The following is a 72,089-nucleotide window of genomic DNA, read 5'->3' as shown; positions in this document are numbered from 1 at the left end:
CACAGAATGGTTAAAGCAAGAAAATGCTCACTTTCTAAAAGTGGCATTTTCAAACGCACAATCTCAAAATCAACTTTACTAAAAGATGTATTTTTAAATTGTGAGTTCAGGGATCCCAAACTCCACCTGTCCATCTACTCTCTAGGGGAATCTACACTTTAATCATATTTAAAGGTAGCCCCCATATTATCCTATGAGAGAGACAGACCTTGCAACAGTGAAAACGAAATTGGCAGTATTTCACTGTCAGGACATATAAACCACATTACTATATGTCCTACCTTATCCATACACTGCACCCTGCCCTTGGGGCTACCTAGGGCCTACCTTAGGGGTGCCTTACATGCAAGGAAAGGGAAGGTTTAGGCCTGGCAAGTGGGTACACTTGCCAAGTCGAATTTACAGTGTAAAATTACACATACAGACACTGCAGTGGCAGGTCTGAGACATGATTACAGAGCTACTTATGTGGGTGGCACAACCAGTGCTGCAGGCCCAATAGTAGCATTTGATTTACAGGCCCTGGCACCTCCAGTGCACCTTACTAGGGACTTACTAGTAAATCAAATATGCCAATCATGGATAAACCACTTACATACAATTTAAACAGGAGAGCATATGCACTTTAGCACTGGTTAGCAGTGGTAAAGTGCTCAGAGTTGAAAAGCCAACAGCAACATGTCAGAAAAATATAGGAGGCAGGAGGCAAAAAAGTCTGGGGATGACCCTGCATAAGCAAAAGTCCAACACGACCCCCTACCAGCCTAAAGCCAGGGGAGAACAATCAATACCTTGATGTACTTCCCTGATTGGGGCGATAGAACAGGGACCCAGGCCCACAACAGCAGGGGCATGCTCCAGTTCTACGCCTTCCTGACTCCAGTTGGATCCCTCTGTCCATACTCTCAGGGCCCACTAAGCTAACCCATGGGGAACCCTTCTCCACATCTACAGACACCATCTGTGCAACACCTAACTTTACTTTGCTCACAGATGTATTGCAATGGGCAGATAGTACCACTAGGGCCAACACAGTGGTGTTGCCCACTCCACCCCCGGGGTGTGACTCTCGTCCTCCCCCCCCCAGGGGCAACTCTGTCCACCAGGACAGCAAGCCACAGTGGCCCCAGACAACTGTCAGGGATGAGAGCCCGACCTCAGGCCTCTCTAACCACTGTGACTGTGGAGAGTGGGGGGTGGTAGCCCAGGTGCCTGGCACCCTTTGACCACTCTCTCTTCCACCAGGTCAGGGATGACAACCTGACCCTGGTCCTCCCCTCTGGGGCTCTGTACCCTTCCTGCAGAAGCGGCACCCCCAGAGTCAAAAACTGTCAGGGTGCTTGTAGAAGCAGTCCTGCACAATTCTTCCATCAGTGCAGGGATGTTAACCTGCAACTGATCCTCCAACCTGGGGTCTGTACCTTCAGGTTGGACCAGGGCCAGGGGTGAGGCTTCCCTCCCCCTGCCCTCTCTTCTGGGGTCCTGAACCACCCAACTAGGAGTGGCCCCCCCAGAAGACAACATGGTAGGGGCACTGTTAGCAGTAGCCCCTTCCTCCAGGTCAGGGGGGACACCCTTAACCTGGCCTCCCAATCCAGGGTCTGTACCCACAGACTGGATCACTGCCTGGCAAACCAGGACTTCCTGGGGGGCATACCTACCCCCTACCAGGTCAGAGTTTACCCTCTGGACCTGGTCATCCAACCCAGGGTCACCACCCTGCGGTTGAACCACTGCCTGGCACACCAGGACTTCCTTGGGAGCACACTTACCCCCCATCAGGTCAGAGTTTACCCCCTGAACCTGATTATTCAACCCAGAGTCACCACCCTGCGGTTGAACCATTGCCTGGCACACCAGGACTTCTTTGGGAGCACACTTACCCCCCATCAGGTCAGAGTTTACCCCCTGAACCTGGCAATCCAACCCAGAGTCACTACCCTGCGGTTGAACCACTGCCTGGCACACCAGGACTTCCTTGGGAGCACACGTACTCCCCATCAGGTCAGAGTTTACCCCCTGAACCTGATCATTCAACCCAGAGTCACCACCCTGCGGTTGAACCATTGCCTGGCACACCAGGACTTCCTTGGGAGCACACGTACTCCCCATCAGGTCAGAGTTTACCCCCTGAACCTGATCATCCAACCCAGAGTCACCATCCTGCGGTTGAATCATTGCCTGGCGCACCAGGACTTCCTGGGGGGCACACCTACCCCCCACAAGGGAAACACTTTCCCCAAGGGCCATACAAGAGTCTGGCTGGCGCAGGTCTCCTGACCTCTGCCCATCTGACAGGGTCTGGATTCCCCCCAGCCCAGAAATGGTCTCACCAAGGTCATTCCTGGGGGGCTCTGCACTCAGAGCTGACCCCTGACCCTCCAGGTTCTCCACTGGGGTCCGCAACCCCCTCTCAACCCTCTGTCTGGACTTCTGCAACCCCTCACTAGGAGTGGTACTGCCAGACACCAGAACTGGTGGGACGCTGGCTACAGCCGCCCCCCCAAGTTCTCCTGACACTGTGGGGTCTCCCTCAACAGATGGCCCTATGGTACAGGCTAGGCTCCCCTCCTGGGGTTCCCGCAGGGAACCCTCCAGGACCTGGGACCGGATCTCGGGCACCTTGGGCCTCAACCCATCCCCATTCCCTCTCCTCTGAGACTGGACATGGGGTCCCTCACCCATCCCACTACACTGGGACCTACCTGGGACACTACAATCCTTCCCTACCTCACCTGGTTGGGAACTACCTAGACCACTCCTCTCAGGAGCACCCCCAAATGCCTCTTCAGACTCTCTGGTACTCACCCAGAAGTCTGCCTCCATTGTAAGCTCCCTGGGGTCAGAGAACTCACACTCCACCTGGTGTTGGCATAGCTCTGGAAAATAAGGACTAGACATATGCTCTCCAGCAATTACATCACTCAGCCCCTCACATGAATTAACCAAAGTACCCTTCACCCAACCATCCAGTGACTCTGCTTTGAAAAAGCACCCCACATCACCCTCCTGAGACTGGTGAGACAGTACCTGACTGTCCCTGACACTCAACCCACACTCTTCTGGGATGTTTTCACACTCCATAACCAGGACTTCTACCTGGGGGGAACCCCTCTCCCTGTCACTCTCAACTAGAGTCAGTAGAGTGTCCCTCCCACCAGTAGGAATATGACTCCCCATGCCAGTTCCCCAATCCACCTCAGGGACCCTGTGCATCACTGGAGCTACCTCATACCCCTGAACCTCCTGGTGTGTGTTAACTCCCTCCTTCAAGTAGGGCACCACATCTCTGGGCATGTGCACTTCTTCAGCAGTACTGGATACAAGATTTTTGCTGCCACCATCTGAACTGGACTCAGCCCTCATGGCCTCCAGCTTCAGCTCTTCACAGCTCAGCTCTTGAGCTGCAATCCTTTCTTTTTCTAGGACTAAGGCTCTCTCCTCCTCAGCCCTCTCAAGCTCTGCATCTAGCTCTTCCAGACTCCGGATTCGAGCTAGGAGCCACTCATCTCTTTCTGTTTCCTCCTCCTCAGAGTAGTTATCCTCCTCCTCAGAGTAGTTATCCTCCTCAGACTCATTTGGTGGTGTTGCCTGACAACGTTTCAATTCATACTGAAACAGGGCTGACTCAAGATCCTCCCTTCTGGATTTCCTGTTCACAGCCAGTCCCCTTTCCATGCAGAATGCTTTAAGCTGCCACTTTTTATACATAAATAGGTGCCAGAAATTGACTTCCATTCTGCAAAGGCTTCACAACCCAAAAACAAAGTCCAAAAATATTATCAATACTTCCAGGAGGACATCAGAGAACAAAAAGCAGAATCACAAGACAAGTAGTATGTGGTCACGTAGTGGTCTGAGATCAAAACAGTAGTGTACACTTAATTACTGTATGTCAAGTACAAATACAAGTCCAATCCCGACCGCTGGTCACCAATGTTAGAAATGGGGTCTCTGGTTGACAGTCAGGTTACCCCCTGTTCAAGCAAGGACCCTCACTCTAGTTAGGATAAAAGAGAATCACCCTCAGCTAACCCCTGCTTACCCCCTTGGTAGCTTGGCAGAGCAGTAGGCTTAACCTCAGAGTGCTGGGCGTAAAGTATTTGTACCAACACACACAGTAACTTAATGAAAACACTACAAAATGACACAACACCAGTTTAGAAAAATAGGAAATATTTATCTAGACAAAACAAGACCAAAACGACAAAAATCCAACATACACAAGTCAAGTTATGATTTTTTAAAGGTTTAAAATAAAAAGAGTCTTTAGGTAGTTGTAACACCACACTAGCGCTGCTAGCGTGAAAATGTACCTGGTTTGCGGCAAAAATAACCCCGCACGGGCGGTGTGCGTCGAAAATAACCCTGCACGGGTATATGCGTCGAAAACAGCTCGGCACGGCGAGGCGCGTCGAAAAAGCCAGCCACGCGACGGTCCGAAAGTCCCGCGGCGCTGGTTGCGATCTCTCAGCCTTCGTCAGCGATGCTGCGCGTCGTTTCTCCTGCTCCGGGCGTCGATTCTCCGGTCGCGTTTCCTGCGGCGTCGTTTCTCAGCTGCGGAGCCGGCGTCGCGTCGTTTTCTCAGCCGCGATCGGATTCGCGTCGATCTTTTCTCCGCACGGCGCTCGGTGCGTGTATTTTTGTCCTTAGGCTGCCAGCCTCTCCTTTCAGGGTCCCAGGAACTGGAAGGGCACCACAGAGCAGAGTAGGGGTCTCTCCAGAGACTCCAGGTGCTGGCAGGAAGAAGTCTTTGCTATCCCTGAGACTTCAATAACAGGAGGCAAGCCCTACATCAAGCCCTTGGAGATTTCTTCTTCAAGATGGAAGGCACACAAAGTCCAGTCTTTGCCCTCTTACTCTGGCAGAAGCAGCACTGCAGGAAAGCTCCACAAAGCACAGTCACAGGCAGGGCAGCACTTGTTCCTCAGCGATCAGCTCTTCTCCAGGCAGAGGTTCCTCTTGATTCCAGAAGTGTTTCTAAAGTTTGTAAGTTTGGGTGCCCTTCTTATACCCATTTTAGTCTTTGAAGTCACCTTTCTTCAAAGGGGACTCACACCTTCTTGTGAAATCCTGCCTTGCCCAGGCAAGGCCTCAGACACACACCAGGGGGCTGGAGACAGCATTGTCAGAGGCAGGCCCAGTCCTTTCAGATGAGAGTGACCACTCCACCCCTCCCTCCTAGCAGAGATGGCTAATCAGGAAATGCAGATCACACCCCAGCTCCCTTTGTGTCACTGTCTGGTGTGAGGTGAAAAACAACCCAACTGTCAAACTGACCCAGACAGGGAATCCACAAACAAGGCAGAGTCACAGAATGGTTTAAGCAAGAAAATGCTCACTTTCTAAAAGTGGCATTTTCAAACGCACAATCTCAAAATCAACTTTACTAAAAGATGTATTTTTAAATTGTGAGTTCAGGGATCCCAAACTCCACCTGTCCATCTACTCTCTAGGGGAATCTACACTTTAATCATATTTAAAGGTAGCCCCCATATTATCCTATGAGAGAGACAGACCTTGCAACAGTGAAAACGAAATTGGCAGTATTTCACTGTCAGGACATATAAACCACATTACTATATGTCCTACCTTATCCATACACTGCACCCTGCCCTTGGGGCTACCTAGGGCCTACCTTAGGGGTGCCTTACATGCAAGGAAAGGGAAGGTTTAGGCCTGGCAAGTGGGTACACTTGCCAAGTCGAATTTACAGTGTAAAATTACACATACAGACACTGCAGTGGCAGGTCTGAGACATGATTACAGAGCTACTTATGTGGGTGGCACAACCAGTGCTGCAGGCCCACTAGTAGCATTTGATTTACAGGCCCTGGCACCTCCAGTGCACCTTACTAGGGACTTACTAGTAAATCAAATATGCCAATCATGGATAAACCACTTACATACAATTTAAACAGGAGAGCATATGCACTTTAGCACTGGTTAGCAGTGGTAAAGTGCTCAGAGTTGAAAAGCCAACAGCAACATGTCAGAAAAATATAGGAGGCAGGAGGCAAAAAAGTCTGGGGATGACCCTGCATAAGCAAAAGTCCAACACTCTATTTTGTGGTAGTGTGGTTGAGCAGTAGGTTTATCAGAGTGTAGTGTTAAGCATTTGTTGCACACACACAGGGAATAAATGAGGAACACACACTCAAAGACTTAACTCCAGGCCAATAGTTTTTATATAGAAAAATATATTTTCTTAATTTATTTTTAGAACCACAAGTTCAAGATTTGAAGTAAATACATAAAATGCTAGGTACTCCACATAGGTAAGTTAGAAACTTTGAATAAGAGCAGTATCATTCACAGTTTTAGTTAAATGGCAATAAGCTATTTTAAAAGTGGACACAGTGCAAAAATCAACAATTCCTGGGGGAGGTAAGGAATGGTTAGTTTGTCAGGTAAGTAAGACACTTACAAGTTCAAGTTCCTGGATATAGGCAGCCTGCGGTTGGGGGTTCAAGGCAACCCCAAAGGTACCGCACCAGCAACACAGGGCCGGTAAGGTGCAGAGGTCAAAGGAGGGCCCAAAACACATAGGTGCCTATGAAGAACAGATGCTCTGGTTCCAGTCTGCCTACAAGTAAGTACCTGTGTCTTCGGAGGGCAGACCAGGGGAGTTTTGTAGAGCACTGGTAGGCACACAAAACGCACCCTCATCGGCACAGAGGCGGCCGGGTACAGTGTGCAAAGCAGGAGTCGGGTATTGTATATGAATCAATGGAGGGACCCAGGGGTCACTCTAGCGGTGCAGGCAGGGCACAGGGGGGCTTCTCGGGCCAGCCACTAACTGGGCTAGGCAAAGGGTCGCCTGATGGTTACTTCTGCACTGAAGTTTGGTTCCTTCTGGTCCTGGGGGCTGGGGGTGCAGTGCTTGGTCCAGGCATCAGGTTCCTTGTTACAGGCAGTCGTGGTCAGGGGGAGCCTCTGGATTCTCTCTGCATGCGCCGGTGTGGGGGTTCAGGGGCGTCGTCTCAGGTTACTCGCGAGGTTGTAGTCGCATGGGAGACCTCCATGTAGTGTTGGTTTTCTGATGCTCGTGCCGGGGGCGTCGGATGCAGAGGGTGAAGTCTCACGCTTCCGGCGGGAAGAGTGAGTTCTTTAAAAGTTGCTTCTTTGTTGCAAAGATGTTGCTGTGGGTGAACAGTGCCGCTGTTCTCTGGAGTTTCTTGGTCCTTTGGGTTTCAGGGCATTCCTCTGAGGCATCAGAGGTCGCTGGTCCCTGTCGGATGCATCACTGTGCAGTTTTCTTTGAGACTGGAGACAGGCCGGTAGGGCTGGGGCCAAAGCAGTTGTCATCTCTGTCGTCTCTGCAGGGCTTTCAGGTCAGCAGTCCTTCTTCCTGTTTCAGGAATCTGATTTCCTGGGTTCTGGGCCACCCCTAAATACTAGATTTAGGGGTGTGTTTAGGTCAGGAGGGCAGTAACCAATGGCTACTCTCCTGGAGGGTGGCTATGCCCTCTTTGTGCCTCCTCCCTGAGGGGAGGGGGGCACATCCCTAATCCTATTGGGGGAATCCTCCAAAACCAAGATGGAGGATTTCTAAAGGCAGGGGTCACCTCAGCGCACCTTAGGGGCCGTCCTGACTGGTGGGTGACTCCTCCTTGTTTTTCTCATTATCTTCGCTGGACTGGCTGCCAAAAGTGGGGGCTGTGTCCAGAGGGGCGGGCATCTTCACTGGCTGGGATGCCCTGGGATGCTGTAACATAAGGCATTAGCCTTTGAGGCTCACCGCCAGGTGTTACAGTTCCTGCAGGGGGAGGTGAGAAGCACCTCCACCCAGTGCAGGCTTTGTTTCTGTCCTCAGAGAGCACAAAGGCTCTCACCCCAGGGGGTCATAAACTTGTCTCAGTGGCAGGCTGCCACTGACCAGTCAGTCCTGCACTGAAGGATTGGGTAAATTACAGGGGGCATCTTCTAAGATGCCCTCTGTGTGCGTTTTGTAATAAATCCAACACTGGCATCAGTGTGGGTATTATTATTTTGAGAAGTTTGATACCAAACTTCCCAGTATTCAGTGTAGCCATTATGCAGCTGTGGAGTTTGTTTTGACAACCTCCCAGACCATATACTTAATATGGTCACACTGTACTTGTAATGTCTAAGAATAGACTTAGACACTGTAGGGGCATATTGCTCATGCAGCTATGCCATCACCTGTGATATAGTGCACCCTGCCTTAGGGCTGTAAGGCCTGTTAGAGGGGTGACTTACCTATGCCACAGGCTGTATTTTGTGGGCTTGGCATCCTGAGGTGGATGCCATGTCGACTTTGCCTTTTTCTCCCTGCCAACACACACAATCTGCAATGGCAGTGTTCATGTGTTAGATTAGGGGTCCCTAAGGGTGGCACAACACATGCTGCAGCCCTTAGAGACAGTCCCTGGTCAGAGGGCCTAGGTACCACTGGTGTGCCAGGGGTGAGCCAATTGTGGAAACAATGGTACATTTTAACTGAAAGAACACTGGTGCTGGGGCCTGGTTAGCGGGTCCTAGCGCACATCTCAGTCAAGTCATATTCAATATCAGGCAAAAAGTGGGAGGTAACTGCAACAGGGAGCCATTTTCCTACAACATAGCTCAAGGATTGTTGTACGATTGAGTCTGTAGGTGACAATGATGTGACGTTCCCTCGCCACATGGGTCTGTACCTCGGGGGAGGAAGGAACACATATGAGGGACACACACACACATGCAAAACATGTTGTATAAGAATAACTGCTGTACAATATGTAGGTTACACACACAAGCAATGTATGATGTACAACTGAAGGGACATGTATGCAGTGATACCTCTGAACTGATGTGTCGAACAATCACTCATGTGGGCATGTGACTTAGGGCTGGGATGCATAGGGCCCGAATGGGGCCCATGACCAGGAAATATCTACGTCGTGCTAGCAAAATGGCAGCCTCCTACCATCCAGATATGTAGGAGTGGAAGTGACCTCATTCTGCTGGTGGTAGTTGTCATGGCGTAAGGCAGTGTTCACCGCCGTGCAACCATTCATTGGTTAACATGGTTGTCAATGGGGAACCTGGACCTATCATGATCGCAGCCGGCGGTGATTGTGCACACCGCCGCAGAGGGTACGCCATGACGTCACCCCAATTTCACTTGACTCCCGGATCTCATGCATGGAAGTACTCCACTGAGTGTGCTGCTGTTTCCTGACTCTGGTTACTCAAATGGTACGAGTCACAGGGGAAAGGGCCCCGACCTTCACCACCGAGGAGCTGGAGAAGCTAGTGGACGGGGTCCTTCCCCTGTATGCCAAGTTATATGGGCGATCAGAGGTGCAGGTGAGTAGGCGGTTGACGTGCATGGATGTGTGTGATGGTGGCAGATGCCTGTATGAATGTGTGGTCAGTAGGTACCTGCACAGGCGTAGATTGTGTGGCAAGTACTATGAGTGAGGTGGTGAAATGATCTTGTGAAGTGTCCGTCTCATAGGGGACGGATAGTCAGCAGTATCACATCGCCATATCCTGAACTCTGTTTTTCTTTTCTGTGTGTCCCATACAGGTCAGCGCCCATCAGAAGAGGGCACTCTGGCAGGCCGTCGCCAGGGAGGTGCAGACCGTGGGGGTCTACAACCTATGGGGCACCCACTGCAGGAAGCTGTGGGAGGACCTGCGGCGCTGGGCCAGGAAGACTGCGGAGGCCCAGCTAGGGAAGTCCTCCCAACGAGGAAGGGGTACCCATCAGACCCTGAACCCCCTAATGTGCCGCATTCTGGCGGTGGCATATCCAGATTTGGATGGGCGCTTGAAGGCTGCACAGCAGCCACAAGGGGGTGAGTACCAACAGCATTTCATGTATCTTTGATGGATGTGTTTGGGTGCTGTAGTATGTATGCTCGCTAGTGCCAGGAACTCTGACAGGTGTCTACCAGCAGTCCTGCCCCCATGGGCACAGAGATGATTAGGTCCTTGTGTCATGTGGGAGAAGAGTTGTATGCTAAGGTTGTGGCCACTAGTCAGGGGCATAGGCATGACTATCGTTGTTGGTGCTGCGTGCAGGTGTGTAAGCTGGATGGGAGTGTGTGTGCACCACATTTGTACATCCATTCAGGTATTTACAGATTTCTCTCATGTTTTGTCTCCCCACTCCTGTACTCTTGTGCCGTCTGTGTACATCAGACTCATCTGGCAAGGGAGCAGTGGCACCGGCGAGTGGGGATGCAGCGGCCCACAGTTCCAAGGAGGCAGAGTCAACCGACGCCAAGGAGACCAGTGGGTTGGAGGGCGAGTGGAGTACCACGGGGGAGGCTACTACCTCTGGAGGTAGTGACTCTGATACCTCCTCTGATGGGAGCTCCCTGGTTGTGGCAGACCCTAGTGGGCCGACCCATTCTGTGTCATCTTCCGCCATCCCCATACCATCACCGCCCTCCTAGTTACTCCCCACCCAGTTGCCCGTGCCAGATCACCCGGAAGGGTGGACCTCTCCTTCACCCCAGGAACCTCATCCCCTGCCCCAGTCAGCCCTGCTGCCCTCATGGAGGAGGCTATTGACGTCCTGAGCACCATCTCTGTAGGGCAGACAACCATAGTGAATCCTATCCAGGGGCAAGCATCCAAGATGCTTAATGCAATGCATACCTGGAAGGCATTCACAGTGCCATGTATGGCCTACAGAGATCTTTTCAGGCTCTGGCCTCCTCTTTGATGGCAGCCAATGTCCCTGGTCTTTCCGTCCCCCCTCTAACCACCTCTACCCCTTCCTGCACCCCACTCCCTTCACCCATCCTAAGCAACCGTTCAGGCAGCCATTCACACACCTCAACACACAAGAAGCACACACAGAAACACAATGCGAGTATGAATCTTTATTGTTTAGTTAATAAAAACCATAAAAATCAACACAAGAAACACAAGCACCACACTTCCCACAACAGGCATACACACAGCCAACATACAAAGGCACCTACGACAGCATCCACTTCCCCCAGTGTGTCCACCTCTCCTGCCTCCCTGTATGTCACCTCAACATGCACACCAACAAGCACTGCAACCTCAGTCACTGCTGCTGGCCCCATTCTTGAAGTCACTACAACATCTGGAATCCAGTCATCCACCCCAGACACTACCCCTGCACTCACCACAACAACATTGACTGACACATGCAGCACACTCACCACACCTGCAGACTCCCAGACAACATCCATGTACACTGGCAGCCTGTCTTGTCCCACTGCGTCCACCCCCCCTCCTCCCAAAACACTCAAACGTTCCCAGGCACCCACACAACACACATCCACAACACCTCTGCATACTGCACAGGGACCTGCATCCATGTACAGCACACCTACACCAGTTACTAGCACTCCCTCTACCTCTACTCCCACACCTTCCTCCATGTCCACCCCAACTGCCCATAGAAAACTTTTCTTGTCCCGTGCTGACCTGTTTGAACCCACTGGCCCACCCTGTCTAGTCCCTAAACGTGCCCACCTCCTTGCCCTGTCCACTCCTTCCACGTCTAAGTCCACACCTGTCTGCCATTCCCATTCCCATGCCCCTTCCCCAGAGAGGAAGAAGCCCTGTGCTGCACCAGGTCCAACTGCCACCCCCTTGTCCAAGCCCACTCCCCCAAATGTAAGACCAAGCCCGCCACTCCCAGATGTACGTCCCCACCCCCACCACTGCCTGCCCCTGTTCCCTGAGGTGCGTCGCTGCCCCCATTGATGTCCCTTTATGGTGGAGTACCATGTGCACATGTGGGAGTCAAGTTCAGGCCATTTGGGCCCTTCAGCCTGTTTACTCGGACTGGCCAATGGCCTTATTTGGACATTGCATTTTTCGTTAATTTATTAAAGTTTGTCTGCCCAGTGTTGCTGTTGGCACAGTCTAGAGACGTGGTTCATAGTTTCATTGTGGGGGTGTGGTGTGCACATGTGTGTACTTTGGCCAGATGGTATTGGCCTTGAGTCGGTACCTACCTCTTGTTCTGGTGTGTATGGCTTGTGATGGTGTGAGGGGTCAGGGGTGCATTGTTGGGTGGGTGGAGTGGTGTGGGTATGTAACTGTGCCCTTTCTTCCCTTGTTTAGTGGGTTGCCGTACTTACCGTCATCGTCTTCGTCGGCGGTCACAGTCGTGGAGGTATATGGCAAGGAGGAGCACTGGCATGATTTCCAATTCTCTCTCCATGTCTGCTTCGCAGTGTTGTGTGTCCCTACGGTGAGTGTTCCCTTTTATATGGCCCGTTTCCGCCATACTCCCGCCCCAGGACAGACAGCGGTCTTGTGCTTCATTATTTGTTGGGCAGGTGGGGCCTTTCCATCAGCCTGTGGGCGACCTCTTCCGTCGCTGTCGACACTCCTATGCTGGCGGTGTGTGAGTTTCACGCTGGCTGTGTCTCATGTGCTTCATTATTTGACGGTCCGGACCGCCAGCCTGTTGGTGGTAGTTACCACCACCGGTGCGGTGTTTACTGCCATGTTCATAATGAGGGCCTTATTCTCAAAATCAAATGATAAACATACAAAAACAACACTGGCTAACCGAAGCAGCGAAAGAATTGCAATCTAATCAAAGCTTTTGCCACTACACATTCTATGGTTACAGTACAAATTAATAGCAACAATAACAGCACAAATGATATTACATACATTTAGAGTCTGCAAATAAAGACATCAACTGTTATTAAATGTAATGAACTTCATCAGTGAGAACCAGAACTAACATCAGATTAGAATACCATGTTTGGACTTTATGCAAAATAATTTTACTCACACAAATTAGGAAAAAACATCTAATTATGGCTCTATCAAAAGAGCGGTTGGGAACTAGAAACAAAAGCAAATAGACATAACATTAAGTATCATTATTTAATACCTGTCCTCAATATGGTTCAGCCAACTGTGACAGTCTTTATCAACAGGATACCAGTTCGGTCAGCAAGACATTAGGAATCAGCATGAAAGTTTAGAAAAAGCAAAGTCTCTTAAAGCAGTAAAGTTAAGCATGTATCTTCTCAATACAGTCAAGAACATAATAGGGGAATCTCCTCTCAGTGCAGTCTGGCTAAGTTAGATTTCCTAAAACTACTTCTCACTTCCTAATTAGTCAGGGGATTGCATGTTCACACCTAGTCCAATAAAACTAAAACCTCAGATCTACATTTCTACTAGTACATGTTTCATGTGTCGATAATTGGCTCCTCTTCTCCCGCTCTCGTCATTTGGCTCACCAGGTATCAGTATTTTTGCAGCTTATACTCCAGTCAGTGCATCCATTGTCTTCTTCTGGGAAGGTCAATCTTACACACATTACATTAAACATTGTTTCACTAGCAAGTACAGCATTTTCTAGCAAGCAGTTTCTCATGAAAACTAACTTCAGCTACAAGCACAGGGTCAGTACAGTGGAAAATCACAATTTAATTCTCTAAGCACCCATTTTATTAGTTCCCTAAGAAATGCAGCTTGACATGAGGCTGTACTTGTGGGGCTCTCACCAGGTTCTGTTACCCGGAATCCTTGGCAAACCTCAAAATTTGGCTAAAAAAACACATTTTCCTCAGATTTCGGTGACAGAAAGTTCTGGAATCTGAGAGGAGCCATGAATTTCCTTCCACTTAGCGTTCCCCCAAGTCTCCCTACAAAAATGATACCTCACTTGTGTGGGTAGGCCTAGTGCCTGCGACAGGAAATGCCCCAAAACACAACGTGGAAACATCTAATTTTTCCAAAGTAAACAGAGGTGTTTTTTGCAAAGTGCCTACCTGTGGATTTTGGCCTCTAGCTCAGTCGGCACCTAGGGAAACCTACCCAACCTGTGCATTTTTGAAAACTAGAGCCCTAGGGGAATCCAAGATGGGGTGACTTGTGGGGCTCTCATCAGGTTCTGTTACCCAGAATCCTTTGCAAACCTCAAAATTAGGCTAAAAAAAACACTTTTTGCTCACATTTCGGTGACTGAATGTTCTGGAATCTGACAGGAGCCACAAATGTCCTTCCACCCAGCATTCCCCTAAGTCTCCCAATAAAAATGGTACCTCACTTGTGTGGGTAGGCCTTGTCCTCGCAACAGGAAATGCCCCAAAACACTATGGCCCTCATTACGACCACGCGGGAGCACCGCCGACAGGCCGGCGGTGCCCCGTGGGGCATTCTGACCGCGGCGGCTTAGCCGCGGTCAGAGAAGGGAAACCGGTGGTCTCCCGCCGGTTTCCCGCTGCCCCCAAGGAATCCTCCAAGCCGGCGCAGCTTGCTGTGCCGGCTTGGGGATTCCGACTCCCCCTCCCGCCATCCAGTTCCTGGCGGTTCTCCCGCCGGGAACCGGATGGCGGGAGGGGGAGTCGCGGGGCCCCTGGGGGCCCCTGCAGTGCCCATGCCAACGGCATGGGCACTGCAGGGGCCCCCGTAAGAGGGCCCCAAAATGTATTTCACTGTCTGCCTTGCAGACAGTGAAATACGCGACGGGTGCAGTAGCACCCGTCGCACCTTCCCACTCCGCCGGCTCGATTACGAGCCGGCATCCTCGTGGGAAGGGAGTTTTTCCCTGGGCTGGCGGGCGGTCTTTTGGAGACCGCCCGCCAGCCCAGGGAAAAACTCATAATACCCTCCGCGGTCTTCTGACCGCGGAGCGGTATTATGGAGGGCGGAATTCTGGCGGGCGGCCTCCGCCGCCCGCCAGGGTCGTAATGAGGGCCTATGTGGATACATCAAAATTATCAAAACTACCTGTTTTTGTGGGGGGGCACCTGCGTTTTTGGTCCTGGGGTCAGCACCCAACTAGGGAAACTTATCAAACCCAGACATTTCTGAAAACTAGACACCAGAGAGGCTCCAGGGAGGTATGACTTGCGTGGATCCCCCAATGTTTTCTTACCCAGAATCCTCAGCAAACCTCAAATTTATCTAAAAAATCACATTTGCCCCACATTTTTGTGTGGGATCACCGCACCGGGATACATTTCCTACCACCCAATGTTCCCCTCAGTCTCCCGGTACAAATGATACCTCACTTGTGTAGGTGGGCCAAGTGTTTGTAACAGGGAAGAGCCAAAAACATGTCAAAATAGAGGGGGAACCAAAGTGGGCCCAAAAGGGCAGTTTGAAAAAAAACATACTTAGGCTGACAAGTGCAGCAGAATTTTTATTGGTATAGATGAGACAATGCTGGGTGGTAGGAATTCTGTGGATTCCTGCAGATTCCAGAAGGTTTCATCACAAAAATGGGGAAAAATGTGTGTATTCCAGCAAACTTGGAGGTTTGTAGGGCATTGTGGGTAAGAAAATGGTGCGGGCTCCATGTGAATCACACCACCTTGGACTCACCCAGATGTTTAGTTTTCAGATGTGTCTAGGTCTTGTGGATTTTTCTACATGGCAGCATCCCAAATTCCAAAAAGTGCAGCCCTGACCATTCCAAGTGGGACGATTTTAAGAGTTAGCCAAGCTCTCATGGCCCCCACGTAAAACCAAACCAAACCCTCAAATAATCAAATGTCAACTTGCTTGCAGTGGGATAAGATGTTTTAGTTTGCGGGGGAAGCTGAAAGACTGTTACCCCCTTCAGTTGGGGTGGGGGCATAACCATGTCCATACTGGTTGGTAGCCACCACCACACTATTTTTTTTTTTTTAATTCCCGGGCATTTGGTGAACTTTCTGCCCCACCCGGGGTGTGGATCGGGGGTAATTGCCCCAACTGGTGGCAGAACAAATGTGGCCCCATTTATTTGGGTTGGAGGTATGGCCAGACCCCCACACTCTTATTTTGAAAAAAGAATCTTCCCTGGTCTCTGGTGGGCTTTTGGGCCTTCCAAAAATAGGCCGATCTGCCCCCAAGGGGGCCAGATATGGCCAAAACTAATGTGCCCCCATGGGGAGTGACCCTTACGCAAGGGGCTGCCCCCCCAACAAAACCCCCACACACCAATCCCTGGTGCCTAAGTGGTTTCTTCCCCCCGTGGCCGATCGGCCTAGTAGAAATAGGCCGATCTGCCCCCAAGGGGAGCACAAATGACCTAAAATAAATTTGCCCCCAAGGGTAGCGACCCTTGACTAAGGGGTTGCTCCCCTTGCGTAAATTTGGTGCAGAACAAAATCCCTGGTGCCTAGTAGTTTCTGCCCCCCTTGGGGGCAGATTGTCCTAATAAAAATAGGCCGACTTGCCCCCAAAGGGGGCAGAAATGGCCTAAAATAAATTCCCCCCCAGGGGAGCTACCCATGCCCAAGGGGTTGCTCCCCACATAAAAAAAAAGTCCCTGGTGCCTAGAGGTTTCTGCCCCCCCCGGGGGCAGATCAGCCTAATTACAATAGGCTGATCCACCCCCAAAGGGGGGCAGAAATGGCCTCAAACCATTTTGCCTCCCAGGGGAGCGACCCTTACCTAAGGGGTCGCTCCCCTCATGTGAAACTGACACAAAAAAAAAAATCCCTGGTGTCTAGTGGTTTCTGCCCCTCTTGGGGCAGGTTGGCCTAATAAAAATAGGCTGATCTGCCCCCAAAGAAACGGCCTAGAATTAATTTTGCCCCCAGGGAGCGACCCTTGCCTAAGGGGTCGCTCTCCACATATAAAAAAAAAACAAATCCCTGGTACCTAGAGGTTTCTGCTAATAAAAATAGGCCGATCTGCCCCCAAGGGGGGCAGAAATGGCCTAGAATTAATTTTGCCCCAGGGGAGTGACCCTTGCCTAAGGGGCTGCTCCCCACATAAAAAAAAATAAAACAAAAAAAAATCCCTGTGTCTAGGGGTTTATGCCCCCCCCCCCGGGGCAGATCGGCCTAATTACAATAGGCCGATCTGCCCCCGGGGGGCAGAAGTAGCCTAGAAATAAATTACCCTGCTGGGGAGCAGCCCTTGCCCAAGGGGCCGCTCCCCTTATTTCATAAACACAAAAAAAAATGTCCTTGTACCTAGTGGCATTTCTGCTGCCCGATAGCCTTCATGCCTCTCTGCCCCCTACCCGTGATCAGAGGAGAAATGCTTTTGCATTTCTCCTTCGATCGGCGCTGGAAGTTGAGCTTCCAGCGCGGAGGGGAAAGCCCCTGATGAGGTCAGCGTGTGAAAGCGCGCTGATGTCATCAGACACCACGGGGATCAGGGGAGGTGTTGGGGGGTGGAAGGTGAAGCTATTCCCCTTCCATCTCTGCCCAGGGGAGGGGTGTGCTTGGCCACCTGGGGGAGCGCTAGCGCTCCCCCCGGGGGCCCATAGCAGGACGAGCTGGTCTCGTCCTCGGCACCAGGCAACCTTTGCCGAGTGCGACACCAGCTCGTTTTATTAATAAATATTCATGTATTTTGAGTGTTGGATTTGCGTAGAAAATGTATTAACTTAGTGAAAATTAATGCATGCATTTGATGGTGCGCCCACCAGAGTGGCCGTCAATGTTCACGAAGTGTACATATTAATGGCTAATTAATGTGAAATGTTGAGCTTATGTTTAATTAATGTAGTACTATGTCATATTAAGGGTTATGCAATATGTATTAGCTTTATTAATTGTAGGCCTTATCTTAGCGAAGTCTTGGCCTAGTTGCCCCTAGAGGCCAAAATCCACACGTAGGTACTTTGCAAAAAACACCTCTGTTTTCTTTGGAAAAATATGATGTGTCCACGTTGTGTTTTGGGACATTTCCTGTCGCGGGCACTAGGCTTACCTACACAAGTGAGGTATCATTTTTATCAGGAGACTTGGGGGAATGGTGGGTGGAAGGAAACTTGTAGCTCCTCTCAGATTCCCGAACTTTCTGTCACCGAAATGTGAGGAAAAAGTGTTTTTTAGCCAAATTTTGAGGTTTGCAAAGGATTTTGGGTAGCAGAACCTGGTGAGAGCCCCACAAGTCACCCCATCTTGGATTCCCCTAGGTCTCTAGTTTTTAAAAATGCACAGGCTTGGTAGGTTTCCCTAGTTGCCGACTGAGCTATAGGCCAAAATCCACAGGTAGGCACTTTGCAAAAAACACCTCTGTTTTCTTTGGGAAAATGTGATGTGTCCATGTTGTGTTTTGGGGCAAGACCTGTCGTGGGCACTAGGCCTACCCACACAAGTGAGGTACCATTTTTATCGGGAGACTTGGGGAACATAGAATAGCAAAACAAGTGTTATTGCCCCTTGTCTTTCTCTACATTTTTTCCTTCCGAATATAAGACAGTGTGTAAAAAAATACGTCTATTTGAGAAATGCCCTGTAATTCACATGCTAGTATGGGCACCCCGGAATTCAGAGATGTGCAAATAACCACTGCTTCTCAACACCTTATCTTATGCCATTTTGGAAATACATAGGCTTTCTTGATACCTATTTTTCATTGTTTATATTTCAGCAAATTAATTGCTGTATACCCGGTATAGAATGAAAACCCGCTGCAAGGTGCAGCTCATTTATTGGCTCTGGGTACCTAGGGTTCTTGATGAACCTACAAGCCCTATATATCCACGCAAGCAGAAGAGTCCAGCAGACGTAACAATATATTGCTTTAAAAAATCTGACATCGCTGGAAAATGTTACAGAGTAAAATGTAGAGAAAAAGGGCTGTTTTTTTCACCTCCATTTTAATATTTGTTTATTGTAGGATCTACACAATTTACCCATTGCTAATTTAGAATTTTGTCTACTTTTCAGAAATGTTTAGGTTTCTGGGATCCAGCATTGGTTTCACACCCATGACTGTCACTGACTGGAAGGAGGCTGAAAGCACAAACAAATCTTAAAAATGGGGTATGTCCCAGTAAAATGCCAAAATTGTTTTGAAAAATTGGGTTTTCTGATTTAAGTCTGCCTGTTCCTGAAAGCTGGGAAGTTGGTGATATTAGCACCACAAACCCTTTGTTGGTGCCATTTTCAGGGAAAAACCACAAGCCTTCTTCTGCAGCCCTTTGTTCCCATTTAAAAAAAAAAATTTCATTTTCATTGTATTATGGCTAAAATCCTGGTCTCCTTCAGGGGAACACAGAAAGTCTGGGTACCTTTAGAATCCCTAGGATGCTGGAAAAAAAGGACACAAATTTGGTGTGGGTAGCTTATGTAGACAGAAAGGTATGAGGGCCTAAGTGCGCCCTGCCCCAAATAGCCAAAAAAAGGCCTGGCACCTGAGGAAAAAAGGCCTGGCAGCGAAGGGGTTAATAACTCAGAATAATAATCCCTCCTCTTATGACCAAATATGTCATCACACTAAATCTTCCCACACAGATCTTTGCATCAGCTAAAATTCTGTCATTTCAATCCCTTCAAATCTTCGTTCCCTTCTTGAATTTCCCCTCTTCATTTTAATCATTTTACACAATTTACATATTCCCCATGCTCCCATCATGCAAATCACAATAATTAATATCCCTTGTAATATTTTCAATATTATCCCTTTCCCAATGTTGCTGAGCCAATTTCCCAATGAAGCAAATCCTTTGTTAACTTTCTCCCAAACACCAGGTTCTTTCAACATTTTCAGATCAGCACTCTTGTTAATCAAATTAGTAAGTAAGCTTTTAATTTCTTTACTATTATCAGGAATAACTGAACAGCAATGCTTTGAATTAAGCATTTTGCAAACTCCGCCATTTTTTGCTAAAAGAATGTCTAACGCAAGGTGGTTCTGAAGAGTCTTAGCTCTTTCTGCAGCCATTCCTGTATCTATCAGGATCATGGCCCCTGAAAGATTTGTCAGCATGTTATCCACAATAGTATACAACTTTTGAATCTTTATCAAATTCAGAACAACTCCTACTGAAGGAATCATTGCTCCAAATATATCTCCCACCATACCAGAAGGAGACTCTCCTCTCTCTACTGTGATGTAATTCAGTCAATTTCGGTAATCCTTCTAGGTCATCCAGTTGGAAAATCTTTGGGAAAACTATCTCCAAATAAGATGTGCCATGCCATCCTCTTAGAAGACTGTAATAAGCGTTAAGTCCACAAATGTAACATACGCCAGGAATCGCTGGATCCTGTCCATTCAACATAAATGTCCATTTACTCTGAAACTAAAACACATGCCTACAGACACTTGTTCCCTCAACCAAAGTGTCAGTACTAGATCTATACCTATATACACAAAGCTTCCCTACGTGTTGCACATCTCAAGCTAATTTCCCTTGTGTTTTTCTTGCACTACAAGCATAATCATTTCTAGAAGACCTTTTCTCTAAACCCTTTTCTAACTTTTCCTTTAATGCCTTTCTTCTGTTATGTTTGTGATCTAAGAGGCTCTTTTCTAAAGGTGTAAGCAAGCATGTCAGGTTATTCCTATGAACATAAGCTGTGCCAAAGGTTAATGTAGGCTCAAATAAACCCCTCACTAACACTATGTTATTATCCTTGGCTACTCTATTCAGGTACCTAATTATGGGGACAAATGAAAACACCACATTGTGTTTGTAGTAGAAATATTGAATGTACTCCTGGTTATAGAATTTTGTTAGTAACATACTTCAACTTATCACATAAGTAAGAGGCAAACTATGATAGGAAACTCCTTATTTGACTGATGAAGGAATCTGCGTACACACAAAAATATTTTCACATCCATTGTCTCAACATACTCAATAAGTGATAGAAGACATTAGAAAAAAGTTCCCCTTGAGCATTGTCTACATGCATACTTTTCATCTAGCCTAAACTTCTATATTGCTGTTACTACAGTAGTTGTCTCTAAAGCTGAAGCATGGTTGGCTTTACTCTTGTCAAGAACAGTCATCCCCACAATCAGTATCACACACAATATCACACATACAATTGCCAAGCCAACACTCAGGTATTTACAGCACCTGTTCTTCCTACCCTGCTGGCTAATGTTACTATTTATCTATAAAGAATCAGAAAGTAGAAGAGAAAATTTAGAAACTATGCAGCAAAAATCAAAAACAAAAATCTTCTTTCAGCAGTTATTTACAGCTTTCATTCTCACTTCCAGGATCCTTTGTCAAACATCAGTAAGCTTGCCGAAATCAGTTTAGCAGCTTGTCAAATCAGGTTATTCTGTCAATTCAGGTTTCAAAAAGTTTTTTCCGGTTACCTTCAACAGTCTCTTTTCTCTTTGCACTTTTCTCAATTTGTCTCAACAGTTCAGTTCGTTACTTGCCTTCAAGTGCCAAAATATTGACCTGGAATGTCTTGATCAAAACAAAAAGACAAAACTTATCTTTGCCATTCACTTGTTGTTGCATATGCCCATTCAGGACCTGCATTCCTTGGACTTACTATTCTCTTTCTTTTCAACTTTCGATCTCCATTCAATTCTCCTTCACTAATGTCTTCTCTCCTTGTCGTGTCTACTTCTTCCTCGATTGTTGTCACAACAACCACGTCTTTTCTCTTTGCTTGTGAGTCCGGCCACTTATCTCCTTTCAGTGGACCCTTGGTCAATGTTCTTTTCAGTGTTGAACTTGAAACTTCTTCTTGTTCTGCAGAATTTTCTCTTGACGGACCTGCAACTGGTTCAGGAGCAGTCAGATCACATTGGTTTTGATCTGCCTCAACTCCTTCCCCCTCGGGGTCTGGCGTTTGCTCTGTTTGTCTCTCAAATTCATCTACTTCTGGGAGAGCCCTCCTCTGACTAGACTCTCCTACTGCCTCAATTGAGTTCGGCTCACTGTCACCCTCCTGTAGGTCTTCTCCTTCGTCTCTCACAGGAGTGACTGAATCGTCCTCAATGTGGTCAGATCCAGCCTCTGTTCCTCTTTCTTCTCCTTCCTGCTCTGAGGTTTGACTGGTCACTGTTGGTACTCTCAACAACTCCTCTTCATCGTCCAAAGGACATGCCACTTTCCTTGTGTGGCTTGCGTGTATCGAGTTCGGAACTCCAGCACACTTCACAGCTGTGGTAGTGGCCAGAACCACTTGGAAAGGGCCTTTCCACCGAGGTTCCAAACACGTCTTCCACACATGTTTCTGGATCACCACCCAGTCACCCGCTCTGAGGGTATGTCCTTGATCTTGGATCAGTGGCAGTGTGGTGGCTTCCACCTGCTGAAAAAAAGAGCAAACCACATCAGCCAGACCTTTGCAGTAGTCCAACACCATATCATCTATAATGTTCACAAGAGCATTTGCAAGAACTGCTGTGTAAGGGATAATGCTATGATTATTTTGGCAACACAGTCTCGGATGGGTGGTACTTATTTATTTGTTTTGTGACATATATAAAGATATCGTCTTGTAATCCATCTAATGTTCTGTCTCTTTTCTCTGCTTGTAGGTTGGTTCCTTCTGCTGTTAGGTGGTGTGGTGGGGAGAGATTAGCTGTTCGCAGGTCACGTTTCTTCATTATTGTATCTTGGAATGAAGAAGAACCAGGTATCAGGTAAGTGTACTAATGGGTGGTGTGGATGAGTTTTACCAGGGAGTGGAGTGAGTGAGGGAAGTGAGGTAGGGTCACTCCAAAGTGAATAATGCATGTTTTTTTTCATGCAAAAGTGGTATATTTAATTCCCACCTGACGTGTTTTATCTAGGAGGCTACCCCTCCAAGGATTCCATTACTTCCTCTCGTCTCCCTTAGCCCCAATAGGTACACCCGATGTAAACAATGTCCGTACCTTGTGCAGCCACGGTACCCCAGGAACGTAGCATGGTCTTTTCAAAGTGTCCTCATTTCTGGCTGGCTCCTGGTCCACTCCAACACCAGATAATAGGTTCCCTCCTCGTGGTCCTCTGTTTTCTTCCTCCTTCTCCTCCTCCTCATTGCTCTATGCTGTTTCTGTGTCCCCCTGGGAGCCCCCATGCAACTCCTGCTGCTCTTCTGTGTTCTTTTCTCCTTCCTCGCTCTCCTTCGGTGTGCTGACATCCTCTATTCCCCTTTCGTCATATCCTCCTCGCGTTTCCCCTCTCTCTTCTCGTCGGCTCGCATTTCAATCTGTCGACTAGCTAGCCCCTCCTCCGAGACCCGAAAGTGCTCGCTCCTGGTCGGGCTATTACTTTGGGAAGTGCCCCTGTGGCACTTCCTGGGACCGGCGTTCAGGGTTATCTCGGCTACCCGCTCTGCCGGCTGCGCGTCCGTAACGGAGCCCCCGTTACACGCTGACAACCTCATTGCTCTGCCCATGAGGATTTCGTACAGTGACAATCCTGTCTTCCTGTCGGGTGTGCTTCTCATTGTCATCAGAACTAACGGCAATGCGCCAGGCCATTTCAGATTTGTGGACGCACACATTTTCGCCAAACTTGATTTCAAGGTACCATTCATCTATTCCACTAGTCCTTATGCTTCAGGGTGGTAACTACAATGCAACTTCTACTCAATGTTTAATGATGCACACAGTCATTTCACTACTTCATTGTTGAAGAGACTTCCCCTATCTGATTCTAAAGAGATTGGAAACCCAAAACATGGTATCAGTTCTCAAAGCAGTAATTTTACCACTGTGAGGCTGTCATTTCTTCGTGTAGGGTACGCTTCAATCTGATTACTAAAGCTGCAGACAATCACCAACACATATCTCAAACCTCCACAGACAGTCATTTCAATAAAATCCAATTGCATTCTGCTGAATGGACCTCCTGCTCTTCCAATGTGGCTCAAATTAACCACTATCCCTTTTCCCACGTTCATTTGTTGATAAATGACGCAACAATGGCAAACTGCTTCAGCAACCTGTCTAAACTTCGGATTGAACCAATTATGTTTAAAAGGCGAATCGTGGCATCCCTCCCAACATATGCTTGACCATAATAATACCTAACCATTGGAGACAACAGACTGTTGGGCAAAACTAATTGACCCTCTTCTTAAACCCACAATTCCTTCTGTCACTTTACACATTTCATTTAGCTCCATTAACGATTTTCCTCCCTGTCAACATTATTCTGCAATGTTTTCAATTCTTCTGATGAATCCACTACTTGCAATGCAAAATTTGGACATGTTTCATCTCCTTCAGGTAACAATTCCTACTTATCCTTGAACGATATACAGTTCAATGTGCAAAACCTTGCGGATATCCATTTCCCATTGACACAAAATCTTGCGATTTCAGATGTGCACTGCATTCCACCACGGCAATCTTTTCAAGCATTTGGATAGCTTGTAACTTTTCTTTAATCCTCTCACCATTTCTCCTGAAAACTCCCTTTGACCACAACTGGCCAAGTCATGGACTATTCCAAATCCATACTGGCTATCTGTGTACATGGTAACTTTAAGCTGAGTTGAAACATGGCACACTCTAGTAAGGGCTACCAGTTCAGCTAGTTCTGCAGAATATACTCCTCGAAGCCAAGACACTTCCAGGATACCAGTAATTGTGCACAAGTCATATCCTGCTCTCAGCACTCCTGTATTGTCTCTTAAACAAGAATCCTCAACAAAGATAATTTGGTCATTTTCTTCCAATCAGGTGTCTCTAATATCAGGTCTCGGTTTTGTGCACAGATCAGTTACCTCAAGACAATCATGTTCAATATCTTCGAACTTTTCAATTTCAAAATTTTAATTCAGAAGCAAAGTTGCCTGGTTAAGCACTGTACATCTTTTCAATGGCATATTTGGTGACCCTAGAATACTCATCTCATATCGAGTCAATCTTGCACCGGTCAGGTATTGGGTCTTGGTGCTTGTAAGCAAAACTTAAACTGAGTGAGGGACCATTACTGTTAGGGGATGTCCCATCACATCGCCTTTAGAATGTGCGAGGCTCTGTCCAACTGCTGCAACTGCAAGCATACAGTCTGGTAAAGCTGCTGCAACTGGGTCCAAAGTAGCTAAAAAATATGCTATTGGGCGGTTCACACCTCCATGGACCTGAGTCATGATAGACAAAGAACATGCATCACTCTCATGACAAAATAATGTGAAGGGCTTAGTGTAATCAGGCATACCCAAAGCTGGAGCTTTGCACAGACTCTCTCAATTCAGAAAACGCTTTCATGCAAGCTTGGTCTAACATGAGGGGATCAGTAACCTCTTTATGGATCAGTTTCTGCAATGGTTAGGAAATGACTGAAAATTTTTGAATCCATTGGCGGCAATAGCCTACCATCCCTAAGAACATCCTGACATCTCTCTGTGTGGCTGGGTATTTATCTGCAGTATGGCTGTGACCCTTTCTCTGGATATTTTTCTTATTCCTTTCTAAATCTGGTGCCCCAAGTACTTCACTTCTTTCTGACACTACTGCAATTTAAGTGGAGACACTTTGTGACCACTCTTCGCCAATTGGTTCAGCAAGGCAATCGTGTCATACTTGCACTCATCCCTCATTTTGGATGCAATCAACAAGTCATCAATGTACTGTACCAATGTCGGTTGGAAAGGCAGTTCCAATGATTCCAAATTATTTTTCAAGATCTGATTAAATATGGATGGTGACTCTGAAAACCTGTGAGGAATTCGACACCAACAGTAAACTTGGTCTGAAATTTGAAACAAAAGAGAAACTGGCTGTCCTCATGAAGAGGCACAGAAAAGCAGGCTTGTGACAAGGCTATGATGGTGAACCATTCAGTATCACATGGAATCTGAAACAGAATCACAGCTGGATTTGGCACCAGGGGGAAACATTTGATCACAATGTCATTTATTTTTTTCAAATCCTGGACAATTCGAACTTTCCCACAGGGCTTTTTCATTCCCATTATCGGGGAATCACATGGGCTGCTCAACACTTCTTTCAAGACCCCTTGATTTACAAATTCTGCAATTATGTGAGCAACTTTCATAAGGATATCCTGTGGCATGTGGTAGTGGGGAATCTGAGGAAAAATTGCGTTCAGCTGTATAGGCACTTTAACTGGCTCAACTCCCTTTAGCAGACCAATCTCCTTCCCTGTCAAATCCCACACATTCTCTTTCACTGTTCCCTGTAAATCAGGAAGAAGCTCCTTCACTGTGAACACTGGAAAGAAATTAATCAGAGGATACTCGTCATTTCTTGTCTCACACTCGGTCTCTGGAGCGAGGTCATCATCATCATCATCACTATTCACCTGTATCTTGATTCCATCGTTTGAACAGGTAATCGAGCACCTGGTTATACACAAGTCTCTTCCCAGTAGGGATATCGGACTTGAATCACAGACTACAAATTTGTGCAATCCTTTAAAGTTGTCAATTTTAACCTCAACCGGTTCTGTAATAGGGTTGGCCAAATATTGATTTGCTACTCCTACAATCTGGACTGTCTTTCCTGAAAGGGGCAAGTTCGGAACTTCTGCAGTTCTCACTGTAGAGCGTGTAGCTCCTGTGTCAACCAAAGAAAGAAACCTTGTGACCCGTTACTTTTCCCTTCACATATGGGCCTTTCTGATCTACTTCTCAAGAAGCTGCAAGCACATATTCCTCCTCATATGAACTCTTACCTGTGACATGTTGAGGAAGCTGAACACCAGTTGATGTTCCATTGGGGCTTGAGGTATTTTAATTTGTTGTCTAGGTTCCATTGGAACCTGCTGTTGCATCGGCTGCAACTGTGTCATTTGTACCCGTGGCATTTGCACCTGCTGCATGTGCTGAAAATTCTGCGTTTTATTCACATTATTATGAAAATTCGGATTATGACCTCATATTCTTGATCCTCTCATGTTTTGGAACAAATTGATGTCACTTGTTTGCTGAATGACACCTTCCTGCACCATAATCGGACACTCCCGCTTCCAATGTCTGACCGTTCCGCAAGCGTGACAAGCAAACTCTCTTCATTCGCCCCACATCATTCTGGACAACTATAGTATTCAAATCGGGAGTACGGTTTCCAGTACCTCCGCGACCTCTACCTCTCATCTGTTTTGAAAAAATACATTTACCTGTTGCTGCTGTGGGAAATTTCCCTGCATCCCTATTTGTGCCACTTTACTCTGCATCACCATTGCCTTTTCCTTCAACTTTATCCGCTTAAACTCAGAGAGAGTGTTGCCTTGTCACACTTGCGGAGCGGTCAAACAGAGCAAATGCCAGACTCCGAGGAGAAAGGAGTTGAGGCAGATCAAAGCCAATGTGGTCTGACACCTCCTGACCCAGTTGCAGGTCTGTCAAGAGAAAACCCTGTAGAGCAAGAAGAAGTTTCAAGTTCAACACTGAAAAGAGCATTGACCAACGGTCCACGGAAAGGAGATAAGTGGCTGGAATCACAAGCAAAGAGAAAGGAAGCAGTTGTTGTGACAACAATCGAGGAAGAAGTAGATACGGCCGGAAGGGAAGATCTAAGTGAAGGAGAAATGAATGGTGATTGAAAATTGAAAAGAAACAGAATAGCAAGTCGAAGGTATGCAGGTTCTGAATGGACGTATGCAACTTCAAGTGAATGGCAGAAAGAGTTTTTGTCTTTTTGTTTTGATCGAGATATTCCAGGTCAATATTTTAGCACTTCAAGGAAAGTAAGAAACTGAACTGTAAAAATTACCAATTGAGAAAAGTTCAAAGAAAAAGAGACTGTTGGAAGTAACCGAAAAATACTTTTTATAACCTGATTTTGACAAGATAACCTGATTTGACAAGGTGCTAAACTGATTTTTGCCAAGCTTACCGATTTTGAGAAAAGGATCCTAGAAGTGTAAGTGAAAGTTGTAAATAACTGCTGAAAGCAGATTTTTGTTTTTGATTTTGCTGCATAGTTTCTAAATTTCTCTCTTCTACTTTCTGATTCTTTACAGCTCATGAGTAACACTAGTCAGCAGGGTAGGACGAACAGGTGTTGTAAATACATGAGTATTGGCTTGGCAATTGTATGTGTGATATTATGTGTGATATTGATGGGGGTGTGACTGTTCTTGACAAGAGTCAACTGTACTTCAGCTTTTGAGACAACTACTGCATTAACAGCAATAGGGAAGTCTAGATTAGATGAAAGGTATCTGCATGTAGATAATGCAGAAGGGGAGCTTTCTTCTAATGTGTTCTATCTCTTATTGAGTGAGTATGTTGAGACAATGGATGCGAAGAATTGTTTTGTGTGTACACAGATTCCTTCATCAGTTGAAGAAGGAGTTACTTATCATAGTTTGCCTCTCACTTATGGGATAAGTTTTAGTTTGTTACTAATAAGATTCTATAACCAGGAGTGCATTCAATATTTATACTCTAATCATGATGTTGTGTTTTCGTTTGTCCCCATAGTTAGGAATGTGAGTAAAATAGCTAAGGATAATGACATAGTATTAGTGAGGGCTTTCTTCGAGCCTATATTAACTTTTGGGACTGCTTACACTCCCAGGAATAACTTGACATGCTTGCTTACACCTTTAGAAAAGAGCTTCTTAGATCACACAGATGACAGGAAAAAAGTGTTAAAGGAGAAGTTAGAAAAGGGTTAGGAAAAAAGACTTATACTAATTATTATGCTTATAGTGCACTAAAGACACAAGGGAAATTAGCTTTAGATGCGCAACACGTAGGGAAGCTTTGTGTTTGTAGGCCTAGATATAGTACTGACACTTTGTTTGTGGGAACGAGTGAATGTAGGCATGTGTTTTTGTTTCAGAGTAAATGGACATTTATGTTGAATGGACAGGATCCAGCGATTCCTGGCATATATTACATTTGTGGACCTAATGCTTATTACCGTCTTCCAAGAGGATGGTATGGCACATGTTATTTAGGGATAGTTTTTCCAAAGATTTTCCAACTGGATGACTTGAAAAGACTACTGATATGAACTGAATTACATCACAGTAGAGAAAGGAGAGAGTCTCCCTCTGGTATAGTGGGAGATATATTTGGAGCAATGGTTCCTTCAGTAGGAGTTGTTCTGAATTCTGTAAAGATTCGAAAATTGTGTACTATTGTGGATAACATGCTGAGAAATTTTTCAGGAGACATGATACAGCTAGATACAGAATTGGCCGCGTAAAGAGCTATGACCCTTCAGAACCACCTTGCATTAGACATTCTTTTAGCAAAAAATGGCAGAGTTTGCAAAATGCTTAATTTAAAGCATTGCTGTTCATTGGTTCCTGATAATAGTAAAGAAATTAGAAGCTTACTTACTAATTTGATTAACGGGAGTGCTGATCTGAAAGAGTTGAAAGAACTAGGTGTTTGGGAGAAAGTTGGCAAAGGATTTGCTTCAGTGGGAAATTGCCTCAGCAATACTGGGAAAGGGATAATATTGAAAATAGTACAAGGGATATTGATTTTTATGATTTGCATGATTGGAACATGGGGAATATGTAAATTGTCAGTAATGATTAAAATGAAGAGGGGAAATTCAAGAAGGGAATTAAGATTTGAAGGGATTGAAATGACAGAATTTTAGCTGATGCAAAGATTGTTGTGGGAAGATTTAGGGGGTCATTCTGACCCCGGCCGGCGGCGGAAGCCGCCGGCCTGGCTGGGACTGCCAGACTACCGCTGCGCGGTCAAAAGACCGCCGCGGGTATTCTGAGTTTCCTGCTTGGCTGGCGGGCGACCGCCAGAAGGCCGCCCGCCAGCCCAGCGGGAAACACCCTTCAATGAGGATGCCGGCTCCGAATGGAGCCGGCGGAGTGGAAGGGGTGCGACGGGTGCAGTTGCACCCGTCGCAATATTCAGTGTCTGCATGGCAGACACTGAAAATCATGGTGGGGCCCTCTTACGGGGGCCCCTGCAGTGCCCATGCCATTGGCATGGGCACTGCAGGGGCCCCCAGGGGCCCCACGACACCCCATACCGCCATCCTGTTCCTGGCGGCCAAAACCGCCAGGAACAGGATGGCGGTATGGGGATCGGAATCCCCATGGCGGCGCAGCAAGCTGCGCCGCCATGGAGGATTCCCCAGGGCAGCGGAAAACCGGCGGTACACCGCCGGTTTTCCGTTTCTGACCGCGGCTGTACCGCCGCGGTCAGAATGCCCAAGGGAGCACCGCCAGCCTGTTGGCGGTGCTCCCGCGGTCGTTGGCCCTGGCGGTTTTTACTGGCTTATTACTATGAAATGTTGAGCTTATGTTTGATTAATGTAGTTATATGTTATATTAAGGGTTATGTATTATGTATTATCTTTATTAATTCTAGGCCTTAACTTAGCGAGGTCTTGGCCTACTTGCAAGGCCTCATGTCAAACTGCATTTCTTAGGCATTTTATAAAATGGATGCTTAGAGAATTAAATTGTGATTTTCCACCATACTGACCATGTGCTCGTAGCTTAAGTTAGTCCTCATGAGAAACTGCTTGCTAGAAAATGTTGTGCTTGCTAGTGAAACAATGTATACTGTAGTATGTGTAAGACTGACCTTCCCAGGAAAGACAATGGATGCACTGATTGGAGTATAAGCTGCAACAATATTGATACCTGACGAGCCAAATGACGGGAGCAGGAGAAAATGAGCCAATCATCGACATGGGAACCTTGTACTAGTAGAATTATAGATTTGAGGGTTTAGTTTCATTGGACTAAGTGTAAACATGTGATCCCCAGACCAATTATGATATGGGAAGTAGTTTTAGGAAATCTAACCTAGCCAGACTGCACAGAGAGCAAATACCGCCATTATCTCCTTGACCGTCCCGAGAAGAGACGCTTAGAGAGACAACGCTTTTTCTGAACTTTGATGCTGAATCCGGATGTTTTGCTGACTGAACTGATGTCCTGTTGATGAAGACTGTCATAGCTTGCTGAACCATATTGAGGACCGTTGTATAATGACGTTACTGATGGTTATGTATATTTGCTTTTGTTTCTAGGTACCAAACGCTATTTTGATAGAGCCATAGTTAGATGTTTTTCTAAATGTGTGTTGACTAAATTGTTTTGCATGAAGCCCAAACATGCTTTTCTAATCTGATGTAAGGGTTTTCACTGATGAAGTTCGCTACATGTAATAACAGTTGATGTCTTTTCTTTGCTGAATCTAAATGATTGTGATACCGTTTGCGCAGTTATTCTTGCTAATAATTTGTACTGTAACTCTAGAATGCGTGGTAGCTCAAGCTTTGATTAGACTGTAATTGCCGTTTTGGTCAGCCAGTATTGTTTTTGTATGTTTATCATTTGATATTGAGACTAAGTTATGTGACATTAGCATTGTTAATATAGGGAAATAAACATTCTAACTTTTACATAAAGTTGTAGTTATTCATGACCACAAGGTCATGGTGAGTGGAAATTACTGGCTCCTATTGATTGTTAATGTTATTGATCTGTATTGGTACAGGATATATGGTGGGGAAAAACTTGAAGCGCGGTCAAAAGGTCCATTGGCCTGTTCGGGTTTCCACTGTAAGTTTACTTAATAAAGTCTGGCGCACTAACATTACCTACCCTGCAGACCATGCTGAGTTGGTGTTCCATCAGGAAATGTACTCATAATTCCTTTATTTCTTCAAATGTGTCCAAGCATTGAGGTCTATATGTGTTGCATTAACGCAGCTTCAAAAACTCTAGTAATCAAAAGATCGATGAGTTGAACACTGCCTTAAAAACTGTACCGCGTTCCGTGAATGACTCTAAATCCAAAGACAGAGCCTGAGCATTTTCATTTCTATTGAAGTGAAATATGTGTGTAAAATTCAGAAAAGGAGTAATAAACCAACTGTACGCATGTGTGCATGCACAAGTAAACTCAAGGTTATGCTATATATGCCCTTTGATACAACATGAACCTTTTGTTATAAGTCATGGTTCAGAGTGTTAAGCCAGTTTGCTAAAACAACACAATTTTTGGTCACATGCATTTTCAAGGTCAAAATAAATACATTTTACTATGATGATCATGAAAGCTGTTTCTCCAAGTCTTGTCCAACTTTCACCGATGTAACTGGCTGAATGTGATTTAAAATTCACCTTTTTGCTCCCTTTTTTGAGGGGTCTTTGGTTGGCAGTCAGGCTACCCCTTGTCTAAGCAAGGAACATCACTCTAGTCAGGGTAAAAGAGAATCACCCTCAGCTAACCCCTGCTTACCCCTTTGGTAGCTTGGCACAAACAGGAAGGCTTAACTTCAGAGTGCTAGGTGTAAAGTATTTGTACCAACACACACAGTAACTTAATGAAAACACTACAAAATGACACAATACAGGTTTAGAAAAAATTGAAATATTTATCTAAACAAAACAAAACCAAAACGACAAAAATCCACAATGTACAAGTCAAGTTATCAAGCAAAAACTGAAGAGTCTTCATGTAGTTTTAAACACAACGCTGATGCTGTTAGCGTGAAAATGTACCTGGGCGTGTCAAAAATCACCCCGCACGGGTGAGTGTGTGTCAAAAAGGGCTTGCAATGCATCGATATAACTTGCGAGCAAGACCTTGCATTGTTTCTCCTTCAGTCGGGTTGGTGTGCATCATTTCTTCTCTCCGCAGGAGAGCGATGCGTTAGCACTCTTGGGTCGGGCAGGCCTTGCATCGTTTTTACACACCCAGCGATGTTTGCGTTGGAAATCCTGCCGCACGATGATCCGAAAACCACACAGCGTGGCCTGCGATCTCACCAGCCTCCGTCAGCAAAGCTGTGCATCGTTTCTCCAGCCGCGTGCATCGATCTCCCAGCCACACTGCAGGCGAGTGACGATTTCAGCTGCGAAGCTGGCGGCGTGTCGATTTTTCAGCTGCGTCTCGGAGTTGAATCGCTCTTTTCCCCGCACGGCGGTCTGTGCATGGATTTCTCACTCTTGTCCTGCCAGCTTCTCCTTTCAGGGCCCCAACAACTGGATTGACACCACTTGGCAGAGTGGGAGTCTCAGCAGATGCTCCAGGTGCTGGCAGAGAGAAGTCTTTGCTGTCCCTGAGACTTCAAACACAAGGAGACAAGCTCTAAATCAAGCCTTTGGAGAGTTCTTCACAAGAAGGAAGGCACACAAAGTCCAGTCTTTGTCCTCTAGCACAGGCAGAAGCAAAAACTGCAGGATAGCTCCACAAAGCACAGGCAGGGCAGCTCTTCTTCCTCAGCTCTTCAGCTCTTCTCCAGGCAGAGGTTCCTCTAGGATTCCAGAAGTGTTCTAAAGTCTGTGGTTTTGGGTGCGCTTCTTATACCCATTTTGCCCCTTGAAGTAGGCTTACTTCAAAGCAAAGTCTCTCTTGTTTGTGAAATCCTGCCTTGCCCATTCCATGCCCCTGACACACACCAGGGGGTTGGAGACTGCATTGTGTGAGGGCAGGCACAGCCCTTTCAGGTGTGAGTGACCACTCCTCCCCTCCCTCCTAGCACAGATGGCTCATCAGGAAATGCAGACTACACCCCAGCTCCCTTTGTGTCACTGTCTAGTGAGAGGTGCAGCCAGCCCAACTGTCAAACTGACCCAGTCAGGGAATCCACAAACAGGCAGAGTCACTGAAATGGTTTAAGCAAGAAAATGCTCACTTTCTAAAAGTGGCATTTTCAAACACACAATCTTAAAATCAACTTTACTAAAAGATGTATTCTTAAATTGTGAGCCCCCAAACTCCACATGTCTATCCGCTCCCAAAGGGAATCTACACTTTAATCAGATTTAAAGGTAGCTACCATGTTAACCTATGGGAGGGACAGGCCTTGCAACAGTGAAACACGAATTTAGCAATATTTCACTTCCAGGACATATAAAACACATTACTATGGGGGGTCATTCCTACCCTGGCGGTCTATGACCGCCAGGGCAGGTGACGGAGGAAGCACCGCCAACAGGCTGGCGGTGCTTCCGGGGGCATTCTGACCGTGGCGGTAAAGCCGCGGTCACGAACGGGAAACCGGCGGTGTCCCGCCGGTTTCCCGCTGCCCCAGGGAATCCTCAAGCAGCGCCGCCATGGGGATTCCGACCCCCTTACCGCCAACCGCCAGGAACAGGATGGCGGTAACGGGTGTCGTGGGGCCCCTGGGGGCCCCTGCAGTGCCCATGCCAATGGCATGGGCACTGCAGGGGCCCCCTAACAGGGCCCCACATTGATTTTCAGTGTCTGTCTAGCAGACACTGAAAATCGCGACGGGTGCAACTGCCCCCGTCGCACACCAGCAACTCCGCCGGCTCCATTTGGAGCCGGCTTCCTCGTTGCTGGTGCTTTCCCGCTGGGCGGGCGGGCGGCCTTTTGGCGGTCAACCGCCAGCCCAGCGGGAAAGTCAGAATGACCGCCGCGGTCTTTTGACCGCGGTACGGTCTTCTGGTGGTTCCGCCGCCCGCCAATCTAGGAATCACCCCCTATATGTCCTACCTTAACCATACACTGCACCCTGCCCTTGGGGCTACCTAGGGCCTACCTTAGGGGTGTCTTATATGCAAGAAAAGGGAAGGTGGGTATATCGAATTTACAGTGAAAACTGCACACACAGACACTGTAGTGGCAGGTCTGAGACATGATTACAGAGCTACTTATGTTGGTGGCACAACCAGTGCTGCAGGCCCACTAGTAGCATTTGATTTACAGGCGCTGGGCACCTCTAGTGCACTCTACTAGGGACTTACTAGTAAATCAAAAATGCCAATCATGGATAAACCAGTTACATACACATTTTGTATAGGAGCACTTGCACTTTAGCACTGGTTAGCAGTGGTAAAGTGCCCAGAGTACCAAAAAAGCAAAAACAGAGTCCAGCACACATAAACAACCGGGGGAACAGAGGCAGAAAGTTAGGGGAAACCACGCTAAGGATGAAAAGTCTAACATGTAGAAACTGCTAATTCTAATGTAAGCATATATTCTCTGCATATCGTGATGTAAAGTGCACCAATCCTTTGTTTTGTTAAATGTTCCCTTGTAACAACCCCAAAACCCCTCTATTGAACTGGATTTTACTTTGATCTAATTTGGACCTATACCCCCAATAAAGTATGGTATTGTATTGATTAGTGCTTACTCCCCCTGACGAGGCGTTGATGCGCTTTTCGGTGAGTAGCACGCTACTCCGGAATCCAAAAGGAATTAGTGGTGGATTAGTATAAGGAAATATGAGTACAGTTTTAGTATTATTATGAGTTAATTTGTGCCACGGATATGTGAGTTTGTTTGTTGGATTGACTAAAATAATGTGCTTTAAGATGCACCTTTTGCTTTAGCTCTGTTGGAGGAGAATGACCAGACGCTCATTGAAACTCCAAATCCTGTCTAGTTATGACTAGTGTGACTTACCCAGTGTGTTTTAAAATGTACCTTTGACCATATCATTCACTGACAATTTATTTGGTGACATGGTAAAGAGCCCTGCTTATTCTGAGACCAGTTTAAAGGAACAGTAATGGTCCAGTATTCTCTAAAATCCCCCTGGGCTAGCTCAAAACTTCCAGTGGAGAATTAACAAATCATTTTGTAAAATTTGCTTGTCAGCCCAACACTTTCAAACGCAGCCCAACGCATTGAATATTCCTGGCTACACCACTGGAGCTGGGAAGTAACTTTGGGAACCAGGAGAAGCAGGCGAAGATACCATCTGATGAATGTGTTGAATCAGACTTCAAAACAGTGCACTTTATAATACCCAACATGCTCAGTGGCAATACATCATGGCGTGTCAAGGCGCTAGCCCTCTCGGATTGATTGCATCGACAAAGGTGTTTCCCTTCTACCAAACAGATTGTTTCTTTTGCACAAAGTCATTTTCTATCACAAGCGTTAAGATATTGTCCATAAAAATGTTGTATATGCAGTCTCCTGTGCCAGCATACTTTCTCGAAATAAACGGTCGGGTTTGAGCTCCCAAACACTTAGGAAGACTTGCGTCATACCACATAAATGCACTTTGAATTAATTTTCACTCACCAGCACAAGACAACTAAATGAAAGGCATTGTTTTATTTTCGGCTACAGTGCGATATTTATAGACACCCGTATTAACGTTTCATTGCTGTCATCATTCACAAATTGGTGAAGTAAAGACTTCACTAAAAATTTTTCCTGGTGCGCGTCACAGACCAATGTAATTGCTGAAATGACTTTTCCTGAAGGTGTGGAAATCAAAAGACATCAACTGCACAGGGAAACTGGAAAGGTGACAGCTAACAAATAGACCACGCAATACATGTTCAAGAAATTTGTTTCGTATTTCTTGGAAGTCAAAACATATAATGTGCGCGTGCTGCATATGGATATATTTTAAAAGTGGACGGCTTCTTCAGTTATCTAAAATCAACCGTGGCTGTATTTTAACTGCTTTTTTCCTCTCTTCTTCTCAAATAAAGTCAATTGAAAATGAGGCTAGTTGTTTTATCAGTTTTATGCTGGGGAACACAGAGGCCCCGATTTATTATGGGACGATGGATTGTGTGATTTGTACGGCGTATTGTTAACAGTAGTGCAGTTGCGTAAGGCCAAAGTGAAGCCCCCCGGGCAGAATTTGATGAGCCCCCCCCGAGTCTCCCATATCTCACGGATATGTTGAGATAGATGGGGCTGCCTTGAATGGTTAGGGGCACAGAAGAGGTGCCACCCCCCCCCCAAGGGACGGCTAGAGTTGCATTACGCCCTTGTGTGCAGGACAGATTTAACTGTTGCTGCACTTGGGCTGTAATAACATCACAAACATATTCAAGATTCCCCCTTTTTAGGGTCGAGCCTGCGTCCCATGTGCTTGCGCATGTGTTTAGCTTGCAAGACGCTTTAGGAGTTAGAAAAGGGCTCAGAGCCTCATCCATGTCACGTCAGTGTCTTTCATTGGTTCGTGGGCTAGCCTGTTAAAATCGGCTTGCTTTCATTAGTGGAAGGCATGCATACGTCATGCCTTTTCCGGTGGTTAGCCCTCCTTGAGCGCAGGGACCAAGTACTGAAAACATGCGAGGCTCGCTGTTTTCCATCCGGTTTGTGGACTACTTTTTATCTTTTGTTCGCAGCGCGATCTCACTTGTTTTTTACGGTGACAGCTCTCACTTTAGAGCGAGGCCTAGTCCTTATCGTGATCAGACTTGCCATCTATATAGACTTGTTGCGCTTCACTTTTGCTCCAAACCAAGCCCAAAACAACTCACTGTATCATGAGACCCTCCCACCCCAACTTACTGTATCATGGGACCCTGCCACCCCCAAAGAGAGTCTGTGCGGCAACGGGGGGCTCACAGCGCTGCCTCTTGTTCTGCACATGCTGTGGGCACTGACAGCCCATTGTCCCGGCACTATAGAGACAACGCACAAAGCTATGCCTAGTCGCTGAAAAGCGAGGCCGACTGCTGACCTCCCCACCAACAGCCCCAGGGTGACAGTGAGGTCTTTGTCTTCTGGTGCTTCAGAGGAGACCGTCACAGCCACCCCCAACTCCGGTTCTTGACAAGTGGGGGGCGCTTTGTCTTCTGTGTTCCCAGAGGAGGAGACGACCACCGCGTAGTACATTGCCACCCACCCAGTGCCCATCTTATCCTCACGGACTCTCGCTTTATTCAGAATCCTGGGACAACCCCCACACCCAGAGCACTGGGGCACTTGGAGAGTTCTGCCTACTTTCCAATTTCCAAGGAGTGTCCCCTTTCAGCATCACTTCCCGGGGTTTCCTCATCCGGATCCCGGGGTGCAGTGGGAGCCAAGTACGCCTATGTGGCTGCTTGCCAGCACCCTCCCTTCTTTTGCTCGGTGAGTTACATAAGTTGTGCGCCTTTCGCTGCACCCACCACGCCCATGCATCTCCCCGCCGCTTGCAACCTGCTTTTCCCATCACCCCCAGTGGCGTAAGGCAGCCTCCAGCGGCGCAAGGGTAAGATCTATGGTTACATACAAGAAGGTATCATCCTTACGAGATCTCCTGGTGAACAGACATTTTCAGTTAACAAAGTCTCCTAATTGGCTACAAACTCAGGCAACTGGTTTCATATGTTGTGGAAAGTGCAAAGCCTGTCTCATAGGGGTAAATACAAGAGAATATCAGGATTATAAAGGCAATCCAATTAGGATCACGAAAAGACTTACGTGTAATACTACCCACGTACTGTATATAATTGAGTGTGTATGTGGGTAATGCTACATGGGGAGCACGATCTGCCTCCTAAAGAAATGAATATTAGAACACATAAGAGCTGTGCAAAACAAAGATTTGAACTATGCTATGGCAAAACATTTGAGTATACACAAGGATAAAAACTGGACAAACATGAATTTCTTTGGTATTGCGACTGTTGAAAAAAATGAGAGAGGAGGGGATCGGGAGCTAAGTTTAAGGCGTTTGAAATCACAATTAATAATACAGCTCAAAACAAAGATCCCAAGGGGTCTTAATGGGGATGAAGAACTTTATTATCATCTGTGAAGAATATATACTATAATAAAATATGTTATTATTTAAGAAATAACAAAAACCTGAGGAAGGCCCTGGTGGGAATGAACATTAGAGTGTTGTGAGATGAAGGGGACAAAGCAATATATATATATATTCACACTAATATGTATAATGGAGATTTGATTTTCAAAGAATGGTCACTGTATATATTAGATGAAGGAGCATAAGGTATAATAGCTTCCCCCCTTATATAGCTTTTTCTTAAAATAATAGGACATTCTCCTGATATATTGTACTAAAAGGTTTTTCCTTTGGTAATAGCTCTCATACCTGTCTGGTATTATATGATGCTTTTTTTTTTAGCCACACTAGATTACCTTGTAATTCTCTTTTCTTTTGTATTTGATAATTATCATTTTTAGTGTTGTTTTTATCAGTATCAAGTTAAATGGGTGAGGAAAAGGGATGTTTTTGTATTTTGACATGGTTTGTATTCTATGTAATTTGGTTGAGACTATATGTTCCACAATGCACTGGGTTGGCAGTAGGCAGAAAAACTATAAAAGAGGGAAGGTGTTTTTTATTAACTGTGAACAAGACCCAGAGGTCGAAATGCGTTGTTGGTGGTATCGTTCAAAGTACACTTTTGGATAAAGCAATAAACTCTCCTGAAGAGCAACGAGACAATTGCGTGGCAATTGTTTGTTTTGGACATATATATATATATATATATATATATATATATATATATGTATTAAGCTCCAACCGATCCACGAAGAATGGATCGCTCTGGTCGTCGGTGCAGGCACCGGGGAAGGACCTGTTCCCATAAATCATTTGCCAGCTTAACATTTAAGTTAAAGATGCCGCACTCATATATATATATATATTTATATATATATATATATATATATATATATATAACACACACTGTGTGTATATGAGCCACGGTTCGTCGTCAACTTCGTGCTATACTATTGCTTTGAGTTGACGAGTTTGGGTTGGATATATATATATATTTTATATATATATATATATATATATATATCACCGCCATTCACCGATTCCACTCTCCCCTGGAAGACAAACACACACACTCATGAGCGTGCAATATAGAAATGCTTTAATTAATTCTCCAATCTTCAATAAACACCAACAACACTCCAGATGGCACACCCAAAGCGTTTTGGCGCATAATGCCTTGTTCATGGGTGGAATGCTCCCCTCGACACCATGTTTTAACACCACTATTGTGAAAATTAACAAAGGATCAAAAACTCCCCTCATACTCAACGACAATATGGTGGCCATCTTTGACATAAGTTACTCATCATAATCAAAATAACTGCTATTAAATCATCTGTAAACATTGTTCTTCACATCACCCCACTCATTAAGACAGAAGTGTCGAAATTCATAACACTATACAACACTGCTGTCTTTCATATAAACCCAGTTGAGGAGCAGCATTTGTGTTCCATCTATTATTATAAACATCATGACTCAGACTCCTCTATGCATCACAAATTTCAAAGGACATCATGTTCATTATTGCAGTTGAGCTGATTATCATCCATCGATACAGTATATGCATACCTAGGTTGAGATACTCAATCTAGCCTGAGTGGGCAGACTCATCTGACATCATACATAAACCCCCAGGGGGATAATAGCCTAAATATTAAGAACTAATACACTTAATAGATCAATTGTAAATACAAAACAGAAAGGACCAATATGAATTACTGAATCTTGCTCTACTGGAGCTGATAGAGCACTAGTACAAGTCTGGATAGTATATAAATGTGTATAAAACATCAATGTCACAATACTGTTCATTATCATAATAAAGCTGAGTCCTTCAGGAGCTGGTTCCAATCCTATAGCTCATGTAAACTTGCTGCTATCTTCCCAAAGTTAATCCTTCATATACCAATAGTAGAAGGGCCAGAGGAAGACAAAAACAAAAAAAGGGAAAGCAGTTAATAAATTACGCCATCTGCGAGAATGAGATAACAAATGCTTACTAACACACCATAAATTTCAACAAAAAATGCTAACACTAAAATCTCTAAAAGCCCCCAAAATGAATTACAGCAACCAAACTAAGTGGAGTAACCTAGAGGCTCAACGTTACTGGCCCTCCTATATTTTAATCTAAAATAGGAAAGACCCGCTATACAATTTGGACCGCTAGCTCTTCATCTGTGTTCAGTCCATGCAACACCTTAGTATTTAAGGTAATTATGTATTGGGATTTCAGCCTTCTCAATACCAATTCCCTGTTACCCTTCGCTCGTTAGGGGGCATTCTGTCAATGTTAAAATATCTTACTTTGGAGAGGTCTCTGTTATGCTTCAAGTCAAAGCTTCTTGCCAATTGGTAATAGGGGTTCAAAAGAGATATATGGTTCTCATATGTTCGAGGAAACGTTTTCTGGTTGCTTGCATGATACTGCCTACTTAGCTCAGTTGGCAAGGACATTTTAAAACATAAATAGTGTATTCAATAGAATAAGTCTTAATGGTAATCGTAAAAAGTAGATTTATCACCACCTACAATGACAGAGCGCAGGATGTGAGGAGGATACTACAAAGCACTGGTCTATTCTACAGATTAAGATTTGCTTGCAGGCTATATTGAAGCTTTCCGTAGCATTACATTTAGGAGGCACACGCCTCTTCAATGCAGGAATTCACCACAAAGCCCTGGACTGGCTCACCTCCTTCCTCGCCGAAAGAACCCAAAGAGTTTGCCCCCCTCCATTCTGGTCTAAAGCCACCAAGACCATTTGTGGGGTCCCCCAAGGAGCATCACTCAGCCCCACCCTGTTCAATATCTACATGGCTCCACTCGCCAGCATCGTCCACTCCCCCTGGCCTCAACATCATTTCATACGCCGACGACACCCAGCTCATCCTCTCCCTCACGAGGAACCCATCGACTGCCAAGAACAACCTACACGCCGGACTCCTCGCCATCGCTAGCTGTATGACAGCAAGCCAACTCAAATTGAACTCAGGAAAAACCGAAATCATCATCTTTGGATCCAAGAAGACAGCATGGAACGACTCTTTGTGGCCTGCCACCCTAGGGCCACCTTCAACACCCACCACCCACGCACGTAATCTCTGCATCATACTTGACTCGTCTCTCTTCATGACTCAGCAAATGAATACCTTATCATCCTCCAGCTTCAACACCCTGCGCATGCTACACAAGACCTTCAAGTGGATTCCAATAGAAACCAGAAGAACGGTCACCCACGCCCTCATCAGCAGCAGACTGGACTACGGCAACGCTCTCTACGCAGGGACCACAGCCAAGCTTCAGAGAAAACTCCAGCACATCCACAACGCCGCTGCACATCTCATCCTCAACCTCCCTCGCCACAAGCACATCTCCACCCACCTCAGATCCCTACACTGGCTGCCCTTCAACAAAAGGATCGTCTTTAAAATCCTCACCCACGCTCACAAAGACCTCTACGACACCAGACCGGTCTACCTCGACGAACGAATCAACTTCCACGTCCCAACCCGCCAGCTCTGTTCCACCGACCTCACCCTCGCAACAGTCCCCCGCATCCAACGCACTACCTCCAGCGGCTGATCCTTCTCCTACCTTGCCTCCAAAACCTGAAACTCCCTCCCACCAACCTACGCAAGACCCAGGACCTCCTAACTTTCAGGAAGCGCCTCAAAACATGGCTCTTCGGGCAGTAACACCCCCACTACCACCACCCCGGCGCCTTGAGACCCACCAGGTGAGTAGCGGGCTAAAGAAATTTGATTGATTAATTGATTGAAAGGTACCACACTCAGAGATAAATTTAGTGTGAGTGACATTTGCAGGGAACACAAAGGGGGATCCAAAACTGTTTTTTTCCCCTGCACCAATTCTAAAGCGTGCAGGAACAGCATCAACATGACAGAGTATATTTCACCATGTATGAGGACTATGATTACCATTAAAACGTATCTAACATGTTCTAGTGATTAAATATTTATCTGCGTAAAACAAGACCAAAATGACAAAAACCCAACATACACAAGGAAAGATACAAATGTTTAAAGATTAAATCTCAGTATAGCGCTTAGAATACAATAATTCAAACTGGGGCTATCATGACATCTTGACGGAGTCAATCCCAACAGTTTGACACCACTCGCAAGGGAGTGTGGGCCGGTCATGGAGTCTGATGGACCCCAGGTACAGTACCTTTGGTAAGCAATGAGAAAACAACAACGTTGCACAGAGTCGGGGAGGGGAGGTGTCGCTGGAGCAAGTGCTGCGTTGGTTCCTCACTGCCACCGGGGAAGCGAGGCGTTGGTTCCTTACTGCTAGGCAGGGGAGGTGAGGCATCTGTTCCTTATAGTTGTAGGGGAGGTGATACGGTGTCAGTTGTGAGGCATTGGTTCCTTACGACAAGGTGGAGGTAGATGAATCCAGCAGATCAAGACGCAAGGCGTCGAGTTCTTGTTGCTGCGATCACACCACGGGCCACAGGTGCTGCAGTGGAATCAGTGCCACGGACGTCGGTGACACGACGCTCTGGACTCACACTGTGGCTGGACTTTGGAGGTGCTGCTGGGGCATCAGGCCTGCGGCATCAGCCACGATCGTTGCACCCAGTGGGGACCAAGGCTCCGGTGTAGGCATCGGCACTGAGTCGGTCAGCAGTGCCAGTTCCGAAGTTGCTCTGGAATTGTTGTGCCTGGTTTCTCCTTGGTTGCACCTGAACTCACTTGCAAGGGCCCAGGAACTGGATTTGGGACCCCTTGGCAAGTCAGGACTCTCAGCAAGAAAGCCCAGGTGCTGGCAAATGAAGTCTTTGATGTCCCTGAGTCTTCTTAAGAGGGGGCAAGCTCAGTCCAAGCCCTTGGAGATCCTTTGGAAGCAGGATGTAGAAAGTAAATCCAGTCATTTCACTCCCAGGACAGAAGCGTCAAGCAGCAGACCAACATAGCAAAGCAACAGGCAGAGTGGGAGTCCCTCTTACAGTGTCCAGCTCTTCTTGATGGAATAATGTCCTCAGTCCGAAAGGATTCTAATTTGATAGGGTCAGAAGTCCAGTATGTATACCCATTTCTGTCTTTGAAGTAGGCAGACTTCAAAGAGAAGTCTTTGTAGTGCACAAGACCCTGCCTTTCCATGCACTGGCCCCAGAGACACTCCAGGGAGTTGGAGAATGCTTTGTGTGAGGAAAGGCACAGCCCTATTCAGGTGTTAATGTCAGCTCCTCCCACCACTCTAGCCCAGGAAGACCCATCGGGATATGCAGAGAACACCTCAGCTTCCTTCGTGAGACTGTCTAGAGTGAGTTCACAAACAGCTTAAATGTCATCCTGACCCAGACGTGTATTCCATAGAAAGGCAGAGGCCCTGAATGGTTAAGCAAGAAAATGTCCACTTTCTAAAAATGACATTTTCAAACTTACAATTCAAAAAGTTGTATTTTTAAACTGTGAGTTTAGAGACCCCCAAAAACAACATCTATATCTGCTCCCAATGGGAAATTACACTTAAAATGTATTTCAAGGCAAGCCCCATGTTACCCTATGGGAGAGATAGGTCTTACAATAGCGGAAAAAAAAAACAAATTTAGCATTATTTCACTACCATGACATGTAAAACACATCATTACATGTCCTACCTTTTAAATACACTGCACCTTCCATGGGGATGCCTTGGGCCTACCTTAAGGGTGATTTACAGGTAGTAAAAGGGAAGGTTTGGGCTTGGCAAGTGGGTGCACTTGCTAGGTCGAACTGACAATTTAAAACTGCCCACACAGACACTGCAGTGGCAGATCTGAGACATGTTTACAGGGCTACACATGTGGGTGGCACAATCAGTGCTGCAGGCCCACTAGTAGCATTTTACTTACAAGCCCTAGTCCCACATGGTGCACTTTACAAGGGACTTACTAGTACACCAAATATGTCAGTCACCGATAAACCAATCACCAATACAATCTAGACAGAGAACACTTCTACTTTAGCACTGGTCAGTAGTGGTTCAGCACAGGATCAAAAACAGGAGGTCGGAAGCAAAAAGACAGGAGAAACCACACTAAGAGCTGATAGCTCTAACAAGTTTCATCTAGAAACAGGAACAAATTTACAATTTTGGCTCCATCTTACTTATAAAGTATTCCATCCCTAGGTAGCTGTTTACTTTCCTTTCAGACAAGCCCATTGAGGAAAGACTCTGACAAAGAAGTAGGCTTTCCACTTTACAGCAACAAATATAATCTGAAAACAAATCGGTTTAGTCTGTATTATGGTACAGAACTCTAAAGACCTACTATATAGTGGTGTGGCAAGGGTGCCATTGGCCTCAGTGTAAGCAAGAAAACGGGCTCTCTGACTGTTGTTTATGTAAATAATTAGAGTTCAGTGTCCCCCTCAGGCCTCTGATGCCACTGCACCTGCTACACTCTTCATAGCTTATATATTTTTATTGAACATGCTTTGCCTCTCTGTGTTTCGATTTATGTTTATTTTATTTATTGCCCTTAGTATGACATTTTAGCATATATGAAGGCATTTAACATTTTATCATTGTACTGCTTTTTAACTTATGGTAAAGTTAAGTTCTTTAAAATTAATAAATAACAGAAGAAAGGTTTAGTATGCAATCTCTCCACCTTCTAACTTGGTGACAATCTCTGCACAAAGGCATGAATCAATTAAATATGCGAAATGCACATTTCTTTTTAAATTAACATTTTATTTGCAATGTTCTTTCAGTTCGCAGTGGATTTGATTGTGCTGTCCCCTCTTTTTTGCTTCACGCCCACACCTTCTCTTTGTCAGGGCAGTATTTCTTGGGAAAGCCCTACAGTTTAAATATAACGTAATGAATTAGGCGTTTTAGCTCAGAAACAGGAAAGGTTTGGCTTGTCTTGGCTTTTCATTTGTAAGATTCTGCAGCGAAGATGACATCATTCATCATCGTGCACGGCACTCTGACAGTTCTATTTTGTTAGCACATTATCAGACTGCCCTGGTGTCACCCTATGCTAATTTGCCCCGTCTCTTCTGTCCTACTTAGGGCTGTTGGTGAAATTTACTGTATGGCGGCTTTGACACGTTTCTATTGCCTTGGCTGCTGATATCAATTTGTCACTCTGGTTTTACACGCGGAGTAGGCGTGACGCAAGGAGCAGCAAGCCAACAGCCGTAGACAGCACACATCTCTACAAATTAGGTAGCTCATAATTCAACCTTGAGAATTGATTTGCTTTGTGAAATCATTGGTTTTATGTGTTTTCATTTCGTGGTTCTACGCGCGATGTTGTCCAGCTGAGCATGTAGACAGCTGTGTGGCATCCCCACTGCTACGTCAGGAAGTAATTTTGCAACCCAGGGCTGGCATTTGCGCTGGTGGTGCCCTGTGCGACAGTCTTTTTTGGCGCCCCCACCCCATGACCACCTCCTTGGATTCCCTCACTATCACCCGGCAAATGTGCCCCTCATCTCTCCATAGCCCCTCATCCACATACATTTATTTGTTTCAAAGCTCTTGTAAAGGCTGCCTTTACTTAATCCACTCAGCTATCCACAGAAAATATAGTTCTGTTCTTTGCAGCAGGCATATTAACCCTCTATGCTACTTTATGGGGAGTCAAAGCTGCCCCCAGACAAAACTCCGGTCTCTCTCTCTAGCAAGAACATTAATCAGAAGAGGTATCTTGACATTTTAATTGTTTCCTGAAGGCTGGACGCACAAGGAACTTTTCAGTAGGTGCTTTTAAAGCGCAAGTCGAAGTTGCCTAAGTCATTGCTAAACACAGCGCCCCCCTGAGGTCAGCGCCCCTCTATCCAAATCAGCACCCAGTGCGGCCACACCGCTCGCACTACCCTAAAGCTGGCCCTGTTGCAACCCACAGGAATAATCCTTTTTGTAAATCCTGTGCCTCTCTCGAAATAACAAAGATAGAAAATGCTTTCACTAAAGTAACAAACATTTTAAGTGTATCTGTTGTGTAATGTATAGAGGAGTGAATATAGGCAGTGAAAAGGTGGATGTTGGGGTCAGGATGTGTTTTGGTTTGTCTTTGATCATTTTTAGGTCGAGCTGAAGCGTACAACCTCTTGGGGCAGATTTATGAAAAGTGGTACTGCACCTTGTGCAGTGCCACTTTTCTTGTGCCTTTAGCTCCCACTACCACCACTATGGTAGCACCGTATTCAAAATACGGTGGACCATGGTGGTAGTTAGGGTGACTAGCGTGACACTAGTGGAGCTTTTAAGGATTAGCGTAAAAAATTATGACTGCAAAGCACCCAGAGGCCCATTGAAATCAATGGGAGCCTCTGTTTAAAGCCTGCACTTAGCAGGGATTGTAAAATGCCGATAAAAATGGCGCAAAGAATCTCATAGATGGGATTTTCATTGTGGATTCACAGGCACCATGAGTTGCCAGTTACGAGCAGACTTGGACCAATAAACGTGGCCTGTTCCTAGATGGTGGTATCTTCATTTGGATTTATTTATTTTGAACTTCCCAATCCATAATGTGCCAGTCTCTTCCTTTGAGGTCAGTTCCTGTTTAAGTATTTAAAATGTGGTGTTTAAAAATGGAAAATGTTCAACTAATACATTCCCTGATTTTTCATTGTGCTCTTCACCTGCTTGCTATACATTTTTTACATAGATGTTTTGTTTCCCAACAGATTGAATTCTACCTTTAGAGTCCCCCACTTTCATCTGTTGTCTTACTCAGCATCATTTTATTTCCCATTATGCTCAAGCAGTTTGGAATCAACTTTCTTGTAGATCTTTTGACTCTGAACCTCTATCCTGCTCAGCCTTTTTTATTTTCCTGATGTCAGGGGCCGTTATGTGTTTGGCTGATTTCTGCAACTTTCTTTAAGTCTGCTACTAATAACTGCTTTGATTTCCAAAGGAATTTGTTTTCCCATTTGTGTGTTTTTTGTCCTAGCTATAACCCACTTGTATAGGTTAAGTTGTACTGTAGATCACCCCCATTACATGATACGATTAATTAAAACAATTACACCAGGATGGTGTTAAAGCATAACTTAGTGTCATGGTCAACCGATATCCCAGTAGCACCTTCAAGTGCCCATGCTTTTCTGGAGATCCAGTTAAGTTAATTGTTTAATTCACTGACATTCCATTTTGCTTTTCACCCTGTACAGCTTAATCAGGATTGAATGAAAGTGGGCAATTTGATTAGTTGCCTCTTTCATCCAGCTTTGCATTGGGCTGCTCCTTTTGTAACCATTCCCAATACCAGTTTGTAATCCTCTGATGTCTCTTTGTCAGCTTTTAAGATGTTGTCATGAAGCATTATCCTCACACTCTGGATCCAACGGGGTGATGCACTCTCCCATCTCTTACTCCTTACAACATTGATCAGAGGCGGCTCCTCCGTTTGGGTGGAGGAGTGTTGCCCCCCGCCAGCAGTGGCAGCTTCAAAACCTTTACAAGAAAACAATAATAAACTTAGTGTATTATCATTTTCTGGTAAAGGGACGGGGCCACGGGGGTGACGAGCAGTGCCCCCTCACTGCGCATGTATGTTTGGCCTGCCATCTCGGGTCGGCCAAACACACATGCCCAGTATGCTCTCTCCAGCCCAGCAACACAGTTGCCGGGCTGGAGAGAGCCTGCACAGGCTCCCAGTCTGCCTGGAAGCACTCTGTCTGGGCGCTCCCAGCCAATCCTGATGCTGCTCTGAGCAGCGTCAGGATTGGCCGCAGAGAAAGCTGGGAGCCTGTGTCTGCAGCCTCTGCGACGAAGGAGAGGAGAGGCAGCGAGTGAAGGTAAGTGTTTGTTTGTTTTGATTAAATAAAATAAATGTTTATCCCTCCTCACCAACCCCCTCACGCGCCTCCCGGCCCTTTCCGCACCCCGCAAGCCATTACTGCCATTTATAACATACAACAACAATAAGAGGGCCAGTAGTAGAAATGGGAAGGGAGAATGAGATTAAAATGAAAGCAGAGACAATAAACTACACTGAACTCATCTCTTCTCGTGGACAGTGATGTCTGCACCAAGCTGTAGGCATCGAAAAGTAAAAAGAGGTTTGCATTTAAATGCAACAGTGAAATAATATACATTGGGTTTATGTCTGTGTAGCTGGGCCTCTGTTTTCAACTAGGAAACGTCCTATTCCTAAAACTAAAGCTTGATAAGAGAAGAGTAGATTTATATATGTTCATTAACATATCTACCTTTTTAATAGGATAACTACTTTGTAACTATGGACTCTCTGCTAAAGATAAGCTAAGTTCCTATTTGACTGTGTGTGCCACTGAAACAGTCCTGTCATTGGCAGTTCATATAGCACCTGCTAAAAAATCTTAGTATCTTACCCATAATTATATATGCATATCATGTGTTAACTTATTCTTGCTTGAGATTGCTCCCTGTTCCATAATTTGATCAAACCTCAAGCTTTAAGACTACCATTTTTAAAGTCTTTATGAGTGTTTAAACTCAAACAGTCAAAATAGTTCCAAGTTTATTTCCTTAACATGACTGGGTTTTCACAATAATTGTTTGTAGTCCAAATGACCTCCAACCATCTCCAAAAGAAGCAACTGTTCTGAATCTACATTATAGGTTTCTGGCTGCAACAACATTGTACCATGATCGATTGCTTAGCAAAAATGCAGTGAAACACGGGGAGTGTTATACCCAGTAATCCAAGATGACCACCGTCTGCAAGCAACATGAATGCTGAGCAGCTGCTTGGAAGTGTAGTTCATTATTAACACACTGGTGTTCCAGGAGGAACTATTTATCAGTAAATATTAATCATGACTCACTCATGATTTACTCATGATTCTCTAAATAAATTAAAGGTATTCTTTCGCTTGGAGCTAGGATGTGAAGTGTAGCGTGGTATGGAAAGTTTGTTTCACAGTGTGACTTTTTTATGATTTCATGCCCATTGCAATCTTCCATGGCACATTATTGAGCATGTTGGGGTTTGATTGACTCAAATTCTTTATTATTTTTATTTTACTGAAGATTGTTCAAATGTAGCACTGCCAAACACTTGCTGATGTCTTCCTTTATCTCTGTATGTCATTGACCCTACTGTGCTCTGGTTGCCAACAGATAGATAACATTCTATTCTAGTTTTACAGTGACTGGGGTCTTCCATTTTAGAAAATGATGCATCATCATGAGGATGGTCTTACGTACATATGGCAATTTAAGATTAAACCGTTGACATCTCTTCTACATCATTCTGTATGATTTTGATTGCCAATCAAGAACGTGATCAGGGTTTTTAAAGGCACTAGTATCTAAAGAGCAACATTTTCCCTACATGTCACACAAACATCAGACTCAATAATTCTAACAAGTCATGTATATGTGTGATTTTTCAAATGTTCCTCACATTTTCATATCAGAGACACTGTACACCACAAATTCATTAGCATGCTTTTGGTGTATTTAATTAGTCTTTCAAGGAAACGTGTGTGATAGGTTACAGAGTCACTAGATTTATTCACTGAGTTAATAAATAAAATTTACTCTAAAGAGTTCCTTTGGAAGTGTAACTGTTTGGATAGTAGACGTTACTCAGTCTCCTAACAATTTATTGGATTGCCCTAATGTAGCTCAAAGGAAAATAAACATCAGATATAATGTCTGGGTATGCACAGATGCACACTTCCCTTGTGGGATCAATATTTTATGCTCTTGTCATTCAAGATCTGAAGATCTGGTGCTCTAAGAGGTTAGGAGTGGCCACCAGAACACTCATTGAAAGGAACATTTCTAACATGTATAATTAAATCCCAGGCACTCCTCTTGCGTCAATTTAAGATTAACAGTCATTAATATTCTATAGTTCCTATTTACAGCAGATCATGTTCTACATGCTAAAAAGTCTTAGTACCTTAAGCATAATTAGTTATACATATCAGGTGTAAAATTATTTTGACTTGAGAAGGTTTTCTATTCCATCATAGTATCAAAACCCAAGCTTTAATACTATAAGTCTTTATGAGTGTTCATAGTCAAATAGTCAAAATAGTTTCAGGTTTGTTTTATTAGCATGAATAGATTTTCAAACTAGTTTTCCATATTCCCAAATGTCCTCCAACAATCTTCAAAGGAAGCAACAGCTTTTGCAAAATGAAATTCTGAAACTCTAATCTAAGTCATCTTTATTTGACCATGTAAACATTCTGTTCAGGCCAACACATGCATCGTCAAACAATGACTTCATCAGGGCTAGAAAGTATACAATACAGAAATCACAATTAAAGTATTACTTAATAAGCCAAATTCACTCCTTTACCATGATTTCATCACTAATTCAGTGTGACAAGTTCATGATGGAGGGGATATGTTGATGTTGGTGCCAGAGTTTTATAGTGAACCTTAGTATAGATTTTGCAAAGCCATCTACATCCCATTGGATACGTGTACACAAATTGTAAGATACATTTCAGTAATTCAGAAAACCTGTTATATGGTTCCTACAAAAATAATAGGACTGCATATTAAGATAGCAGAAGTCCAGAATGTTGGGGCTGAAGCCCTCATTACGAGTCTGGTGAGCAGTGGAGACCGTCTGCCAAGCTCGTACCGCCACCTGACCTCCAGTGCGGCCAGAACACTGCCGGCCCTATTACGAGTTCACTGCAGGGCTAGCGGGCAGAAAGTGTTTCCACCGGCCGGCCCTGTGGTGACCAGGGCCTTAACATTGACTTCTGCCCGTAATCAAGCCGACGTTAATGTGGTGGTGTATCGGGTGCAGCAGCACCCATTATGCTTTCCACTGCCCAGAATTCGGGCAGTGTAAATTGCGGTGGGGCTGTCCATGGGGGCCCCTGCACTGCCCATGCCAATTGCATGTGCAGTGCAGGGGCCCCCAAGGGGTCCCCAGTCCCCCTTTCCACCAGCCTTTGCATGCGGGGCTACCACCCTGCAAAGGCTGGCAGAAAGGGAACTCGTAATCCCCGAGACCGCCAGGCTGTTGACTGGCGGCAACCTGGTGGTGTCGGCGGGCTGACTGTGGCAGTCAGACTGCCAAGACTGCAGGTGTCCGACCACCACTGTGAGTCTGGCGGTCTTAAGACCGCCAGACTCATAAAGGGGGCCTCAGTCCGTCCACACCATCAGAGATTGTCGGGCACATCCTGGCTAACTCACAGTGCCTCACCTGCACCCCCAATCCTGCCAGGGTGAAAGGTGATTGTGGCAACCTGAATATGACGCTCTGATGCAGGGAAGTTGTGGAAACAGATCTCATCCTTTTGTTGTATTGTTCATGCATGCCCAGGTGACACACAAGAGAGATATGAGATATGTTTACAATACATTTATTAAAACAATTGTAATCTTGCACAGACAGAATGAACTGCAATAATTAGGCAGATGAAGTAATGCAAAATAACTAGCATTATGAACATGGTAAAGATAATGAACAATCCAACCATGGTAAGTGAGTTCTAGAAATTCTACAGGTTCCTACCCATTAGAAATTTGGTTTCTGGTTGGCAAAAGTATCCACCCCGTCCAACCAGGAACTGCAATCCTGGTCAAGGTAAGTCAGATACACACAAAAAGTTAACCTCTGCTCACCCTCTGGTAGCTTGGCACAGAGCAGGCAGGCTTAACTTAAGACACAATGTGTAAAGTATTTGTGCAAAACTTCAAAGATTAAAATGGTAAAAATGCCACAAAAATAATCCACACCAGGTTAGAACTATAGGGCTACATTTAAGGAACAAAACAAGACCAAAATTACAATAATTAAATAAATAAAAGTCAGGATATGAATTTCTAAAGATAAAATGTGCAAGTAGTGCTTAGAAGCAAAAAGCGCCTATTGAGATATCTGGTCACATCGGAAGGGGGCAAAGTCAGGAGTTCAGGCCACCCACAATGGAGTGCAGGCTGGCTACAGGACCCACAAAGGGCTTACTGAACGACAGTATCTTAATCCTTGTCATAGCATGAGATGCTTTGATGATCCCCATGCAGTTGAGGGTGTTATGCCAGAATTCTCCACACAATAGCGGCAATGCATCAGTTCCAAGTGCAATGCACAAGTTCCAAGTGTGGCGGATCCAAATGCGATGTGCCGGTTCAGTCCACACTGGAGGAATGATGCAGCGATCTTCTCCACACAGTGGCAGTGATGCGTTGGTTCCAAAGCAGTGGTTCTGGAGGCAATGCAGCGGTTCTGAGTGTGATGTGCCGGTCCCTGCAGCAATGGCGATGTCATTCACGATGTTGCAGCAGACGATGAGTTGGTTCCGATTAGAACTTGACGGCACTGCGCAGATTTTGGTAGATGCAGCTCTTTATACTCTCTTCCAAGGGCTCTGGACTAGGTTGGTATCACTTGGCAGACCAAGACTTGCAGCAAGCAAAGTCCATGTGCTGTTTGTGGATGGAAGGGAAGCCAGCAAGCCCTTCATATACGTTGCAGGGACGTAAGGCCTATGCAGATAGGCCCGGAGGCTATCATCATGCCCAGTTGAGCCTGAAAGCGACCCAGGTGTTTCACTCACTGAGCTGTTGTGGTGATATGAATCAGATGAATGAGTCTGGATGCTACACCGAAACATTGGGATTTGAAAGCACTTTTGAAATTGTGAAAGTACATAGATGGGATTGAAAATTCCTACCAGGATACCTTTGGGTATAGTTTGATTTAATTAATTTATGGGGGACGTGCGGCATATAATTAAATTTTTCAAAGGACCACTTAGAAAGGCAACTTATATGTGTGAGTGGTAGACAACGGTATCCTGAGGAGACCTCTATAGGTATTTGAGGTTGAAACATTGACTTATTTTCCCATATGTTCTAAGATCTGATTTGGGAAGAAGGGTGGGGCCCCATTATGGAGTACTCCAGAAAGTAATAATTTGGCATTGCCATTGGATAATTTAAAATGTATTGTAGATATGTATAGTTTGAATTATGTACTTTTGTGTATATGTGAGCACTGTGTTGCCTGCACTGTTCAATTCACTTTATCACACCTTAATATATTGTATCATGACAGATGTTATAAATTACGAAGAATACACATAGGATGAAATTGATACCTTAAACCATCATTATTCCTTTTGCAAGTGTTCATAAGACTGTTGTCAATTGAACACTGTAGTTGATACAAATTCATTGTTGAGCTCTGAGACAGTTTGGGATACAGCTTAACTAAAATTACTCCCATGTGACAATTGTATAAAATTGATGATATTTACCTCCGTGCCGCAGGCGTATTGGGTAGTCCTTGTGGTATACACTAGCAAGCAATAGGAGTCACTTTTGTACTGGGGATGAAGAGATGCAGGTCCAGTCCTTCTGGCTTCCAGGCAAGGAGGGCAGCAGACAGCAGGGTAGGCACATCAGAGCAGGACTCTAGCAAAGTCCAGCGGAGTCCAGCAGAATGGCAGTACCCTCAGCAGCACAGCAGTCCTTTTCCCTGACGTAAAGATCCAGAAGTGTGCTGAGTTGGTGGTGTCAGAGGTCCAGTACGTATACCCAGGTGTGCCTTGGAAGTGGGGGAGACTTCAAAGAAAGGTCTTTGAAGAGCACAGCTGCCCTTTGTTCCTAACCTAACTACAGGTGGCATGCAGCTGCTTATGTGGCAGAGCACTGCCCTTTCAGGTATAAGTGTCAGCCCCTCCCGTCCATCCTGACTAGGATGGCCCATCAGGATGTTGATGGCTTATTAGTCACACCCAAGCTCCCTTTTTGTCGCTGTCTAGAGGGAATGCCTGCGCCCAGCTGTCACCCTACCCAGATGTATATTGAAGACAGGCAGTACGCACCAAATGGATAAAGTCAGAAACTGCCAACTTTGTAAAAGTGGGATTTTCAGAACTGCAATTTAACACCTAACTTCAACATAAATTGTAATTTTAAATTGTGAATTCAAAGACTCAAACTCAACAAACGTATCTCTTCCAGATGGGAATTACAGTTAAAAGATGTAATAAGGTAATCCCAATGTTATCCTACGGGAGAGATATACATTGCAGTAGTGTAAACTGAATTTGGGAGTTTTTCACTACCAGTGCATGTATAGTGTAAAGGTACCCGTCAAAACTGTTGAATACATTGCACCTTGCCCTGTGGGTTGATGTATATGTATAAATAGGTAAAATGTAGGCGTGCTACAAAGTTTAACTTTTCAGGTCAACATGGCAGTGTAAACTGCACAGACAGAATCTGCAATGGAGGGCCCTGAGACATGGTTATTGGGCTACTTAAGTGGGTGACACAATCAGTGATACAGGCCTACTAGCAGCATTTCATTTATGGGCCCTGGGCACATGTAGTGTGTCAGGTCTTCAGTGCTTCTGTGGCGCGGGCCCTTTAAGAAAGTGAAGCATGTAGCCTTAAAGGCTGTACTCTGCACTTCGGATGACAGCTCATCCTCTGTACTTGCTCCTGGTGTTTTCAGTGAGACATGCTGCTTGTGTCTCTTCTCCTGGCATCTTCGGACAACTTCTGACTTCCTGCTTTCTTGTTTCCTTGCAGGATTCTACAGGCAGATCGTCTGGGTCCCGCAGAGATTCTCATTACAAAATCTTGTTCTTCTTTGGGTAACACGCTTGAAGTACTAATTTGTTTGAACTTTTAATCTTCAACTACGAGCCAAAATAAATTATTAACTCTTGAAATTCTTTAGGTTCTTCAGTATGGGCTTGCCTTCACAAGATGTTTGTTATCAGATGTGTTAGTTTCATGGACATTACTCATATATATATATATATATATATATATATATATATATATATATATATATATATATATATATATATATATATATATATATATATATATATATGTATCCTGTGAATTGTATTTGGAATGATACTTACCTTTTGAGTTTTAGTTGTAGATTCAAGAATCTAATCCTACAAGGTGGCCTTAACACAAAGATAGGGAGAGGGGATGTTAAATCTATGTCATCTATGAGTCTAGTTCTAGTTAACTACATTATTGAATACAAAGATATTATTGGCGATTTTGTATTTTATAGGTGCAGATGAAATCCACGATGACAGAGGTGATTAAAGGTAGCCTGGTGATCTACAACATGCACCCCTTCTTCCCAGGAAATCAAACTGATTCCAATATCTTTATGGAGTTGATTTGATTATTTGTGAGACATGGTTCTATCATCTTATCCATTTCACCCCGCAGATAGGAGTCTGACAATATGATGAGGCCACGTTTAGCTGTTGTGATCGTGAAATGGAAACAAGAAACATTTCTTTAGCAGACTTAGCTCACATGATTGGCAATCTACAAAAAGAGACACAGGTGTTAACTCAGAGGGTGGATGCTCTACAAAATACCACTATTACAGGTACTAGTGCTCAGCCTTTAAATCAAGGAAAAGGGTCTTCTGAAGGGAATTTGCCACCCTCCACCTTAGGTAGTTCCACTCATAGTGGTTGAGTTCCAATTATACATGTTACTACACCACATGTTATACCATTAGCTCCTCCTGCATGGTTTTCAGATTACTTTCTGTTCTTCTTACTGCACTGAACATTGTTTTACTGGATCTTTCTGTACTGTCTCTGAGATAATAGTAGCACTAATCCCAGAGACAGAAGGTCCTACTATTCCCCCATATTATTGCCCATACGATTGTCAGATTCAGCTTATTCCTGGAGCTCTCATACCATGTAGTAGGATGTATGCCCTGACTGAAAAGTCGAGCACCTAGATGAAATGTTGCACATAGGTTTTATCAGACCCTCCCGCTCCCCAGCATCATCTCCTCTATACTTTGTCTCTAAAAATAGGGGGAGCTGTGCGCATGCATTGACTATATCACTCAATGGTGTTCCAGTAAACAATCGTTAGCTATTACTTGAAGCAAAAGTGTTTGCCAAATTAGATCTGAAAGGGGGCTATCATTTAGTACGGGTAAGAGAGGGAGATGAGTGGAAGACAGCGTTTCACACCAATTTGGCCTATATGAATATTTGGTTATGCCTTTTAGGTTATGTTACGATTCAGCTGCTTTTCAGTTTTTATAAATGAGGCTTTGCATGATTTTTTGGGATGTCTGTGCAGTAGCCTACCTTGATGACATCTTAATTTACTCCCCTTCCTTGACAGAACACAAACAGCATGGTAGAGCCATTTTGCAGCATTTACGAGAAAATTAATTCTTTGTTAATCTTGAAAAAATTGAGTTTTACATGACTGAGGTGTCTTTTTTGGGTTATGTTCTCTCTCCATAAGGGGCTAGTACGGACCCACAGAAGTCTTGGGAATTGTACAATGGAAGTCTCCCACTTCTGTGAAAGACATACAAACTTTTCTAGGCTTTGCCAATTTTTATAGGCGGTTCAATGATCATTTCTCCTCAGTAGCAGCCCATATAACACAGATATTAAAAAAGGAGTTATGTTTAAGTGGGCAAAGGCTGCAAAATATTGCCTTTAACAGCTAAAACAGGCTTTCATCACAGCTCCAGTCTTTCAGCATTTGAATACCAGCCGGCCATTTTATTGTAGAGGCGGATGCTTTAGAGTGTAGCTGTTGGGGGGGGTGCTGTAACAACAAAACAAAGAGACAGGTCAGCTCCACCTGGTAGCCTACATTTCGTGTAAACTCTTACAGACTGAAGTAAACTATTCAATAGGAGACAGAGAACTGTTGACTATTTAGAAGGCGTTTGAGGAATTACAACATTATCTGATGGGTGTTAGAAATGGGGTCTCTGGTTGGTAGTCAGTTTGTACTCTGTCCAAGCAGGGAGTCTCACTCTAGTCAGGGTAAGGGAGATACACAGCTCAGATAAACCCTTCTCACCCTGTTGGTAGCTTGGCATAAGCAGTCAAGCTTATCTCAGAGTCAATGTGTAAAGTATTTCTACAAAACACGTACAGTAACACAGTGAAAACACCACAAAAAGACTCCTTAGAAGTTTAGACAAATAGCCAATATTTATCAAAATTACACAAGACCAGAATGACAAAAATCCAACATACACAAGCAAAGATATGAATTTTTAAAATAAAAAAGCGTCTTTACCCATAGAAATCAATGGATGCGTACCTGGTATGCATCAAAAATAAAGCTGCAAGGATGACGAGGCATCAGAAAAGCAATCAATGAATCGATTCCTTACTCGCAAGTGAGGCCGTACATCGATTCTTTACTCACACCAGAGGCAGTGCATCAATTATTTTCTCACAACGGAGAACGTGCATTGATTCTGGGTGTATAGCTTTGGTCCGTGCATGGATGTTGTAGAATTTGACACCCAGGATCCTTGCGTGGAAATTTCATATGCGCTGTGTGAAGAGTCTGTGCTGAGAACAGGTGCTGTGTCATTTCTCCAGCTGAGAGGCAGGAGCTGCATGGAATTTTTAGCCACGGGACTGGCCCTGCATTGATTTTTCTGATGTGCACATAGCTGTGCGTGGATTTTCCCCAACAAGTTACAAGCTTCCCCTTCTAAGGGCCCAGGGACTAGTTTTGGCACCACTTAGCAAGTCAGGGCTCCCGACAGAAGAACTCAGGCACTGGAAGATGAAGTCTTTAATGTCCCTGAGACTCGTGGACAGGGGGCAAGCTCGGTCCAAGCCCTTGGAGAAACTTCACAAGTTGGATTTCAGAAAGCAAAGTCAAGTTCTTTCCCTCTTCAGACAGAAGCAGCAGGCAGAGTGGCAGATCCTCCTCTATCATCAATCTCTTCCCCTTGGCAGAGGTTCCTCTTGATCCAGAAGTAATCTGAAAATCAAGGGTTTTGGGTCCACTACTTTCTGCCTTTGAAGTAGGCAAACGTCAAAGGAAAGTCTCTGTTGTTCACAAGATCCTGCCTTGTCCAGGTCTGGTCCCAGGTACACTCCAGGGGGTTGGAGTCTACATTGTGTGAGGACAGGTGCAGCCCCTTCAGGTGTGTCAGCTCCTCCCTCCCCTCTGTAGCCCAGGAGACTCATCAGGCTATGCAGGACACTCCCTAGCTCCCTTTGTGTCACTGTCTAGTGGGAATTCACAAAAAGTCCAACTGTCAGTCTGACCCAGACATGGATTCCACAGGCAGGCAGAGGCACAGAATGGTTAAGCAAGAAACTGCCCACTTTCTGATAGTGGCTTTTTCAAACAGACAATCTAAAAGCCAACTCTAGCAAAATATGTTTTTTTAGATTGTGAATTCAGAGACCCCAAACTCCACATCTCCATCTGCTCCAAATGGGAAGCTGTACTTAAAGATACTTAAAGGCAGCCCCCATGTTAACCTATGAGAGAGATAGGCCTTGCAGTAGTTAAAACCAAATTTAGCGGTATTTCACTATCAGGACATGAAAAACACACCAGTGCATGTCCTTTTAAATACACTGCACCCTTCCCAGGGGGCTACCTAGGGCTAACCTAATGGATGACTTACATGTAGTAAAAGGGAAGGTTTAGGCCTGGTTAGTGTGTACTCTTGCCAGTTCGAATTGGCAGTGGAAGATGCACACACAGACCCTGCAGTGGCAGGTGTGAGAAATGTTTACAGAGCTATTCATGTCGGTGGCACAATCAGTGCTGCAGGCCCACCAGGAGCATTTGATTTACAGACCCTGGGCTCCTCTGGTGCACTCTACTAGGGACTGACCACTAAATCAAATGTGCCAATCATGGATAAACCAATCACCAATACAATTTAGACACAGAGCACTTGCACATTAGCACTGTTTAGCAGTGGTAAAGTGCCCAGAGTATCAAAATCAGCTAAAACGAATTATAGCACAGGATCCAAAAACAGGGGGTCAGAAGCAAAATGTACAGGGAGACCATGTCAAGAGCTGCCAGGTCTAACATGTGTCCCCTCAAGCTGAGGGTGGGGAGAACTACCCAACCCCTTGGGAGTTCCCATCACTAAGGAAGAATAATCTGGAAAGACCATCAGCATTGGTGTGCTCTGTTCTAGGGCGGTGCTCCACCCTTAAGTCCATTACCTGTAGGGAGGTGGACCATGTCAACAGTTTAGGATTCTCACCCCTCATCTGCATTAGCCATCTGAGGGGCCTGTGGTCTGTCTGAACCCGGAAGTGAGTCCAAAACAAGTAGGGTCTTAGCTTCTTCAGTGCCTGGACCACAGCAAAAGCTTTCCTTTCTATTGTGCTCCACCTCTGTTTCCTGGTAAGTAACCTCCTACTAATGAAGGCTATAGGTTGGTCTAGGCTCTCTTTGTTGAGGTGTGAGGGCACAGCTCCCATACCATGCTATGAAGCATCTGTCTGCACCACAAACTCTTTGGAAAAATCAGGAGCCTTGAACACGGGTGCTGTGCACATGACCTTCTTCAGGGTATCAAACGCAGTCTGGCATACCTCTGTCCAGATCACCTGACGTGGCTGCTTCTTGGAAGTCAGTTCTGTCAAGGGATCAGCAATGGTGCCATACCCCATGACAAATCTCCTGTAATATCCAGTGAGTCCTACGAAGGCCCTCAGGTCAGTCTGGGTCTTGGGGATGCCCAAGCCAGAATAGTGTCAATCTTTGCCTGTAGGGGTGCTACCTGGCCGCTCCCTACCTGTTGTCCCAAGTACACCACAGACCCCCTGCCCTGTTTGGCACTTACTGTCCTTAATAGTGGGGCCTGCACTATGCAGGGCCTTCAACTCTTCCTGGAGGTGGTGCAAGTTGTCCTCCCAGGTGGACATGAAGCCAGCAATGTCATCTAGGTAGGCGGCACTGAAGTTCTCCAACCCCACCAGGACCACATTGACCAGTCTCTGGAAGGTGGCAGGGGCGTTCTTCAACCCAAAGGGCATGACTCAAGACTGGTAGTGCCCCTCTGGTGTTGAGAACACCAACCTCTCTTTTGCCCCCTTGGTTAAAGCAATCTGCCAGTTCCCAGATGTCAGATCAAATGTGCTGCGGAACTGGGCAGATCCCAACTGGCCAATGAGCTCATCAGCTCGGGGTGGGGTGTGTGCCAGTCCGGGTGACATTATTGAGCCCCCTATGGTCAACACATAACCTAAGTTCAGGTGTGACACCAGGTGGAGCAGCCTTGGGGACCAGAACCACAGGACTGGACCAAGGGCTGTTAAAGTGCTCAATAACCCCTAACTTCACCCCCTCCTTAATGCTGTCTCTCCCTCTGCCAGTCACCTTGTAAGACTTGTTCTTGACAGGTAGACTATTCCCAGTGTCAATATTGTGTGTGCACCAATGGGTGACCCCAGGGGTGAGTGAGAACAGGGAGGTGAACTGACCCCGTAACTGGCAACAGTCCTTGTGCTGTTCAATGGTCAGAGTAAGGGAGAGTTTCACACCCTCTATTGACCCATCCTGCTCTTTGGCACACAGAAGGTCAGGGAGAGGTTTTCTCTCCTTTTCCACCCCTTAATCTATGACCAAAAGCATGGTCAACTCAGACCTCTCAAACTGCAGTTTTGAGGCAGTTCACATGTAACACCCTTAAAGGATTCCTAGGAGTCTGCATGTCCACCAAGCAGATGACACTACTTTTGCACTCATTCACCTCAAATGGCCCAGACAAATGGTGTAGGAGAGCAGAACCATCCCCCACACTTTCTGGCAAGGCTGAAACTCAATCAGAGTGGTATTCTAGTCATGCTAGCATTTCATGTCTTCCTGGCTAGCTCCCAGGTTCTTTTGGGTGAGTTGCCAGAAGCGGGATGTCTGGTTCCTGAAGGCCAGCATGTAACTGAAAAAATCCTGATGGGGGAGGCTTCCTGGGAGCTTGCTCCCAGCCCTCCATCACCAAATTGAGAGTTCCTCTCAAGGGGGCTGGTACAGAAGTTCAAAGGGGCTGAAGCCAACCCCCTTCTGTGGTACCTCTCTTTAGGCAAACAACATGCATGGTAACAAGACGTTCCACTTGCGTCTCATGGGTTCAGAGAGACCCATAATCATGCCCTTCAGGGTAGGTTGAACCTTTAAACCAACGCATTGCTTTGGGGGTGGTAAGATGTGAAAAACTTGTATGTTACACCACATGCCTTCCACATAACCTTCATGTACAGCGACCTGAAATTGGTACCCCAGTCAGATACCACCTCTTTGGGGAAACTCGCATAGGTAAAGATCCCCATTAGTACCCTGGTCACTGGGGGCGCATTCACAGTCCTCAGGCGGATAGCTTCCGGGTACGGGGTGGCACGGCTCATCAAGACCAGGATAAACCTGTTGCCCATGGCTGTCTTGGGATCCAGAGGCCCCACAATGTCAATGCCCACCCACTCAGAAGGGGTGCTAATGACAGGAAAGGGTTGGAGAGGAGCTTTGCACCTCTTCTTTGATTTGCCACTTGCCTGGCAGGTCTGGCTAATCCTGCAGAATGCATCTAGGTACTTTCTTATTTCAGGCTAATTAAAGTGGGTGACAAGCCTGTCAAATGTGTTGCCCTTCCCCAAGTGACCTGCCGGTGGCAGATCATGAGCCAAAACCAGTATGAAGGCTCTGAAACAGTGGGGTATCACCAGCACACAGGATGTCCCAGGCTCAGCAACCTATGGCTCACTATACAGGAAATCATTTTCCCAGTAAAGTAGGTGAGTTCCAGAGGTGTCACCAGCTGCCTGGGCCTCTGCCTGTTTTTGAAGACCCTCAAGAGTGGGGCATGTTTTCTGTGCTGTGCAGATTCTTTCCTGGTGGGCCCTCTTTCCTGCTGCCAATGGGTCAGCACAGGCAGGTGCCCCAGTTCAGCCACCTCTTCCCCTGTTGGTTCCGGGTCACCCCCCCCGGGGTTCAGCCTTCTCCTGCACAGTGGGAATTTCAGGAGTGGGTTTCCCACACCCTTTGCCCCTTCCTTTCATGGCAGGCACCTGCATCACTGTTTCAGGCTCCAGGCCCTCTGGACTACCCTCTCTGGTGGCCATGGATGGTGTGGTCATGTACGCCCACTCTGGTAATCCCAACATTTCCAATGGGACCTGAGCTCCACCTCCTTCCAGGCAGTATGCTCTAGGTCTTTCCCTAGTAGACAGTCAACAGGCATGGATGGACTCACAGCTACCCTCAGGAAACCTGAGACTCCCCATTCAAAGGGAATCTGAGCTACCAAGCTCTGGAATTCACTGTTGATTACTACTACAACCTGGTGGGCCACATTAGGGACTACCCACTCTTGAGACATCAGACGACAGCGGACTGTTGTTGTACTGGCTCCTGTGACTCTGAGAGCCTACACCTGCCACCCATTGATGGTCAACCACTGCCTGTACTTCTCTGTATTATCAGGCATGAAGGTTCTCTGGGCCACCTCACCCTCACCCAGGGAGACCAGGGTTAACTCAGTGGTCCCCACCACTAACTGGGGCCAACTCCTCCCAAGCACTACACTGGCCACCACACGGGGCTGTCCCCGCTTTGGACACTTTGGAGTCCCTCTAATGTGCCCCTCCTGACTACAGGCATAGCAATTGATGGGTACTTTCTCCTCAGGCTTACCTGAAGGGAGCCAACTCTTCTTCTCAACCGGTGGGCTGGGAATCCATACCCTAGGAGCTAGTTTGGGGTCCATTAGAGAACTCCTCACTTTAATCCTTGTTCCCCCCCCTTCTTTTGTTGGGGACCCTGCCCACCCCCTTCTTTTGTTGGGGGCCCTGCCCACCCTTGTCAGACCCGATACAACTTCTTATGGACCTTGATACTCACCCAACTGTCCACCGCCTGAGAAAGCATCCTGAGTTCAGTAAGCCTGCTGTCAATCAAGAGCTGGCACAGCTCTCAAAAACACACACTAGGCAAGTGCTCCCATGCAAACAAATTGTAAAGCCCCTGGTAATCTGTTACCTCAGTGCCCTTCACTCAGCCATCCAGTGCTATGCAAAATGAATCCACACACTCAAGGTAGGTCTGGGAATCAAGTTTCCTACTTTCCCTGAAATTATTTCTGTACATCTCTGTTGTCAGGCCATACCTGGTAATGAGGGAATCCTTCATTTTAGAATAGGTGAGATACCTAACTGTCCCTAGTGCTAACAAGGTGTCCCTCCCTTCTGTGGGAAGTAGTTCCACAGGCACGCCCCACAATTGCTGTCAGGGACTCCGTGCATTTGGAGAGCAGCCTCATAACCCTGAAACCACCTGTGGATGTCATCCTCCTTCGTGCACTCTTTCCCTACACTCTTCGGAAGATGAACTCTCATCTCAGATTGCACTGAAAAATGCTGCCACCATCTGTGCTGGGCCTGCTCCTGCTATCCAGCTCAGCTCCTGAGCTAAATGCATTTTCTCCTTTTCCATGGACATTCTCTCTTTTTCCATGGTGACTATTTCTTTCTCCTCCTCCCTCCTCATTCTAGCCAGCTCCAGCTCCCTTTTATGCTTGAGCCTTTTCATTTCCAGTTGGTACCTCCTGGTTTCCCACATGCCCTCCAGTTCCTCCTGGGTCAATCCTTTGGAAGACACAGAGCTGCCTGCCCTGGAGACCCTCCCTTCAGGCAGGCCTTGGCTGTCCAACAAACTTTCATGGATACTTTGCACCTCCAACTCCCCAGTGCTCTTCTCCTCCTCTGTGGGCACATCAGCATTCTTTGCTGCCAGCCAGGCCCTCAGCGTCTTTTGCAGCTCCTTCTTTTTAGTGAGGCTTTTAATAGGGCACTTAAACTCCCTGCAGAATTTTTTAGGCTGAGGCACTGTATAGGTTTCCAACCTCTCCTGCTCAAACACCTATTCTACAGCTCCAACGGATGGATCACCAGACTGAGACATGATTGTGAGAAGGTTCAACAAAGGTGCAAAGTTAAAAAGGCAGGAAAAATAAAAAAACAGGAAAAATAAAAAAACAAGGAAAAAATAGTATGTCGTTGTGTAATGGTTGTCACCAATTACTGTATATCAAGTATAAATACAAATCCTATCCTCAGCGCTGATAACCAACATTAGAAATGGGTTCTTTGGCAGTCAGATTGCACTCTGTCCAAACAGGGACCCTTATTCTAGTCAGGCCTGGTGTGTAGTGGGTACCTATGGTACGTACACCTTATACCGGGTCCAGTTATCCCTTATTAGTGTAGTGTAGGAGGTGTACAGGAGCCAGGCTATCTAGAGGTAGCTGTGGATAAGCAGCCAAGGCGTATTTAAGAGACATGCAAGGCTCTTGCAATACCACTGTAGTCACACTTAGTACTCACACACGTCAAAGAAACACTCAGTGTTACAAAAATAAAGGTACTTTATTTTGGTGACTGCAGGAGGCTGGCCTATAGTGAGTACCTGATGATACTTACACCTTGTGCCAGGTTCAGTTATCCCTTATAGGTAGATTAGTAGTGTGCTAGCAGCTTAGGCTGGTAGAGGTAGCTATAACAGAGCAGCTTAGGCTGAACTAGTAGACATGCAAAGCTCCTACTATACCACTGATATCATATAGCACTATATCATAAGAATCACAATACTCAGAGTTACTAAAAATAAAGGTACTTTATTTTAGTGACAATGTGTCAGAAATATCTCAGAGGATATACTCCCTTAGGAGGTAAGTAAAATACACAAAATATACACACAAACCAAAATCAGGTAAGTAAACAGTTACAAAAGTAGTGCAAACACTGTAGAATACAATAGGACGCAATAGGCCCATGGGCAACACAAACCATATACTAAGAAAGTGGAACTTAGGGACCCCAGGCCTAGTGTAGTGTGTAGAAGGTCACTAGGAGTGTAAGAAAACACTAAGGGTGTCCAAGATACCCCACCCCAAGACCCTGAAAAGTAGGAGTAAAGTTACCCTTCTTCCCCAGAAACACACTAAAGTCGTGATGGGAGATTCTGCAAAGACCACAACTGACTGCAAAGTACTGAAGACGGATTCCTAGACCTGAGGACCTGCAAAGGAAGGGGACCAAGTCCAAGAGTCGCGAAAGTGTCCAGGAGGGGCAGGAGCCCACTAGACCCCGGATGAAGGTGTAAAATGGCTGCCTCCGGGTGGAAGAAGCTAAAGATTCTGCAACAACGGAAGATGCCAGGAACTTCTCCTTTGCACAGAAGATTTCCCACAGCGTGCTGAAGAATGCAGAGTTGTTTCCACACAGAAAGACCACAAACAAGCCTTGCTAGCTGCAAATGTAGCGGTTGAAGGAAATGTGTGCTGCCCGGGCTCAGGAAAGACCAGGAGGTCGCACCTTGGAGGAGGAGACAGAGGGGGCACTCAGCAACACAGAGAGCCCATGCAGAAGCAGGCAGCACCCACAGAAGTACTTGAACATGGGTTCAAGAAAACTGAGCATGGCAGTCATCTCAACACTACAAAAGAAGGTCCCACGTAGCCGATGGTCAACTCAGTGAGTTGAGAAATGCAGGACAGAGTGCTGGGGACCTGGGCTGTGCTGGGCATGAAGGATTCCATGCAAAAGTGGACAGAAGCCCTAGCAGCTGCAGTTCACGCAGTACACAGGATTACTGTTTGGCGTGGAGAGGTAAGGACTTACCTCCACCAAATTTGGAAAGATGGACCACTGGACTGTCAGGGTCACTTGGATCCAGCTCCTGTGTTCCAGAGCACATGCTCATCACGATGAGAGGGGACCCAGAGGACCAGTGAAGCAGAATTTTGGTGCCTGTGGTAGCAGGGGGAAGATTCTGTCAACCCACAGGAGATTTCTTCTTGGCTTCCAATGCAGGGTGAAGGCAGACAGACCCCAGAGCATGCACCACCAGGAAACAGTTAAGAAAGCCAGCAGGTTAGGCGCTACAATGTCGCTGGTAGTCTTCTTGCTTGTGGTCGATCCTTGGCAGAAGTCGAAGAGGGAGATGCAGAGGAACTCTGGTGAGCTCTTGCATTCATTATCTGATGAGAAGCCCACCGGAGACACCCTAAATAGCCCTCAGAGGAGGATTGGCCACCTAGTCAGGTAAGCACCTATCAGGAGGGGTCTCTGACGTTACCTGCTGGCACTGGCCACTCAGAGGCCTCCATTGTGCCCTCGCACCTCTGCATTCAAGATGGCAGAGGTCTGGGACTCACTGGAGGAGCTCTGGGCACCACCCCTGGGGTGGTGGTGGGCACGGGAGTGGTCACTCCCCTTTCCTTTGTCCAGTTTCACACCAGAGCAGGGGCTGAGGGGATCCCCCAACCGGTGTAGACTGGCTTATGCAAGGACGGCACCATCTGTGTCCTTCAAAGCATTTCCAGAGGCTGGGGAGGCTACTCCTTCACAGCCCTTAACACCTATTTCCAAAGGGAGAGGATGTAACACCCTCTCTCAGAGGAAATTCTTTGTTCTGCCTTCCTGGGACTGGGCTGCCCAGACCCCAGGAGGGCAGAAGCCTGTCTGTGGGCTGGCAGCAGCGGTAGCTGCAATGAAAACTCCAGGGAGCTAGTATGGCAGTACCTGGGGTCCATGCTGGAGCCCTGAGGATGCAAGGGATTGGCACCTCAATACCAGATTTGGCATGGGGGACAATTCCATGATCTTAGTCATGTTACATGGCCATATTCGGAGTTACCATTGTGAAGCTACAAATAGGTATTGACAGCGTGTAATGGTGTCCCCGCACTCACCAAGTCCGGGGAAATTGCCCTGAACTATGTGGGAGCCCCTTGGCTAGTGCCAGGGTGCCCTCACACTCAGTAACTTTGCACCTAACCTTCACTAAGTGAGGGTTAGACATATAGGTGACTTATAAGTGTAAAATGGCTGTGAAATAACGTGGCCGTTATTTCACTCAGGCTGCAGGGGCAGTCCTGTGTAAGACTTTTCTGAGCTCCCTATGGGTGGCAAAAGAAATGCCACACCCCATAGGGATCTCCTGGAACCCCAATACCCTGGATACCTAGGTACCATATACTATGGAATTATAAGGGTGCTCCAGTGTGCCAGTCACAATTGGTAAAAACTGTCACTAGTCTGCAGTGACAATTTTAAAGACAGAGAGAGCATAAGCACTGAGGTTCTGGTTAGCAGAGCCTCAGTTACACAGTTAGGCACCACACAGGGAACACATTCAGGCCACAAACTATGAGCACTGGGGTCCTGGCTAGCAGGATCCCAGGGAGAAAGGTAAAAACAAACTGACACACAAGAAAAAATGGGGGTAACATGCCAGGCAACATGGTACTTTCCTACAGTGACACAAATACAAACAATGCCATAGAGGCTATACTCACTTAGGAGTTAAGTAATACACACATTATATACACTAGAATGCAGAAATAGACATAAAAACAGTTAGAAAACAGTGCAATTAGTGAAAATCACAATAGTTAGAATTGGGCCTAGGGGGAGCACAAACCATATACTAAGAAAGTGGAATACAAAAGTCGGTCCTCCAACTAGGCAAGTGTAGGGTGTAGAGGGGAGCTGGGAGTAAAGGAACACCCAAAGGTAAGTACTACAACCCACCCCAGCAACCAGGGAAACAGCAGTAATCACAGTAAGTTTGCCAGAGCACACACAGAGAAGAAAAGAAGAACTATGCAAAACCCACTAGAAACTGCAAGACACCAACAGTGGATTCCTGAACAAGAAGACCTGTGGAAGAAAGGCACCAACTCCAAGAAGCACAGAAGAGTCCAGGAAGAGCAGGAGCCCCTGCTAAACTGGATGAAGGTGTAAAGGGTGGATAACTGGTGAAGAAGAAAAGTCAGCACTGCACTCAAGAAGAGGAAGTCGGGTTCCTGGAGGGTGCAAGTGATGTCCCACACCAGATGGAAGATTGCAGTCAGGTTTGTGTCTTCGGAGTTCGCTAACAAGCCTTGGCACCCACAAAGCTAGCTATTAACAGAAAATGGTGCTGCCGGGGACCAGGTGGACTGTACCCAGGAGAGGCAGTCAGAGGGGGCCCTCAGCAACTCAGAGAGCCAATAGACGACCAGGCAGCACAAAACATGAGTCCCACAGGACGGGGACAAAAAAGTTACAGAAGAGTCCCATGAAGCACTCTGACAAAGTCTTCCACGCTGCTGGAGAATGACTCAGGAAGCTGCACTTCGCAGGATAGAGCGCTGGTGGCTGGAGTTTCAAAATGCATGAAGATCTTGGCGGAAGGTTGCCCACAAGCCTTGGCAGCTGCAAAAGACGTGGTGCACAGGGGTACTGTCTTGCTTGGGGAAGCAAGGTCTTACCTCCACCAAAGTTGGATAGCTAGAAGAGAGGACCGTCGGGCCCACTTTAGTCTACCACCCTTGATGCAGGACCCACGCAGCTCAGCAGGAGAGGGGGATCCATGCAGCAGGTCGTCATCACAGTTGGTGTCTGCAGAAGCAGGGGAGTGACTCCTTCACCCAAAGGGAGATTCCTTCTTTCTTCTGATTCAGGCTGAAGACGGACTGTCCTCAGAGGATGCAGGACTGGGGAAATGTTGCATTTGCTGGAAGGAGCCGGAGGTACAATGTTGCTTCTTTGTTGCTGCTTGTAGGGTCCTGAAGAGTCCAGATGCAGTTTCTTCAGTCAGAAGTGGAAGTGGAGAATGCAGAGGATTCATGCTGGAGTCTTGCAATCTGAGTCTGAGGAACAGCCCAAAGGAGAGATCCTAAATAGCCCTGAAAGGGGGATGGGTCACCTAGCTGGGTGACCATCTATCAGGAGGGGGCTCCGATGTCACCTGCTGGCACTGACAACTCAGATGCTCCCAAGGTTCCCTACCAACCTTGAATCCAAGATGGCAAATGCAGGGACCCTCTGGAGGAGCTCTGAGCTGCACCCCGGGGTGGTGATGGACAGGGGAGTGGTTACTCCCCTTTTCTTTGTCCAGTTTTGTGCCAGAGCAGGGACTGGGGGTTTCTGATCTTGTGTAGACTAGCGTATGCAAGGAGGGCCCCAAATGTGCCATTCAAAGCATTTCCAGTGGCTTGGGGAGACTACCCCTCCCAACCCAGTAACATCTATTTCCAAAAGAGAGAGGGGGTAACACCTCTCTCACAAAGGAAATCCTTTGTTCTGCCTTCCTGGTGCTTGAGCTTCTCAAGCAACAGGAGGACAGAAACCTGTCTGGGAGGTGGCAGCAGCTTGGGCTGCCTGGAAACCCTCAGAACGCTGAAATGGCAATACTGGGGGTCCTCTAAGGAGCCTCCAGAGTGCATGGAATCATACAAGCAATGCTTGCAAAAGCCTTGGGGTATGATCCAACATGTTTGATAGCAAACATGCCTATGTTCAGAGTTACCATTATGTAACTCGACATAGGTAGTGACCAGTGCATGCGTAAAATAGCATCCATGCACTCACGAAGTCTGGGAAAATGGGCCTGGAGTTCGTGGGGGACCTCTGTTAGTGCAGGGGTGCCCTCACACACAGCTAGAATGCCTGCCATAGGGGTGACATATAAGTGACCTGGTGTAGTGAAAAGTGGCAGTAAAAAGGGTACTTACACCTTTTCTCGCAGGCCGCAACAGCAGTCCAGCAGAAGCCTTTGCATGGGCCCCCTGGGGGGGGCAAAATATATGCTGCAGCCCATAGGGATCCCCTGGTACCCCAATGCCCTGGGTACCTAGGTACTATATACTAGGGACTTATGAGGGACACCAGTGTGCCAATTGTCAGTTAAAATACAGAGTTTTAGGAGAAAGAGCATAATCACTGGGGTCCTGGTTAGCAGGATCCCAGTGAACACAGTCAAGCACACTGACATCAGGCAGAAAAAGGGGGTAACCATGCCAAGAAAAAGGGTACTTGCCTACATAACCCCCACCCCCAAACAAGGGACAAGAAAGCTAACCTTGGCCAATGAGTCTTCCTTGTCTAAGTGGAAATATCTGGAGAGTCCATCTGATTTGGAGTGGTTGCTCCCAGGTCTGTGTTCCACTAAAAAGTCCATACCCTGTAGGGAAATGGACCGCCTCAACAATTTTGGGTTTTCTCCTTTCATTTGCTTGAGCCACAAAAAAGGTTTGTGGTCTGTCAGAACAATGAAGTGAATACCAAAGGGGTATGGTCTAAACTGCCTCAGGGCCCAGACCACAACAAAGGCTTCCCTCTCTATGGCTGCTGATAAAAGCTACTGGTTGATCCTGGGCCTCTATATTCAGTTGTAAGAGAACTGCCCTAACCCCTACCTCTGAAGCATCAGTTTGAACTATGACCTTCTTGGAGTAGTTTGGGCTCTTTAGAACAGGTGTAGAGCACATGGCCTGCTTGAGTTCCTCAAAAGCTTTCCTACAGCTGGCTGTCCATAATAGCTTCTTAGCTATTTTCTTGGAGGTGAGGTCATTAAGAAGAGCAACAATGGAGCCATAGTTTTTAATAAACCTCCTGTAATACCCAGTGAGACCTAGGAAGGCCTTGGCCTGGGCTAGTGTGGTAGGGGGAGTCCAATCCAAAATAGTTATGATCTTCCCCTTTGGTGGCTAAAATCTGTTCCCCACCTAAAAGGTGTCACAGATAAACCACCTTCCCCTGCCCTATCTGGCCCTTTGAAGCCTAGATAGTAAGGCCTGTTTTCTGCAGAGCCTCTTAAACTTTCCAAAGGTGGACCAGGTGGTCATCCCAGGTGGAGCTAAAGACAGCTATATCATCTAGGTATGCTGCACTGAAGGCCTCCAGACCTTGGAGGACTGTGTTCCTCAACCCCCCAAAAAGTGGCAGGTGCATTCTTCACACCAAAGGTCATTACTGTGAATTGGTAGTGCCCTCCAATGGTTGAAAATGCTGTTTTTGGTTTAGCATCTTCTGATAACTTAATCTGCCAATAGCCTGCAGTAAGATCAAAAGTGTTAAGATACTTGGCAGATGCCTGTGTATCTATGAGCTCATCTGCCCTGGGGATTGGATGAGCATCTGTTTTGTTTACTGTATTGAGTCCTCTAGAGTCAACAAAAAACCTCATCTCCCTTTTCCCATTCTGGAAATGCGGTTTTGGTACCAGCACCACTGGTCTAGCCCGGGGGCTATCTGAGTGCTCAATAACTCCTAGGTAAAGCATCTTTTGCACCTCTGCTTTGATGCAATCCCTTACATGATCAGGTTGCCTGTAGATTTTACTCTTGACAGGCAGACTGTTCCCTGTATCTATGGTGTGTTCACACCATGTGGTTTGTCCAGGTGTAAGAGAAAACAGTTCTGAGAACTGTCCTAGGAGATTTCTGCACTCTTCCTTTTGAGACTGAGAAAGGAAGTCTGCTAATCCACTATATCTAGTTTAGGGGGCTTCAGGGGTTGTTCCTAACCCTCCATCACAAGTGCAAGTGGACCCCAAACAAGGTGACCAAAGAGGAGTTCAAAGGGGCTGTAGCCCACTCCTTTTTGGGATACCTCCCTGTAGGCAAAGAGGAGGCATGGTAACAGGACATCCCATCTCCTCCTGAGTTTTTCAGAGAGTCCCATTATCATACTTTTGTGTGCTTTGTTAAAACGCTCAACCAACCCATTTGTTTGGGGATGGTAAGGTATGGTGAATTTGTAGGTTACACCACACTCTTTCGACATTGCTTTTAAGTATGCAGTCATGACGTTGCTACCTTTGTCTGATATAACCTCTTTTGGGAAACCCACCCTGGAAGATATTCCTAGTAGGGCCTTGGCCACTGCATCAGCTGTAGTGGTCCTAAGAGGTATGGCTTCTGGATACCTGGTGGCATGGTCCATCACCATCATAATAAATCTATTTCCAGAAGCTGTGGGAGGATCAATGGAGCCAACAATATCAACCCGTACCCTTTCAAAGGGTAGCCCAACCACTGGCAGTGGATTAAGGGGGCCTTTGGGGTGCCACCTGTCTTGCCACTGGCTTGACAGGTGACACAGGAGCAACAAAACTCCTTTGTATCTTCTGACATGTGAGGCCAGAGAAAGTGAGGGACCAGTCTGTCCCATGTTTTACATTGCCCCAGATGCCCAGCAAGGGGAATGTCATGGGCTAAAGTCAATAAAAACTCTCTGTATTGCAAAGGGATTACCAATCTTCTGGTGGCACCATGTTTGGGTTCCCTAGGTTCTGAATACAGAAGGCTGTTGTCCCAGTCACCCTGTGTGTGCCATTGACATCCCCTGCTTCTTCTTTGACAGCTTGCTGTCTTAAACCCTCAAGTCTGGGGCAAGTTTGCTGAGCTGCACTTAACTCCTCCCTGGCAGGTCCCCTTGCACCTAAGAGTTCAGCTGTGTCAACATGCAGTTCTTCAGGTGTAGGTTCTGCCCAAGGAGTTGATTCCTCCTCCTCAAAGGGGGAATCATCAGTGGAAGGAGGGATAGGTTATAATTTCTTACCCTTCCTACCCC

Source organism: Pleurodeles waltl, chromosome 4_1 (assembly GCF_031143425.1).
Source record: "Pleurodeles waltl isolate 20211129_DDA chromosome 4_1, aPleWal1.hap1.20221129, whole genome shotgun sequence".
Lineage (NCBI taxonomy): Eukaryota > Metazoa > Chordata > Amphibia > Caudata > Salamandridae > Pleurodeles > Pleurodeles waltl.
Note: the sequence above shows the minus strand (reverse complement) of the source record.